General features: G+C 40.6%; 2 protein-coding genes across 2 annotated transcripts; one reads left to right on the top strand and one right to left on the bottom strand.

The window, feature by feature from the left end:
* Positions 1-8,156: 8,156 nt before the first annotated feature.
* LOC133832208 (uncharacterized) lies at positions 8,157-9,829 on the bottom strand. The gene is made up of 4 exons (XM_062262582.1): positions 9,150-9,829; positions 8,576-8,939; positions 8,358-8,480; positions 8,157-8,270 (listed from the first exon to the last, which is right to left on the bottom strand). Exons 1-4 carry the CDS (start codon positions 9,827-9,829, stop codon positions 8,157-8,159), a joined length of 1,281 nt encoding a protein of 426 aa, XP_062118566.1.
* Positions 9,830-33,890: 24,061 nt separating this feature from the next.
* LOC133832207 (uncharacterized) lies at positions 33,891-35,060 on the top strand. Its single transcript, XM_062262581.1, has 2 exons — positions 33,891-34,271; positions 34,494-35,060. Exons 1-2 carry the CDS (start codon positions 33,891-33,893, stop codon positions 35,058-35,060), a joined length of 948 nt encoding a protein of 315 aa, XP_062118565.1.
* Positions 35,061-72,089: the final 37,029 nt, after the last annotated feature.

Below are 72,089 nucleotides of genomic sequence, written 5' to 3'. Positions count from 1 at the left end.
ACTGTTATAAAGTAATGCCCTTCGGATTGAAAAACACTGGTGCGACTTACCAACGACTAGTTAACCACATGTTTAAGGAGTTGATCGGGGTAAACATGGAGGTGTACGTTGATGACATGCTGGTAAAGTCTAAAAAGGTAGAGACATGTGAAGGATTTACAAGAGTGTTTCAATGTTCTGAACAAATATCAAATGAAGCTAAATCCTCTCAAGTGTTCCTTCGGAGTAGGATCAGGGAAGTTCTTGGGGTTCATCGTTAATTCGAGAGGAATAAAGGCTAATCCCAAAAAGATCAAGGCCCTGATCGATATGAAATTGCTAGTAAAGATCAAAGATGTGCAAAGTTTGACTGGAAGGATTGCCGCGCTCAATAGATTTATTTCAAAATCAACAAATAAGTGCGTCCCTTTCTTTAATCTACTTAGGGGCAACAAGAAGTTCGAGTGGACTGAAGACTGCGAACAGGCTTTCCAAGCCTTAAAAGCCCACATGGCACAGCCTCCCGTCTTATCAAAGCCTGTAGATGGGGAAACTTTGTTCATATACCTGGCGATCACCGAATATGTTGCTAGTGCGGTGTTAGTAAGAGAAGAAGAAGGCGTACAAAAGGCGGTGTATTATGTGAGTAAGAGGTTAATCGGGGCCGAATTGAGATATCCTCCCATTGAAAGATTAGCCTATTGTCTAATTTTGGCTTCAAGGAAGTTACGTCCTTACTTCCAAGCCCATCCAATCACAGTCTTTACTGACTAACCCCTTTGGAAAGTTTTGCAAAAGCCAGAGGCTGCTGGTCGTTTGTTGAAATGAGCAGTCGAACTCGGGTAGTTCGATATAACATACTCACTGCGAGCAGCAATAAAAGGACAAGTCTTGGCTGATTTCATTGCTGAATTCACTGAACTCCCAGACAGCGAGCAGGGTGAAAAGCCTGGTGCGCCTGAGAATCAAGTTGAAGCTCCTTCGTGGAAGCTATTCACAGATGGATCATCCAACGAATCTCACGCAGGAGCAGGAGTGATATTGATAACGCCAGAAGGGCATCGATTTCACTGCGCAATTAGGTTCGATTTCACTGCTTTGAACAACAAAGCTGAGTATGAAGCCTTACTCGCTGGGTTAAGGTTAGCCAAAGACATGAACATAAAAGTGCTGGATATTTGCAGTGATTCACAGCTGGTAGTGAATCAGGTCTTAGGGGAGTATCAAGCACGAGGCCTAAAATGGTGGCCTATCTGAACAAAACAAAAGATCTGTTGGCACAATTTGAGAAATATACCCTCTAGCAAATACCTCGAGATCAGAATTCAAACGCAGATGCCTTAGCCAAACTCGTGAGTGCAAAAGATGCTGACACTTTGAATATAGTGCCAGTCGAGCGGCTACACGCGCCAAGCATACGAGCAGACGAAACCAATATGGAGGTCCGGTTAGCAGATACGTGGATGGCACCATAATTGGAGTATCTCACGAGTGGTATACTACTAGCAGATAGAAACAAAGCCAGGACCCTTTAGAGACGGGCTGCTAGGTGTATCCTGGTCGATTGTATTCTATACCGAAGGGGATACTCAATGCCACTGCTCAGGTGTGTTACACCAGAAAAGGCTAAAGAGCTGATGAAGGAGGTACATGAAGGCTTCTGTGGAGACCATGCTGGGGGGCAAAGCTTATCAAAGAAGATTCTAAGGCTGGGTTATTTCTGGTCGACAATGAACGAAGACTCGATGGAGTTTGTGCGAAAATGTGATAAGTGTCAGAGATTTTCCAAGATCCCACAGGCACCTCCTAATGAGTTAAAGCAAATGCAAAGTCCATGGTCCTTCGCAGTATGGGGTATAGATTTAATCGGGTCCTTGCCAACAGGAAAAGGTGGGGTGAAATACGTAGTTGTGGCGGTCGACTACTTCACCAAATGGGCCGAGGCTGAACCACTCGCAACCATAACGACAAAGAAAGTACTTGATTTTGTCATCAAGAACATTGTTTGTCAGTATGGATTGCCAAGAAAGATTGTCTCAGACAATGGCACCCAGTTTGATAGTGACATGTTCACAGACTTCTGCGAAAGGCATGGCATCATCAAGAGCTTTTCTTCAGTTGCTCATCCGCAAGCAAATGGGCAAGTCGAAGCAGTAAATAAGACAGTGAAGGATACCCTGAAGAAAAGGCTCGAGGAAGCTAAAGGAGCATGGCCAGAACAGCTGCCTGAAGTACTCTGGTCGTATAGAACTTCTCACCGAACAGCAACAGGTCATACCCCATTTTCCTTAGCATACGGGTATGAAGCAATGTTGCCAGTCGAGTTAGATCCACCCTCACATCGAAGAATCACATACGACCAAGACCAAAATAGCCAACTGTTGATGGAGTCCCTAGACCTGATTGAGGAGAAACGAGAGAAAGCCCAAGTCCGAGTAGCTACGCACTAGCAAAAAGTCGCTCGATATTTTAACTCCAAAGTAAAAGAGAGAAAGTTCAACGTTGGAGACTTAGTACTTCGAAGAATTTTCTTAAACACCCGCGTCCAAGCTGTTGGAGTACTCAGACCAAATTGGGAAGGACCTTACCAGATTGAAGAAGTCCTTCATCCAGGCACTTACAAACTTGCACGCTTAAATGGAGATCTCGTTCCGCGTTATTGGAATGGAGAACACTTGCGCAAGTATTATCAGTAAACAATCCTTCTTAAAGGACTGGCTTGTATTAATTTTTACTTTTTACAAGTTTTGAAAAAGGGTTAGTCATGTTATATGGCTAATCGCTTATAAGTGTAAGATCTTTCAAAGATCACTCGTAAAGACATGTTTAGTCCATTTAAATACGAGAATTATAAGGGACTGTGCGCAATCAGTCATTCTTGCCAAACTTTGTAATTTTTTACAAGTATTTGTTCATTACGTGTGTTGTTTTGCTGTATTATAAGATTTACATTTTATATCGAGCAGTAATGTTCGTATAGGTTGTGGTCAAGGCAAGTGACCAAGGACCTAAAGCTCCTCAGTCACTTGGGGGGCATATAAGGTACATAGAAAGCAAAGCATACCAAGAGGTATGTAAACACATGAACAAAATAAGTGAAAGCATACTACGATACTTAGAGTATTTTTCAAAATTTATATTTTGTTAAATCAAGCCAAAGTACTATGCTAGGTTCGGTCATGCGAACATAAATTATAATAAAGAAGAAACATTATAATGTCAAAGGAATCCTTTTACACCGCGAGCAGTATTGCTCGGATGTAAATGTTAAATTAAAAGGTAAAGCTACCCATGCAGCAATAAAAAAGTAAACATTGTCTTAACATCATGAACTGTGGGTCATGTAAGGAAAAGAAAAGAAAATAAGTTAAAAACAGGCTAAGGAGCAGTAGGAGGATCCTGGGGAGCATTTTGGTTAACTGCGTCTTCTGTAGCTTCCCCTCCATCCATCCCCGTGGCCAGCAAAATCTCTGGGGAGGCAGGAACTCTGGCCCTTTCTTCGGCAGCCAGTCGAGCAGCACAGCGAGCCAACTCAGCTGTCCTGGCATCCTCTGGAAGGTACCCGAAGTTGGCACTTTGATTGTGTTTCCAGAAGTCATAGAAACATCAAAGTGTCGCATTCTTGTGCCTCTCCAGGTCCTTGGCATTCGTGAGCCTGAGTTGCTCCACTTGGCTCTTGAAGACAGCGATGCTCCTGCCCTTCGCAAGGTTTTCCTCCTGGAGCTTCTTGACTTCGCGCTAGTGGATTTGGCTGGCCTCCTGGTACTCATCTCTCTGTTTTTTGGCATTTTCCAAAGAGGTCTATTTCTCCACCAGGTCCACTGCCAAAGAATCCTTCTGCTGGGTTACCACCTCCAGCTCTCCCACGTGCCATGCCTCCGTGGCTTGAAGCACCTCCATTAGCTTCGCTTTCCTAGCACGGGACTGCTCGATGCTTGCACCCGTGCGGGCACAAGCAGCCGTCATGGTCAGCATTGCCTGCAATCAAAGAATAAGAGTTAGACTGACTTCAACAAGGAAAATCAAGACCATGATCACAAAAGAGAAGGAAGATTACTTACACTGGCCACTTCATTGAGGGCTCTATTAAGGATCTGGTCGACCCCCATTGTTTTTGCGTCAGCCATGGCCTCTTTGCAACGGTCATGCTTAAGGATGTGAGTAAGGCGATCCTTGGCTGACCTTAGGGAGCGGCCCGATAGTTTAGCCCCAGGGGAAACACCCTCATCTTGTTGGGCCTGTTTGGTAGGGGCCGAAGGTGAAGGAGTTGTGGCAGCAGGAGCAGGAGGAGGCGAAATTTCCTTCTCGACAGGAGCAGGAGGCTGGGCAGATGATTGGCCAGAGGGCCCATCCTTTGAAGGATCGATGGCTCGGTTCTTCTTGGCCAAAGGCACCTAACTGGACTCACCGCCATGTTTCCTGGTCGGTTTCCTCTTTCGGACCAAGGGAACCTCTTCCTCCTCCTGAGTGCTGTATAGATCGAAATGTTTGCAGAAGCCATTTTTGCAAAAGAGGTAAACATGCAGACAATAAGCTAAAAATAGATGACAAGTTATGTTGCATCAGAAAAGAAATAAAGAAAATTACAGAGTCAAATACCCGAGCTATTACTACTGCTCGCTATACTATTGACTCTACTAGTCATACACTCACTCTCTGGCATGAAGAAGTATAGCCTTAGGTTTGGAGCATATGTAAAATTGCCGTCCCCGTCGAATAAATGACAGGGAATTGGCAAGTTATCTAAGAGTGAAATAACAATACTGTTTTCGTCAGAGGACTTGTCTAAGTCTATGACAGGCTCGACTGCCTTTTGTTTTCCCTTACCTTAGGGGGCAGAAGACCTTTCTGCTGGGGGAGTGCCAACGGGTTCCCTGATTGTAATCCCAGTCGGTCTCCGTCGAGGAGGAGATGCTGGTGGTTGCTGCTCGGGATTTTCCTCGGCAGTGGAACTTCCTGCCGCGGGTTCCCTCACATCCTGGTAAAGGGCCATGAGGCCAGCTAGCCTCAAGTTGGCCTCGGTGACCAGAGACTTGACGCTCTTCTCAACGTCCGTCATGCTGGCCAGCATGGCAGACCTCAACACCATGTCTGGTGTTGGGTCTGGTCGCAACCATGGGCCTGAAAAACACAAGATGTTTCAGAAAAATGCAAGGAAAATTGCTAAGTAAAAACAACGACCAGTGGAAAAAGACATTTACCTCCTCGAGCGAAGGCCAGGTTATTCGCGACCATGTCAGGCGTAAGGAAATACTCATAACTGTATTTCCCCACGTTGGAAATGTGGGTGGTGTCACTCAGGAAGGTTCGGTTGGTCTCCTGGTGACAAAAATGAAAGAACCTTGTACCAGATTGTTGCGGGTTGGACTTAAGGTCAAAAAGATAATTGACCTCGTGGGGGGTAGGCTTTGGCCATTTCTTATGGTTGTAAAGGATATAGAGTGCAGCAAACATTCTATATCCATTGGGTGTAATTTGGAAGGGAGCGATACAAAAGTAGTTCGCCACCCCCTGGAAGAATGGATGGAGAGGAAGGGTAGCCCCAGCCTCTATGTGATACCTCGACTAGACGCTGTAAACGCCTCCAGGAAAATTTGCCCTCTGATCCGCAGTAAGGATTTTGAGGGTTACCCCAGTAAGGCCATACTTTCTGAAGTAGTTGGCTAGCATCCTGGGGGTTACTTGGCTGAGTGGGATACCACTCGACATCGGGAAGAACTGAATGCCGAGGGCGGGCCCTAACTTGGATATGAGGGTCAGGAACAATATTTTCTCGACCACTGGTCGAGGGAACCCCAGCCTGCGAGTCAGGCTGGGCTGGAGGATTTAAAGGGTTTTCAGGTTTTTTCTTCTTTTGGGCGGTGAACTTGACACGATCCATTCTAACTGGAGTTGGTTGAGGTCTGGAAGGAGAAATTCTAGAGAAAGGAATCTCGTGGATGCACTGGGCTGGCTGTTCTTCACCCTCGACCAGTTGCGCAAGTAGATCGTCGTCTATCGGCCTTTCACCTCCCCACAAATCTGGCATTAAAATCTGCGGACAGAAAAATGGGGAGGTGAGGATGAAGAGCCTAAAAAGTTGGTTAGAATAACGCTGCTCGTGTATAAAAGTCTAACTTTTATACAACAACATTTTAACGAAAACTAAATTTTTTATACGAACAGTTTGAAAAACAGATCAAAAGGTGAATGCAAAAAGTTTTTTCTGAAAAAGCTTTTTCAACTTTAGTAAGGGCAGGGAAAACCCAGTTTTTCAACTAGCATAAAAATCAAAATTTTACTTCGATTTACGTCCTAAATTTATGATCTCGACTATCAAACTGATTCATAACTCCTAAATGGAAAATATACACCACCATATCTATCATCACTCGACAAATGCCCTATTTCATGCATCTCTACCCAAGAACACGGTGCAATATCAGAACCTAAAAAACTAGCTTAAATCGGCATGCACAGTAAAGTAAAGGGTGCAAAAGTTCTGAAGCTAACCAATACGAAGATTGTGAAGTTCTGGAGAAATTCCGAGTGTAGGTGTGCGAATAGCCGATTCCTCGAACGACGAAGGATGGTCTTCAAAGAGATTCTGAGTTCTGACTTGGGGGTTCTTGGGAGAGTTATTGACAGAAAAATAGCTTGTAAAAGGTGAAAAGGAAGTTCTAGAAGCTATATATATCATCTGAGATATGGAAAAAGAGGTAATCATAAGTTCCCTTTTTTCAAGGCGTGGGGAAGAGTGATAGCCGTCAAAGGATTGCTTGGGAATCGAAAAGGCATGATTAGATGGGAGTAGGTCACTTTTTCCAAGGAGGCACGAACTACTCTGACAGATTTGGTGGGGTAATCGAAGAGTCGTTTTCCTAAAAGTTTATTTATTGCTGGTCATAATAAATAAACTTGGGGGGCAAATGTTATCCAAAAAGCAGGCGTGGATGACGTGGCAGACATTTTTAACACATGGCTGACACCTGGCAGAGGTTTTGTTCGACCATCGACCAGGGGAATTCCCCTGACACAGCATTTGGATTTTATATACGACCAGCTTGGTCGTATACTCCGTATATTTTGAGATGATCTTGTGTAATTGTAATCATATCCGAGATTATCTCCCATGATTCTTGATTATCCAATTAATTAGGAAAGAATATATGTAACAAATTCATGTAATCCTCCTTGAGCCTATAAATAGAGAGAAATAGCTCAAGGAAGGGACTTTTGGCTGATTTGAGTTTTTGCTTTACAAGAGAATTATAGCTATTATCTTTTGATTGTATTATTCATCTCTCTAAGGCTTGTGAAACTCGAAGAACCCTAGTTCTTTGATCACTCCTTTGAGAATCAATATCAATAATAACTTAAGTGGACGTAGGTCATTACCAATTTGTGGGGTCGAACCACTATAATTTGTTGTGTCATTTACTTTTCTTTCCATTAGATCTATTTCAATACTTTTTGTCACATCAAGCATTTGACTCCGTGTCAGTTGACTAAAATGAGGGTCAACACGGTGCAAGAAATAGGAATGATTTAGGAGGGTTGTTTAGAAGGTTGGAGGAGATTGAGGCTAATGTTAAGCAGCTGTTAATTTTGGTTGCAGAAAGAAATGAAGAAGTTGATAGAATGTTAAAGTTGTTGAAAAATGTTAAATTTGGTGTATGTATTTGTGTTGTAATATTTGCTTTTATTTTGTATTTGATCTTTGGCAGTGTTTGATATATGTAATAGGTAGTGATTGATATATGTAATGGGTAGCAATTATCATTTTGTTGTTATGACTAAAAGAAATGAATTTTTTTTGAATGGTTACTAATCTAGCAGTCTGTATCATTTGTTGTTATGAACTGTTAAAATAAGAACTCCAAACAATAATGTGAACTCATGATAGCACTTGTGCTTGAATAAGAAACATGTTTACAAAGAGTTCCATAAAGGCCTTTTACACAATCATCACAAACTAATCGAAATGGCAGACAAAAATTAAGAACCTTCTGAGATGCTGTACATAAACTAATCAATATGACAAATCTAAAATCTCAAAGTTCATGGTCATCCTTTACACAAACTAATCAAAATGGAAGACATGATTTGCTAATTTCCTTGCTGATACACATAAATGATACACATTCAAAATGGTGAAAAGCATCCCAGTATAAAAAAAAAGCATGCAGTGCTCATATTCATGGGTCATTGTACATTGATGCAACTCTCACTTTCTTCCTCAAAATGTTTCCACCTTTATCTTGCTTGTTTGCTGGTTTCATTCGAATAGATTGCTTGGCCTGAGCTTTATTCTGCAAAAATCAACAATTTAAGAGGTTATAAAGGTGTAAAAAACCAAGCTAATAATAATTGATGATTTCATAAGTTGTTTGAAGTACTTGAAACTGTTGAGTGGTTTCTTGTGCACTTGTTTTTTGGGTTGATGAGCTTACTAAATAATGAGGCATTGGATTATGGTTTCTTGCATAAGTTCCAGGATCTTTTGGTGGGTTCTTCTTAGCCTATAAAACAAGTTAAAGCAACCAAATCAACAACATTTATGTAATTTCAAAACCGAAATAGAAACAACATCATAAATAAATTAAAAAGAGCATACCGAGGTTTCTGCATTTCTTGCACATGTTCTAAAATTGTGCCCCTTTCCACCGCAGCCAGAACACTTAATTGTGATATATCTTATTTTCAATTTCTTTCCAGTAGCTGAAGTCATTTCATCAAGCTCCAATTTCCTTGATTTCTTTGGCCTACCTAGCTGTTTTTTGCAAATAGGGCTAACCATTGCAACCTTCCCACTTCTAGGCCACTCATCTTGATTTCTAATCGGAAAAATTTGGTGAGAGTAAGCCTTCATGTAGTATTCTTTCATGTACCACTTACTGACATACAACTCAGGATCTTGTTTATTATGCCAAATAGCAGCCACTGCATGACTACATGGAATGTTAGTAAGTTCCCATTTTCTACATGAACACACCCACATTTTCAAATCCATAGAGTACATGAACCCATACATGGTTTGGATCTGGTAAATCAAATCTCCTGACTTTGTGGGCAAGTGTGATCCAGCTTCAACCTTGATTTTTTCAAGAATGGTCACTATTTTTGGTGCAAGGTTAGAATTCCATGTGTTTGCAGTCTATCTATTTTTGGTCATTCTTTGCATCAAGTACATCCTGAGTTGCTCTAGCATTGAAAATATTGGTCTGTCTCTAGCAGCCAATATTGATTTTGTCCCATTAAAAGCCTCGCACATGTTATTCAATAGAATATCACATTTATGGTTAGTCCTAAAGTGTGATCTAGACCAATGTTTTGGACCTGCAGCAATCAACCACTCATAGGCTTCATTATTGATCTTTCTAATCTCTTCCATAACAGCTTCAAATCTTTGAATAGTTACTTCTCTAGCAACCTTCCATAACAGGTCTTTTAACGATTTTTCCTTGAACACCTTGATGAAATTTTTCTCCAAATGCCTAGCACAATGTCTATGCTCAGCTTCAGGTATCCCTTCTTCCCACATCCCCTTCAAAGCTTGTTCCAATCCTTTTTGTTTGTCTGTGATAAAGGTCCAGTGGTTAGAGTTGTCAATTTTCAAGTCTATCCTTAGCAGGTTCACAAACCAACTCCAAGAGTCTTTATTTTCTATTTCTACCATAGCAAAGGCAACAGGAAACATTTGGTTGTTTCCATCTACACCAACTGCTATTAGTAGCTGTCCTGGATGTACACCTTTAATATGGCACCCATCTAAACCAATGACAGGTCTACATCCTCCATTGAAACCATCTCTCAACCCAGAATAACATATGTACATCCTCTTAAACCGTGGCACCCCATTTTCTACCATTTCTGTCAGAAACTCAACTGTTGAACCCCTATTAGTTGACTTAATTTCCTCTGCATAGTCCCAAAGAGTAGCATATTGTTCCTCATAGCTCCCTTCAATGCTTTTTTGTTGCAATCAGCCGAGCTCTATAGGCTTTATCCCTTGATATTTCAAGCACATGGTCCTTACTAACCTTGTGCATAAATGTGGAAACACCTATCTTTTCATTAATCTTGAACTCTTCCAAGTATTTGTCACTCAACCACTGGGAAGTTGCAAACCAGTTATTATTTGTCCTAGAGCACTTGTGTTCAGCTTCATATGTTTTGATGACAAAAGTGGGGGTGTCATCAACCTTAGATGCAAAACACACCCAAGGGCAGTTAACACCCTTACATTGTGCCCTGACTCTATGTGGATCATTCCTCTTAAACCATATATCCTTTCCATTTTTTATTGCATATTCCCTTATTGCTTGCTTAAACACTTTTCCTGATGGAAAGGATAATCCCAATTTAAAGGTTGGTTTGGCCATGTCAGTTGCTGCTACAAACTCAGGCAAATCAGGTAGTTTCACTTTTTTAAATCTTTTCTTTCCTTTGTGGAACTCACTACCATCATTCCCATCACTCTCATCCTCAGTTGAGCTATCACGTGCACCCATTTCATTGTCAGATTCCACCATACCCCCATCTCCTACATTAATTTCTATAGGCCTTTTTCCCTTACTTAGCAAATGTTGTTCGGCCATTTGGTCGACATCCATTCCATCATCATCCTGTACATACTCCGGGTCTCCTTCATAATCATCAGTTTCAACATCACTTTCTTTAGTACTGTCATCCCCAGCTTCAGATTCATTTCTAACTACACCCTCATCACCAAACTAAGTTGTGTCATCGGCCAAATGAGGAGCATTTTCTGTCAAGTGTTCCCCTACCAAATCAGCTGCATTTCTTGTCAAGTTTTCCTCTACCAAATCAGGCCAACCAAAAAGAGGCCCAACATCATCTTGAGCACTTTCTCTCAATTTCTCCTTTACTAAACCAGGCCCAAACTGAGTTGTTTCATTAACCAAATCTGGCCTACCAAAAAGAGGCCCAACATCATCATTTTGATTACCTAAAGCAGGCCCAACATTAACCCCAACACTTCCCAGATTAGACCTATTCAAACTAATGTCATGTTCTACATTTTGGATCAAGTTTTCCTCACCCAAACCAGAACCAAGTTCATCATTTTCAACACCCAAACTAGGTCCCACACTAACCCCACTCACTAAATCAATTCCAGTAACAACATAAGCTTGAGTTTCATTTAATTCAATTTGACTAAAAAAGCAGTCAACCACTTGATTAATCTTAACAGAAGCACTAACTCTCTTAAGTAACACAGTGTCACTGCTTACACACTCCAGTGTCTTACAATTTGCCCACTTAAAATAATAACCAATTGAAGCAGGATCCAAGTAACCTAAATCCCTTGCCATCCCATGTAATTCAAATATGCTCATAGTGTCGACACTACAGTGATGCACATGATTAACCATCCCACAAATATAAGTACTAGGAAGGTTACCCATGTACTTTATTTCTCCTTTGTGATGCACCTTGAGAGTGAATGTAGAAGATGTTGGCTCTGCACAATAAAAAAACAAAATATAATATGTTAATCTGTCAAAACTAAGCAATTAGTGGTCTCAAAAAAACTTTGTACTTATTTAATAAATGGAATCTTGACCAAGTTAAAGCACACACACACCAATACCCCACCACAATCACCCATCAAAAGTCTTAAACAATTTCACTATACCTGCACCTTGACTACAAAAGGACAAAATTACAGTCGGACCCAACATCACTAAAATGACCAAAAACACCTATTTCTATGTGTATAAATAACCTAAAGCATAAGCATAAGAATTTATTTTTGGAACTATAGCAACCCATCGCCTTGTTCATATAACATTTTTGGGAAAGGAAAATGCCGAAACAAAGGAGAAAATGAAACGAAGGAAAAAAAACTTACCATAAAATGGAATCGCATCCTCACTTGTCTGCTTTGGGTAGCCTTTCTTTCTTCCAGCACGAACCTTCTTCCTCCCCATTATCGTCGACCCAACACTCACAATTCTACACACTACAAATTTCCCCAAATGACAACCCTATTTTCCTCCCCAGACTTATCTGATCCAATCGATTTTCCCTCCTAAAAATTCCCACATCACCAGCCATAGGTGGTCTAAGTGCAAGCCACGTCACATGAAAAAAATGCCAGATCACTGCTCCGTTATGAAAATTGAACGAAACTGGAAGGAAGTCTCACAATTCAACATACTCAATAGTTCGGGGGGAATTTTTAACGGGCTTAAAAACTGAGGGGGCACGATTTGGTATATGTAATAGTTCGGGGGGGAAAAAAATCCTAAATAGCCATTAATTAATTATAATTTTTGAAATTATAATGAATTAAATATTTATTTTCGAAAATATTGGATTTAATTAATTGGTAGAATTAATTAAATATCTTTATTTGAGTGAGAGATAATAATCTGATAAGTTCAAATTGGATTTGAATTTAAAAGATTAATATTTATTCAAATAATTAATTATATTTGATAATTAGTTAAAAAGACAATTAATTTAAATTTGAATTAGTTATGAGGTTGTTAGATCTTATCTGACAAAGAAGTTTGAATAAATAATTAAATAAAAATTGAAAAAAACCAACATCCCTAAAAATAGGGATGCTACATGTGCACACACAGTCTGTAGGGCTATTTTTCAAGGATAGGATTTTCATTTTTATTTATTTAATTAATTAAATAATGGATAATTCAAAAAATTCGTTTTTGGATTTTTTCATTAATAAAATAATTAATTAATTAAAAAAATAAATTGTAAGTTGGTTACAGATTTATTTTTTAAATTTGAATATTTTCTTTTAAGTATGACTAATCAGAAAATATTCCGATATCTGAGGCAACTCAGAAGATTCGCTCTGTGAAAAATAGAACGATAGTTTTCTCTCCCTGAAAAATAAAGAACCAATTCTCAGGCCTATTCTCTTGATCTCATGTGTTGAGTACATCAAGTAGAATCACAAAATAAACTATCCTTCATTCTCTAAGTGCCCACACACTTCTTGAGGTGTAGAGAACGCTTTGGAAGATCTTGGTGTGAGTACGTGGGAGCAGCCTGGATAGGAAGATCGTTCTTATTACGAAAAGATAGCAAGGACACTTGATAGGCTTCAAGATGTATGATTTCTACTCTTAATTTGCTTATGATTAATGTATGTATACTAATGGATCCGCATATTTAAAGGTAGTCTAAATATGTTACAAAAATTTTGTTGTACACTGGGCCAACCCCACCACCATTCCACTGCGTATTCGGAAACTCGTTCCTAACAAGGAACTAGAAAGCTGACATGCCGCCTCTAAGGAACCGACCTCAGGCTCTAAATGCGTTGAGACGAATACTCGCGCTGGGGTCGAGCTATCTGCACTCCTTGGTTCTCCCTTCTTTAATCTTCGACAATCCTTCTTGAAATGCCCAACCATTCCACATAGAAAACATGCCTTCGCTCAGCATTCTCCCAGATGGCTTCTCTTGCCCTGGCGACCACCCTGAATACTATGACTCCTCTTGTCAAGACCAGAAGTAGTAGAACTGTCAGGGGTCTTTCTTTTTTGGTTATTGGGGCCTCCACCCCTACCTGATCCCACAAATGGGGATACCATTGCCTGAGCTTCATGCCCTACGACACTCTCACTCCATATCCCATTTTCTGCGTCCTCTATAGCAAGGGCCCTGAGTGTAGGTAGAAATCTCATGTACTGGAGCGATCCTAATGCTTTGGGCCATCCCAGAGTTCAATCCTTGAATGAATCACTCCATACGGGCCACATCAGTTGGTACCAAATCAAAAGCGAATTTGGCCAACCCATCAAATTCACTGACATACTCTGTCACTATCTTACTACCCTGAACCCAGTTCATAAAATCATTGGTCTTCGCAATTCGATCTGCATCATAGTAGTACCTCTCATTGCACCATTTTCTGAATTCCTCCCAACACATAATGACAACATTCTAGATCTGGGATACCACTTCACACCACATTCGGGCATCCTCACATAGCATGTATGTGGCAGAAGCCACTCTATCATTGCCTACAACTCCCATATAGTCAAGGATGGAGCTAATCATGCCCATATACTGTTTAGCTTTGAACGGATCTAAGCCTCCTTCAAAAACTTGAGGATAATGCTTCTGGAATCTTTCATACAATAATTACCATCTGTTTCCACCCTCAGGTTGAACCGAAACTGGTGCCATTGTTGTCAAAACATACGGAGCAGTGTTCTCTTAAGGAAACCCACTGTATCAACCATCTAATCTTTTCCTCCTCCTTATGAAACCTTTCTTGCATGCTAGCAAACATCTACTACCAATTCCAGGGGGCAGATGGAGGGTTCTGGCCCCAACTATCATCCGCAACCACGACATTAAAAATGCCTTGTTCAATTGATTACCTTGGATACATAGCTTCCGAATCTGTCCGCAGTCAATGAATTAACCTATCGGGCATGATATTCATATCCATAACTATTCCATAAGTAGGGCCAAACAACATAATAGCCACATACAATATGCATACCAAGACACAATTCTATAACGTTCATGCATCAATTATCAAGTCTTACTCCCACAAAATACATCTATATACATCATGCTCTCTATTCTAGCATGGAAATAAGGCATATAGGTTCAATTTAAGCAATTAAAAACATAGCCACGTTATTAGATACCAAACTGTGAGCCAAGCTTATCTTTAGCTGTGAGTGTACATGCCTACCTAGTCTTCAGGAACCCTTAAACCTAGACCGCTATGATACCAAGTTGTAACGCCCTGGTTAGCCAAGACCATTACACTGTGTGTTTAAAATAGTGCTTAACTCGCTAAGCTATTCATTTGGACTTAAATGTGTAATTAAAGACTAAATCAAGGTTAGTTATTAAAAAATTTATTCAACGAAGTAATTATTTTTCATTAAAATATTAAGTTTATACATGGGATCCCAAAAAGTGGTTACAGACAGATAAAAGACAAATAGAATACAAATTAGTCGTCCTAAGTGCCAAACAGGGTTCAACCCTAATTCCTCCCAGGCTATCCCGGCCGTGGCAGTCGAGTAGGCTGCATGTGTACACACCGCCCCTGAAGCTCTCAAACTCATGGGTGGTCCGGCTTACCCTTTCCCTTACCTGCACTACATAGCACCTGTGAGCCAAGGCTTAGCAAGAAAACTTAAATCAACAAGTAAAAATGAACAATAATAAACTTAAATCAATCAATTCAGTCAGCAAGAAGATAAATGCAATAAGCTTAGCAATGATATTCTGTTCAATCAAACACAACATCCAATCTCCACAATCAATACAGTTAGTTAAGCGTAATCAACACTTCTATTTATTTGAATAACGTCCAGGCTCGGCGCCCTTAGGACGAGTCCTTTCGTCTTATAGCCAACCCTGACACAATTAGGCCAGGTTGTGTTTCGTACTCTTGCTATCTGCCCCGACACCCTTAGGTCGGCCTTCAGAATAGATAGAATCACATATATATTGCACAACACGCAATCAGATGCAACATATACAAGCATGCCCTACCAGATATTCTCAAATACAATTATAGCCATATTCACATTTATTAACAGGGGTCCAAGCCCCGATCATAACCCGGGTGCATTTTTCTTACCTCGAGTCCTGAGCTAAAACTATAAATCGATCCCGAGCACGATCCCTAATCCCAAGCCTCTAAGGTATAACCTAGTCACAATATAATAATGGATAACCATCAAGCACCTAGACTATTTAAGAGTTTCAAGGTATAATTCTAGCCTTCGGGATCTCGAATTCTACTAAACTAGGTAGTAGAATCCTTCCTGAGACTTTCGGTTTGAGTTCCCGATCTTAAAATCCTTAATTGGCCAGTGTTCTCTATTTGAGCCGCGATGCCCCTAGTAAGCACCGCGACCCTCTACAAGTCAGAGGTCCTGAGCCCTCATTTTCCTAGACAGGCGCTGCGGTGCAACCCACTAGCTAAGTCAGAAATAATAATAACCAAGTTGATCCTCCCACTTGAGCTAAGAATGATGTCAGCCCACCTATTCCACATGGTAAGAGAGATGATGAGCTTGTTTGGTGCAATAATAAGGATAAAGATTGTCGATAAAATTCCATGTAAATGTGGGTACACTCTTAGCTAGAAATGGTATCTTTGGGCACCAAGATGAAAGGATAGATCGAGCAGGACCAGGCTCGATATATTCGCCACTGATAGAATAATGCTAAAAATGGGATTGGCAAAAGCAAGGTGGCTAAGTAGTCTATGCAAGAGAGTGTTGGAATATGTACCCTTAAAGCATAGTACAATATGTTGGTATTAAAAGTGTAAATCAGAGTTACGCAGTGGAATTGAGTCTTTTTTAAAAAGTTATTAATACCAGGCAGAATAATCATATTTATATATATTAAATCACATACAAATAGATTAGAGATTCCTCTTGAAGCCTATCAAGAATCCACGAATCTTTTTGTATAAATCAACGATCTTCCTATCTAGATTCTGAAAGCTCACACCTTGATCTTCCAGACCAATCCTCAAACACACAAGGACGTGTGCACTACTACAAAATAGACTTTTCTCCACAGTTTTTTTCCCTTAATACACTGTGGTTTTTTTCCTTGATGGGAATCGTAGAGAAATGTTTAAAAAAACACAGTGAAAAGGCATCATTTTCTCTGTGGTCTTTAAGAAAAAAAACGCAGAGAAAACATTTATATATATATATTTGTAATTATAATTTTTTTTTTTTCATATATATTTTGATTTTGGATTATTTTTATATATAATTATTTTATTTTGATATATATATATTTTAATATAAAATAACATATTATTATACGCCTAATTTTATAAATTATTATCTAAATAAACATAATGTATAAATTAAAATTAAGAAAAACATTCACATATCATTACTAATTAAAAGATGCCATTTATATATAAATAAGTTGTTTGTGTATACATACAAATAACATTTAACATATAAGTCAATTTAGTAAGTTACACATAAGAAAAATTAGACTTCATAAATAAATGACATTAATCTTGCTAACCAATCACTTTGTAGTGGGAGTAGGTCATCCTTGACATTGAATTCCTTTTTGTCAAACCACTGCAAAATTGACAAGTAAAAATAAATTAGATGATTAAATACTATATATAGTTTTTCTTAAACAAAAAAAAGTATAAAATATAACATACTTTCTTCTTGATAACTTCTGCCAGATTTGATGCATTTACAAGATCATAAATATATCTTAATACATAAAAACCACATTCATGACTTTCGGGCGGTCTTGGACAAGAACCTCTTGCCAGTTTTGTAAATTATCCAATGTATTCATTTCCCGAACATTGTATGTATGTTCTACAAAAATTTAAATTAATTATTTATTTATTATTTATACTCTCAACTCAAAAAATTAAGGTTGAATATATTAAAATTGAAAAACTTACTTTTCCATATCCTCATTTATTATTGGTGGAGTTTTATGATTTTTCAATGTGTTCAGAATTATGGTTGTCCCTTGCATCATCACAAGCACCAACATCCAATGTCGGCTAAAATAATAATAAATTATAATTATTATATGATTAAAAGACAAAGATAGTAGTGATAATATTGTAGGTAGTTCATTCTTACTTAACAATCCAAGGAAAGAAATATATTTAGCCTCATCTATCCATAGTCATCATCCATTTGGCTATAAGCCACCGTATTATTTTTACTATCATCATTACCAATAGAAAGATATTCGATGTCAAAAATTTTGTATAGCTGTCGTGAATTTGGGTGCATGCTTTCCCAAATGCATCTGTAGAATCAATCACACATATTATATATTAAAAAAAAATTCAATTAATAATAGAAAATATCATAAAAAAATTGGGCAGAGTTTCCTCTGTTTCTATAACATATCCCAAATTATTAGTACCTATAAATTCAATTAAAACTAAACATAATAATCAACATGCATAATTTTGTCCAAAAACCAGCACTACACACTGAATTCACAGAACCTACTTCACTAAGACACATATGTTCTCAACCTTCTGTTATCTCCACAATACACAATTTCATCTCAAAACCTACTTCATTACGAATGAATATCTAATATATTCAAACTCCCCTAAAAATAGTTTGTTATCATAGAACAGATTGAGTTCAAGTTGAATTGATTCATACCTCATACCAAACAGCATAGCTGAGGATCCAATATGATCCATTGAGGCTGCTTGATAAACGTCTTCTGAGGTGATAAAGATTGTCTCGCGATCTTCTATAAACTCCGAGTCAACGGGAACTTGTACAACCCCATCGGATCCTTTAATGGAATAGTACACCCTCACTATAAATTTTAGACTAACATCAATTCTCTTCCATTCATCATAAGTTAACCATTTTGAAGGTTTTGATTGAGCTCCTTCAGCGGGGACAACTACGTGAGATCCAGTTGATGATAAATGTGGGCTTGGTGATAGAGATTTACGTTTAGATGTCAATGGGGCCTATATAATATCATTTAACATATCAATACAATGTACCCATGTAAAAATAGAATTTAAAAATCTGAGCAAAATAATTTTATACTTGATCAGTCACGATTAAATGTTTTGGCCAAGGAATGAATGTGTCTCGTGCGTCCCCAACATATTGTATGTTACCAAAGGGAATTGGGATCTCAAATTCTTCTTGTAAGACATCTATAAGCCAAACACTCACAATTGAATCATCAAGTATAACTCCATGGATGGTCATTTGACTACCCAAGTTTGGTACAATGATGATGCCCTTAGCCACTACATTGTCAATATTATTGGAACACAATTGCACTTCATAGCTAGGGGATCGCGGGGACTCATAAATTGAACAATCATCTTCATCAAAAGGATCCCTATGCTTTGGGGGACAGGTGTATAGACTTGACTGAAGACTTCCTCAGCGGTTTGGGGGACAAGTGGATAGAGTTGATGAAAATAATCATATGCATCGTAGGTGGCAGGTCGATAGACTTTATCATTTGGATTCTCATAGCATTGGACTTCGTTATCATTTGGATTCTCATAGTGTTGTCCTTTATTATAGCATTTCTCACCACCGTTTTCCTCATTGTATTCCTCATTTCAAGTTAATTCCTCTTCTGCCATATGTCATGACTGTCATAACTTTTAGCCGAGCAATCTCCTCTTTTGTAGTCATTTTCCTCGGGTTTTTTTACAAAGATTTTGGAGACTTTCGCAGTGACCTACAAAATAATCAACCAAGTAAATCAATGAATCAAGCTAAATAATTCTTAAAATAAAACAACTATTATGAAGTATCATACTCCCCATCTCGGACACGACCTGAGTGTTCCAGTGTCCCTAATGCTTCTGCAACTATACTTACTCCACTATTTTGAACCAGTCCAGCATCATCTCTTGACTTAGTATGAAATCGTTTTCTTGCGACAATGTAAGCTTGGTGTTTTATTACATCAATGCTTGCTCCAAGAGATATGCGCTTCAACTTAATCAACACTCCATGATTTTGCTCTCCCAACTTCGTTAAAATTGTATTCTTTAGCCACTGGCAAAATGTTTTATTATGCTCATCTATAACCTATTTCTGTTTATTTTAACCTTATTTGGAATCATCGATTGTAATAACTCCATGTGATCACTAAAACAGAATAAAGAGTACAAACAAGTTTAAATAACAAAAGTAAAATCACTACTCTAATACATATGATTGAAATGTATTCTCTTTAAAATAAATTACTTACATTATATATGATTGAATCTTGGGATTATTTTGCATCACAACTAATTGAGCTTGATCTAATTCTGTCTTAGATATGGTGATCATTGTTCTGTTCCCTCGTAGTCCTTAATCAACCCCATTGGAGTTATTTCGTGGTTTTCTGACTCTGATTGCCTCAACCCCACTCATGTATTCTGAGCAAAATTCCACTGCCTCTTCTGATATATAACATTCAACCATACTAGCTTCAGGACGATAGTGATTACACATATAATCTTTCAACACATTCATATTCCTTTCAAATGGATACACCCATCTCGCCCAAACTGGTCCACACAACTTGGCTTCCCTTACTAGTTGAACCATTAAATGTATCATAATGTCAAAGAAGGATGGCAGAAAAAATATTTCAAGGTTGCATAGAGTTTCCACTATCTTACCGTGCAATGCATCCAATTTTTTCATTTCTAATTCTTTTCCGCATAAATGATTGAAAAATATGCAAACATTTATCATACAATCTCGAATTTTTTTGGTAAGACTGACCGGATGGAAATCAGAAGTAAGTGTTGCATTAACATATGATAGTCATGTGATTTCATACCGATTAACTTCAAATCCCCCATGGATACCAAGTTTCGAATGTTGGAAGAATATCCATCAGACACTTTCATCTTTGCAAATGATTTACATATGGGTTTTTTCTCTTCTCTGGACAACGTGAAGCAAGAAAAAGGTAAATATGTGCGTTTACCTTTCTCTTCAGGTGCCAAATAAGTTCTTATACCCATTTTAACAAGATCTAAACAACTAGTTAGACCATCCTTAGTTTTACCGGGAACATCAAGTAATGTACCTATAATACTTTCACACATTTTTTTCTATGTGCATGACATCCAAAGTAAATTTTTCCAGTAAGGAAGACGAAAAAAATTGATTTCCTTTGGAAACATCCATTTACTTTCTTATTTTTCTTAAAATTTTCGTACTTGAAATAAACTTTCTCTACTTCTTTAAGAATTTTTTGCCCCGGTAGTGGAAAAGGAGCAACACCTTGTTCTTTATTACCATCAAATGCTTTTTTTTCCTATGACGTTGATCTAGGGGCAAGTATCGTCTATGACCCATATAACACATTTTGTGCCCATTCAGCAGATGAAGAGCCCATGTGTTAGTGCAACATATTGGGCATCCTTAGTAACCTTTTGTGCTTAACCCTGATAGATTACCATAAGTTGGGAAATCATTATTAGTCCACAACAATACAACTTTTAAGTTAAAGACTTATTTCTTAAAACTATCATATTCCTTAACACCATTTTCATACAAATCTTTCAAATCATCAATTAATGGTGCCAAATTAACATCTACATCGTGTCCCGGTTGTTTTGGGCTTGAAATCATTAACGCGATCATCAAAGACTTCCTTCTCATCACTAACCACGTAGGAAGATTGTACATAACAAGGAAGATAGGCCACAAACTATGTCTACTACTTAGAAATTTATGTGGGTTTACACCATCGACAACTAGACCTAGACGAAGATGTCTTGCTTTAGTTTAAAATTCTTTCTAGGCTAATGTGTCTCAATCTTAGATGCCATAAATTTGTTTCACTATGGGAATATATATTTTGACATTTAATGGATCTAGGGTTATCAACATTAACATTTATGTGTCGTATACATATCGATTTTTAACATTTAATCTATATAGCCCATTATTGGATTTGGCATGACAAATATTAATACCGTTTCTTGAAATAACAATCGAATTATTATTCAACAAAATATCAAACTCTTGTTCATGCAATAAAGAGACAAATACTAAGTTTCTAGATAATCTAGGAATAAAATAAACATTGTCTAATAAAATAAATTTATTATTTTCAAATTCTAAACGGGCTATGCCAATTGCTTTGGTTGAGACAATTTGTCCACTATCTACTTTCATCATCATTCCCTTATCAGCAAGCTCCCTTGAAAAACTAAGCGCCTGAAAAGAAAACCAAACATGATTAGTGGCGGTAGAATCAATAATCCAAGATGAGAAGTCATCTTCCACTAAACAGGTTTCTAAAACAAGTAATTCAAATTTACCTTTATTCTTTTCTTTTAATTCAGAGAGATACTTGGTACAGTATCTCTTTCAGTGACCATCAACTCCACAATGAAAATATTTTCCTTTGGGTTCCTTTTTGGAGTCAAATTTCTTGTATTTCTTGTTCTCCTTGCTCTTAGGTGACTCCTTATGCTTCTTTGTTTGTTTACCTTTTCCCGTTCCATTTGAGCCCTTCCTCTTTTTTCCATTTGAGGAAGTTGATGGTTTAGAATCAGCAAAATTTGCTTATTTTGATTTTGGATTACTCTTATTGAGCAATTCAAAGGCCTTGTTCATAACATAGTTGGCAGTAAATGCAGAGAAGGACAATGAAAGTGATTCTAGTATCACACTCACTTGCATCCTTTCATGAATAGTGGCTCCATGGATTTCCACATCATACATTGTGTGAACCATGTTCAAAACATGTTCTCTAATAGAGACACCCTTTTTCATTTTTATGTTCATGTAGGTTCTAGTAGCCTCATGTCTGCATTGATCAGACTGCTGCCCAAACAGAGCTTGAAGAGACACCCATATTTCAAAAGCAGTCTCAAAGTTCTCATGCTTCTTTGTTAGAACATCTGGCATGTTTGCAAGCATGAGACACTTAGCTTTGTTGTTTGATGATATTCAGTTATCATACTTATCTTTGGCAGTTTTTGGAGTAGTAGCAGCAGGGACTTCAGGAAATTTCTCAGTCAAGACAAACTTGTGACTTTAAAACATTAGTACTATATTCATATAGGATTTCCATTTCATATAGTTATCACCAGTGAGTTTTTCATTAGCAAGTAATGCAGTTACAGGGTTGGAATTTGTCATTTTTGCTATAAATAAATAAATGTTGAACTTAACATATATCATAAATATCACTATATGATTTTGGAATAGTAAACGTGATGCATGAATGCAATACCTTAAAAGAACACATAAAATTTTTATTACTAAACCGCGATAAATTAATTTAGCAATTAATGGATCAAGCTTAGGGAAGGTAAGACTAATTATAAATTGACTTTGAGACATTCCCAAATTCATAAGTGAAGACTTAAAAATTAACTATTTTTTCTTTTGACTTATGAACAACCACAACTTTGGTTAAGGTAAACTAGTCCACTCGAAAGCACAATTAAACCTATGTGAGTGTAGCCCATTAGTATCAGACAAACAATTTAACTCAAGAGTGTGCCTTAGGGTCAGTAAAACATGAAATACATCACTTCTAAGCCTATCCATAAAGGAAGTTAACCTTGAAAACAACATGTTCAAACATCTTCCTTAGGGGGACACAACAGAGTTGCCTCAAGGCCAATCCCATGTTCAACCGGTGTTAACCAATTAATGGAGACCGTAGGAGTTATTGTCATATCTCATTCTCTCATTCATTATATTGAAATATGCGTTTTATCAAAACATTATATGCTTTTTAATTAAGTTATATTAATATGATTAATGTAAATAATGATATTCTAATTAATTACTAATCCAATTAAGCATGTACGCCCTAAACATCCACGGGTTATTAGCGAGCTGGAAAATGGAAAAATTCTATCCGCCACGTGGAAGCCTCCTACCCGGAGCTGCTGTTACGAGTCTCCACCTCTTTAGCCCGAGCTAGTCAAAGGGTTAGTAAGAATACTCGAAGGCATCAGGTCAGCAGTGTGGACACCATGAGCTGGAACTACATTAAAGCTCGAGGTGTGGCATATAACTGACACCCCCGACCATTTATGAAGTCAACCACGCAATGTAAACATGCGCATATCAGACATCACGTGTCTACTCCATTCCTGAATTCTCGGACACACAGCATAGATGTGCGTGTTCAGGCACCCCACGACTGGTTTGGGCCATGTGGCCCATTATCCCCCTTACCTATTGATTAGACAACACTTCATTGTCAGGTTTTAGGAATTAATCATAAGTGTCACAGAGGTGACATGATGGGTAAGAAGGTCACGGGATGACCCCCTTTACCAACACCCAAGTATCCTCTCCCTATAAATATGGACACCCTGGGCGTTGCAAAGGGTTGGCGTCTAGCTTGTAAAGAAACACCTTGTAAGGAATACCTGAGATATATCAATAATACTGGCTGGTGGACTAGAGGGATTTTAACCTTTGAAACACCTAAAAGGAAAGGAGTTATAACCTTCCCTCTATACTATTTTCACAAGTTTGGAATATAAATATTTACATATTACGGTTCATTATCTAGCACTAATCCATCCCGTTTATTCGTATAATTATCTGTTGCCGAAGAACCGCGTCAACAGTTTGGTGCTTTCATTGAGAGAATTTAGATTGGTGCTATTGTAGAAACCCAACCATGTTGGTTACTCGCTCGAGGCATGGTAATGAAGCAGATCAACGTGATGGGCAGGAGGCCCACCATGCCGCCATATCCGATGAGCAAAACCCCGAGGTTCAACAGCGACCGGGAAAGCAGCCAATGGGCCAGGGCGACACTGGAAGTTTGGCTCCTCGGCCGCCAAATCCGAACCCAAATTTCTACATGGCGATAGAAATGGAAAATGCACAGTTGAGAAGTCAGCTGTCAAAAGCAAACAAGCAAATCGAAGAGGTCTTGGCCCGATTACCCCCTCTTACAATCAACTCTAACGTCAGAAAGAGGCATAGTGGGACTCATAAGTCCCGCCAGGGTAACCGGTCTAGGCCCAGTCGGTCGGTCGAAACCTCGACTTCGAATTCTACTCCTACGTCACACCACCAGGAAACTGTGTTTGAGGAACTTCCTAGGGTCGATCAGCAATTCAGCCGATCGGTCCGGACCTCAAATCCTAGCTCGATTCCACCCTCGAGTGCACCCAGGAGGGCCCGAGGCAGCTCACGAAGGAGATCCGGGGAGGGCTCGCGATGACAGCCCGCCCCGGCCAGCCGTCCTGCACCACGGTTAGACCGCCGAGCGCCAGACGCGGGGAATGGTAGAGCGGAGCGGTTGCGACCTAGCTTAATCTGCCCTGACGGGACTAGGATCGCGTCACCAGTTAGGCATCCCCCGTCACCGATAAGATACCCATCTCCTCCCCATCCAGTCTGAGACATTCCGACTCATGGGAGCAGCAGAAGAAATCCTCCTTCCGTCGGACCTTCCCATCGCAGCCGAGCGCACGGGGAAATCCCGGATCCTCACCCTTAGCGCCGGGCTCCGAGTTTTTCAAACGGGAGTTACTGGACCGGGAGTCATCGAAGTGACATGTCCGGCAAAGACCTGTGCCATCGTTTGAGTTTGTCTCAAAGCCCTCGAGCCACCCCGAGGGCCGACCTTTGAGATCGTCTCAACTATCAGAGAGGAGATCCAGCTAGAAATGGTAGTCGTGCTCACCAAGGGGAGGGTCTGTCGGAAGTACGTGACAGCGGGAATGTCCCACATAACCTAGCTCAAGCTAGGAGGGAAAATAACCCGCCTAACGCTTACAATGGAACTGGAGCTATTGAACAGCCCCAGAACTACCAAGGAAGTAAGGACCAAACCCTAGAGCGTCTAGCTCAGATGGAAGAGCTGATGAAGAAGCTCTTATCGGAATAAGAAAAAGATGAGTACGACTCAGGGGACGAAATTAAGCTCTTTGCCCCCAGCATAGCAGCCACGACGTATCCACCTGGTTTTCGTATGCCTCACTTGTTCAAATTCCATGGAGACGGGGACCCGTCAGATCATTTGGGTATGTTCAACACCCTGATGATGGCCCACAACATCGGTTCCGAGCTAAGGTGTTTAATATTTTCTTCCACCTTGACTGGGCCGGCCAGGTAATGATTCAAGCAGAATAAAAATTAGTCCATCAGCTCGTGGAAAACCTTTTCTGCCGACTTCAAGAGGGCGTTCCGAGCTTCTCAGGTTGCCCGCGTCAAAGCCGACACCCTGGCAAACGTAAAGCAGCAGCCCGAGGAACCTTTGAAAGTTTACCTGAGCAGATTTGCCAATGTCGCGGCTCGAGCTAGAGACATGGACGATAGTTCCAAGCTTATGGCCTTGAGGACTGGGATCCTCGTTGGGGGCGGACTCTGGAAAGAGATACAGAGAAAAGGTGTCAGCACCGTGGACGAGTTCCTAAACAAGGCCCAGGGATGGATAAACCTGGAGGAGGCACGAGCATCGGTTGCGGGAGCCAGCCAAGCCTCTAATCAGCCTACTGGAGTGGGAACGGATGTCGTGAAAGTGACCCAAACTGTTACACAGAATAACCAATTGGGTGGAGGCAAGAGAAAAGGGAGCGGCGAGGGCGGCCAGCACGGCCCAAAAAAGAACAAGCCCGGAGAAAATTTTAAGCCAGTCTACGCGACTTATACCGAGCTCACAAACACTAGGGAGAACATTTTCCTAGCAAACTCTGCTCGCCTTCCCTGGAAGAAGCCGGAGCCTTTAAAGCACCAGAAGGCTAAGCGGGACCCCTCCAAGTTTTGTCGATTCCACAACGACATTGGCCACAACACTAATGATTGTAGGCATCTGAAGGATGAGATTGAGACTCTCATCAGAGCCGGACCCTTGGCTCAGTATGCGTGGAATAGAGTTCCCACCGGTTAACCAGCTCCATAAGCTTCGATAAGTCAGCTCGGGTCTCGGATAAATCAGGACACCCCTCCTCCTGTGATAGGAGGAGAGATCTCCACGATCTCCGGAGGCCCCCATCTGGCCAGCATGAGCAGAGGTGCCCAGAAGAGATATGTCAATGAATTGAAAGCTCATAACGGAGTGGAGTTCATCCCAGAGCAGCATCTACCCAAACACCAACGACTGGAGAGGCAACCAATCATATTCACCGAGGAAGATGCCAGTCACGTCCAGTTCCCCCATAACGACCCTCTGATCATAGCCCCCCAGCTCGCCAACCAGAGAGTTAGGAGGATACTGGTCGATAATGGGAGCTCGGTGAACCTACTGTTCCGGTCTATGCTGGAAAAGATGGGTTTATCTGTCACCGAGTTGAAAGCCACCTCCATGATGCTATATGGATTTTTTGGAGAAGGGTCGGCAGCAATAGGAACAATCGAGCTGGTGATTACCTTGGGAGAAGGGCCCCGGACTGTCTCAAAACTCCTCGAATTTGTGGTCATCTATTGTCCCGCCGCGTACAATGCTATTTTGGGCCAACCTACATTGATAGCGTTTGAAGCCATAACCTCCATCCGCCACCTCGCACTAAAATTCCCCTCTTCCACGGGGATATGCACAGTCCGAGGCGATCAGCTCGCTGCCAGGGAATGCTATAGCATTTCTATGAAGGGAAAATCAAGACCCGAGCAGCAGACGATGGCCATCCAGGGCGGGAGTGAGGAATCTCAGGAAATTGTACCTAGTCCTGAGATAGAAAAACCTCAGAATGCCAGAGGGGAGGGTATCATCTTAAATAATGATATCGATCCCAGAGTAGGCGAGGATAGATCCGAGCTCCAGGCCATCGAAGAGCTCGAGGAGGTAAATATCGACCCACAAGACCCCTTGAAGGTGGTGAAGCTTGGGAAAAACCTACGTAGCGAAAGGAAGGCGGAGCTGATTAGGTTTCTGCAAGAAAATCTAGATGTGTTCGCCTGGTCTCATGGAGACATGATAGGGATCAACCTGAGAGTCATCATGCACACCCTCCACTTGGATAAAAACGTGCCTGCAAAGTTCCAGAAAAAAAGGCGCTTTAGGAACGACCCGAGCTGAGGCCCTAGAGGAGGAAGTAGCCCGGCTCTTAAAGTGCGGCTTTATCCGCGAAGCAAAGTTCCCTATCTGGGTTGCCAATCCTGTGTTGGTCCCGAAGCCCAATGGGAAATGGCGGACCTGCATCGACTTTTCCGATCTGAACAAAGCCTGCCCCAAAGATTGCTTCCCTTTTCCAAGGATTGACCAATTGGTAGATGTCACGGCGGGGCACGAGCTCATGTCTTTTATGGATGCATACTCGGGCTATAACCAGATCGCCATGAATCCCGCAGACCAAGAACACACTAGCTTCATGACCCCAACTAACGTTTATTGTTACAAGGTCATGCCTTTCGGGCTGAAAAACGCAGGAGCTACGTACCAGAGGTTGGTAAATAGGATGTTTACCATTCAGATCGGGAAAAATATGGAAGTGTATATTGACGACATGTTGGTCAAGTAAAAAATTGCTGATAACCATGTTGCCGATTTGGAGGAATGCTTTAAGATTTTGAGGGAATACGGCATGAGGCTAAACCCCCAAAAGTGTACTTTCGGGGTTACGTCAGGAAAATTCCTGGGTTTCATCGTCAATACCAGGGGAATAGAAGCAAACCCCGATAAGATCAGATCGTTACTCGAGATGCCCTCACCCCGGTTGTGAAAAGACGTTCAAAGTCTGATAGGAAGGGTGGCGACCCTTAATCGGTTTATTTCTAAATCTACCGACAAGTGTTTGCCATTCTACAACCTACTCCGGGTAAATAAAAGATTCGAGTGGAACGAGGAATGCAAACGTGCCTTCCACGACCTGAAAGTACGTTTAGCCGAGCCGCCTGTATTATCCAAACCAACGGCAGGAGAACCTCTTTTCCTTTACCTAGCTGTCATGGAAGATGCGGCTAGCGCCATACTAGTCTGAAAAGAAGACCGGTCTCAAAAGCCAGTCTATTACATTAGCAAGAGGCTTCTCGGAGCTGAATCTTGGTATCCATTGATGGAAAAGATGGCCTTCTGCCTTATTACGGCCTCCCGAAAGCTCAGATCATATTTCCAGTCCCACTCAATACACGTCATAACCGATCAGCCTTTAAGGCAGGTTTTGCAGAAACCTGAAGCATCGGGACGCCTGTTGAAGTGGGCTATCGAGCTCAGCCAATTTGAGATACTATACATACCACGAACTGCTATAAAAATCCAGGCCCTGGCTGATTTTGTGGCAGAATGCATAGGGTTCCGAGAAGACCCCGTGGAAGAATCAGCTCGAGCCTCATGGAAAGTCTTCGTAGACGGCTCGTCTAACGAGACTGGCTCTGGGGCTGGAATCATATTGATATCCCCAGAGGGACATCGATTCCACTCGGTGTTACGATTCAGATTCAAAGAGTCAAATAATGAGGCCGAATACGAAGCTTTATTGGCTGGGCTAAGGGTGGCCCAGGAGCTGAGGGCCAGCTCCGTCCAGTGTTACAGCGATTCCCAGCTCGTGGTAAACCAAGTGTTAGGAGAATACCAAGCGCGGGGAACCAAGATGGCTGCTTACCTGGCCAAGGTAAAGAAAGAGCTATTCGCATTTGAGTGCGGCTCAATCGAGTAGATACCTCGGGAGCAGAATGCCAGCGCGGACGCCCTGGCAAAGCTCGCTACCTCTGGGGAGGCGGAGACTTTGGGGCTAGTGCTGGTAGAGTTCTTGGAAAGACCAAGCATAGAGGAAATCGGGGCAGAGGTCAAGATGATCAACGCCAGACCGACTTGGATGACTCCCATCCTCGAGTATCTCACAGCAGGGAAGTTACCCGAGGGGCGAAATGACGCAAGGAGGGTACTTTACCAGGCTCCGAGGAATACAATGATAGATGGAATATTATACCGGCATGGCCTCTCTTTACCTCTCCTACGGTGTGTTCTTCCAAGCGAGGCGAAGACCATTTTGCAGGAGGTGCAAGAGGGCTTTTGCGGAGATCACGCTGGGGGGCAAAACCTGGCCCTGAAGATATTAAGGCAAGGGTATTATTGGCCCACTTTGTCAAAGGACTCGATATCCTACGTCCCAAAATGTAACAAGTGCCAGCGATTCACCACAATTTCCCGGGCTCCTCTGGTCGAGTTGAAGATTATCTCGTCCCCATGGCCATTCGCGGTCTGGGGGATTGACTTGGTTGGTGCCCTCCCTACTGGAAGATTCTGTTAACAAGGTAAGCTCTTCTCCATGAATTAGAGGTTTAAATTTGGGTTCTTGACTGGTTAGTTTTAGGTGTTTATGTTCTTGGGTTTCAGAAATTTAAAAGAGAATTCTAGTGTGTGTTGGGCTGGGTTTTCTGTGGAATTGTGTTGTTTAAGTCATGTTAAAAGTGTTGGGGTTGTTGGGTGTTGAAGTAGGGAGCTTAAGAGTGGTTTTGGCTGAGGTTTTGAGCCTTGAAATGGTGGATTTTTTGGGTTCGAAGGGAAGGGCCGCGGCTCTGTTCTAGAGCGCTGCGACCCTAGGATGAAAAAGGGCCAAGGAGGCTCGGCCATGGGAGGGCCCCGCGGTGCCCAAAGCAAGGGTCGCGGTGCGTGTCTTTGCTCAGGAAAGTCTTGGTTGTGTTTTGAGGCTAGGGCCACGAATAAGCTTCAAGGGCCGCAACCCTTGGTTGTACACATGAACTTTTGAGGATTTTAGGCACGAGGATGTGGTCTAGTATGCTCGGGATTGATTCCACCACCGTGCTTGGTGGAATTTGGATTCCCGGGAGTTAGTTTTGTAACTGGAAACCTATATTCGAGTATTAATGAAACCCTATACCTTGGTTGTGACTAGGTGATAAAGGCTTAGGCTCGAGAACGGATTGTGCTTGAGGGGCATTTCTCGTAATTCAATAACTGCAAAGATTAAAGGTAAGAAAACTACACCCGGTTGAATATTTGAACGGGACTAAAGGCTCCCTAATATAAATAACTGAAAGAATGGTATTATGCCATGTAAATTGTAACCAACGGCCTAAGCGAGCCACAGTTAACTTGTGCAATTGGCACGGCTCGGACACTGGTATCCGAGGACAGCTTATTATGCACTGAGCTCGGTTTAAGCGGGCCGGAGTCAGTGGGTTAAACAGAGGGTGCGGCCTAAGGTGTCGGCCCTAGTATTTGTGTAAAGTGAATGTTATACTTGACTATAGATGAGATTGTTGAATAATCTATGTGTGGTTGCGGTAGCTTGTATCTTGAAGTATGCTCTTAAGCTATGGGTTGAATAATTGAACATGCTTACTAGAATATCTGTTTGAGATTGCTGTATATGATGTGTATGTTGTTTTCTTGCTGAGCCTCGGCTCACGGGTGCTGCGTGGTGCAGGTAAAGGCAAAGGCAAGGTCGATTAGCCCTGATTGGAGAGCTCTGCAGGGTGAATGTACATGGCAGGCCGCTCAGCCGCCACGGTTGAGGAGATTACAGGGACAAGAGGACCAGAACCTTATATTTTGCCTTAGTGTGGCTAACGTTTACTTTTAACTGTTGAGTTTTGCAAACCAGCTATTAAACACTGATCTTTTGGGGATCCCTACTGTAAACTATTTATAATTTATAAAATGTATCTTTTGAGACTGAAATGTCTTTTAACCTTAGAACACCTAAACTAATGACACATTTTTAAATTAATGACTTGATTAGCAAGTCTTGCACATTATAAACACACGGTGTAGCGGTCTTGGCTATCCAGGGCGTTACATGCTTTTAGTTGTTTTAGTATATGAATTATTTAGATACAATCACATAATTTGTTTAGATAACAAGTATAGAACTTGGTTAGATAACAAGTCCCAATAGTAGATTCCTTGGGCATATGAGTGTTTAGATAACGAGCCCCATAAATTTATATGACTTGTTTAGATAACTAGCCCCGTAAATTTATGGGCATATGATTGCCTAGCTAGCAAGTCCCAAGAAGTATGATGACCATTGTAATAGATGTTGTTTTTATATGTTTTATAGTATACGATTATGATATAGCCTCATGTTTATGATTTATGTTGTACGTTGTTAGATTTTCCTTGCTGGGCATTAGGCTCATTCCTTTATTTTTTTTAGTGTGATGCAGGAAAATAGATATGGAGGCGGAAGGATTCGTGGAAGCTTGGCATGTGTGTTGAGGATGAACAGACTGAGTGGACTGCGTGTCGATCAAGGATGACATTATTTTTAGTTTTTTTTTAAAATTATGTTTCTATGTATTTTCCGCATTTAGTTTTGTAAATTTTTTTATTTAGTTTCAAATTATGTTTTATGTTTTAAATAATGGGTACCCATACCAAAATTCTATTTTTACTTTGTAATTTTCACAATATTATGTTTAAGTTTGAATAAAGTTATTATTATTTCTTATGTATATGTTCTTCAAAGTAATAGCTACGTTTAGTAGTTCTAATGGTCCAAGGTCTTAGAATAGTTGGGTCGTTACACTTCTTCTCCAAGCAAGCCCGTTTCCAAGCTTTAAAGGCTTTGGTCCAACCCATTAATTTAAAAACCATTTTAAAATATCATTTTATTTAATTAAAAAATAATTTTAAAATATGATGTCTGTGATTTCATCATTGGACATGTGACAATCATTAGAGAAGTAATTAGGCTCCTAGGGAGGATAATGAAGCTCTATGAAGCTCGCCCAGAGCTCCTCGGAGTGTAGTATCCTCCCAGCAAGTCGAGTTCCTTGTTTTAGGCGTGGATGTCTCCAAGTGAGGCCATGTTTCGAGGACCACCCTAGAGGTCCTCCCATCTTCTTGATCCGATAGTCCTTTAGTTCTAGGAACTTTGTCCTCACACTTGGGGAGAGCGCCAGGTGTCAATCACTATAGCCTTAGGCCACCACAAGATTGTTTGATAGCTTTTTTGGGTCTCTTGAATAGTGGTTTCGAGTTTGTACACTCAACAATTGGTATTTCCCACAACGCCGCCTGGCACGGGAAAGCATGCAACCACACCATGAGAGTGTTAGAGGAGTGTCTCATGCAAAGTTGATGGGCTGCAATCTACGAATTGGCCCCCCTGTGATACGCACGAGCCGATAGACTTTATTATAACATTCAAAGGGGTTAAATAGCAATTAACTCCCAAAATAATTGGAGAATATTTGTAATTAATGATATTAATGACCTTTAGCCCCTATAAATAGGGCTAGGATACCATTGTAAAGGGTTCACAACTTTTGTACTTAGAGCAATATATACGCTGCCTAAGAAACCCCCATTGAAGCTTGCCATCTCAAGCTTCAAGAACTCCAATACTAAAGACTCGTGGACTAGGGTTGATTTATAACCTGAACCATGTAAAACATTGGTGTTTATAATTATTATATTCTTTAAGTTCTATTATTAGGTTGATAGCGAAAAAGAAAGTCAACATTTTTGTGTTTTCACTTAGAGCTTGAAGGAAGCTTGAAGAAAAAATCATGGTGACTACTGGTAGAGTCACCCTAGACGACGCGACTCCTCCCACAAGAGCTGAAGAGGGAGAAACCAACCAGCCACCTCCACAAGGAATCCTAGAGATGGCCACAAGAAGATTTTGATGAGAATTTCGACTACGACGCCAAAGATGGCGAGTTTTACGAGGATGACTATCCTTAGCCTATAGAAGCGGAGGAACAGCCAGAGGTGGTGGTGCTCCATGGCCAGGTGGCCTCCTAGCAGCAAAAACTTGATGCCCAGGAGGGGAATATCACCGCCTTATAGGAGATGGTTAACACCATGAGGGTTGCTTTGGTGACCCAAGGGCTGCGAGTGGACCTTCATGGCGAAGTACCACCAAGGCAGCCACCTGGCGTGCCACTTGCGCACCCAGCTGGAGTGCCACCTCCAAACGCAGGGGGATTGCCTCCTAAGCACCCCGTTGGCATGGCGCAAAATCTGTTAGCTGGCGTGCCACCTTCGCACCCAGCTGGAGCTGGAACCCCACCTGCACCACTAGACCGTGGCAAAGGCAAAGTTGACAAAAGATCCTACTCAGGGACGAAAGAGAACTTGTCGGGCTTCCAAGCCCATTAAACCCCCAAGGAAGGCCAATAATGACCAAGGGTGCAGGGCCCAATGACACCGCTAGGCCGCTAGTGTTTGCGGAACCCAGGGCATCCCGCCCAGGCGCGCTGCGACATATTGCGTTAGGCCTAGAGATGGTGTCCCGCTGGCACCTGTGAGACAGCCTGAATGCTCATAGGGGTAAGGCAGCTCTCGAGGACAATCCTGGGAGACAACAACAACCAAACTTCTGAGACGACCTTAATGCTTGGAGGAGAGAACACCTGGCACAGAGTGCCAATTTAAATCGTGACCCTCTCCGTGCAAAATTGGAAAGTATGGAGATGGTAATGTTGAAGATGGTTTAGAGACAAGGTCATGACTCAGACTTCGAGGAAGAGGATGGGGAGCTCTGTGCTCCCCACATTGTGGAGTCTCCACTACCTTGAGGCTTTAAAATGCCAAACATCGATTCGTACAACGGAGGCACGGATCCCCCCGAATATCTCTCAAAGTTTAATAAATTGATGTTGGTCCACATCGTCTCTGAGGATGCCAAATGCCACATCTTCCCTTTAACCTTGACGGGATCAACAGATGAATGGTTCAAGAAGCACAAGCTTGGGTCCATTCACTCCTTGCACCAACTCCCCTCCTCCTTCAAAGGACAATTCATAGCTTCACGGAAGGTGAACTTCAAGGTTAATGATTTGGCCAACTTAAAGCAAGGACCACTTGAGACCCTTAAAGCTTACATCAAATGCTTTAAGGAGGAAGCAGCCAAGACCAAGCGGGTCAATGATGGCCAACAACTGATGGACCTACAAGATGGCATCCAAGTAGGTTCCCCACTGTGGAATGACCTCCAGCGAAGAGGATGCCACAGGTTTGACGACTTCATACATCGAGCCCAATAGTCCATCAACTGAGAGGAGGCCTAGATTGGAGCATTCGAAGTGCCAATCACTTTCCTCGCTCCATTATTCCCAAACGTTGTGGCCCCAGGAACCCAGTACTCGTACTACACTCTAGCCCAAATGAGAATATTGAGTGCTCCGTAGTTCAACTCTGCTGTCCAACTAGCTGGTTTCACCACAATGTTAAGTGTTGGCTTTGGTGCTGCCTCGACAGCCTATGGAGCAGCTCCCACTGGATACAATGCATTTCATCCTATATTCAGTTTTGCAACTGCGGGCTTGACTCAGTTTGTGGCACCCAGCAAGACCCCTAGTGGGAGCAAACAATGGGGAAAAGGCAAGGGCAAGAAATCCAAGAGAACTGGAGCAACTCTCGACGAGAAGTACACTCCACAATACTCCAAGTACACGGACCTGGTGGATACTCAGGAGAAAATTTTCCTAGCCACTAAGCAGCAAGCCCATTATCGGAAACCACCGCCTATGCGGAGGGATCGAGAGAAGAGAGATTCCACTAAGTTCTATCGATTTGACAATTATGTGGGGCACCGCACCAACGAGTGTAGGAAAATAAAGATGAGATCGAAAGTCTCATCAAACAAGGGCACCTCCACCAGTATGCTAGGATCGGCGCCCATCCAACCCAGGCTTCCATTGCAGGGTTGCCTTGACCCCTGGTCCAAGTGCTTGCGACCTCACAGCAGCAGATAACCTATGGGCCTCCCTTGGTGAACAAGAGAGTAGGGACTATCCCCGGAGGACCCCACATGGGGGGCACGTCAAGGGGCTCACAAAATTGGTATGCCCAAGCCCTTAACCATGATGATGAAGTGTTGGCGTAAACCCAGTTACTAGCACAGAGGCTCTAAATGATTGACCAAGTCATCACTTTCTCCGAGGACGATGCTCGGAGGGTGCATTTTCCCCACCACGATCCTTTAGTAGTAGAGAGTCAGATTTCCAGAAAGATTATGGCACAGATCCTGGTTGACAAAATGAGTTCAGTGAACATCCTACACAAGTTAGCCTACGAGAATATTGGGTTGACTATCAGTGACCTGTCCCCATGCACCTCCACTCTTTACGGGTTCTAGGGGGAAGATCTCATCCCGATGGGGCAAATTAAACTGCGAGTGACACTTGGAGAAGAGCCATGATAGGCGTTCAAATACTGTACTTTTGTGGTCATGGACTGCTCTTTAGCGTACAACGTCATCCTGGGGCATCCAACCCTAGTAGAGTTTGGAGCAGTTACCTCCATACTCCACCCGTGCATGAAATTCCCTACTGAGGCGGGAATAGGCACAGTCCTTAAAGACCAGAAAGAGGCCAAACAATGCTAGAATGTGTCCCTCAAGCATCCTGTAATGGTAATTGAGATAGACCCCAAACAACACCCTCCTAAGGAGATGGAGGTCCAGGCTGTTCAAGAGGAAAGGGAGTTCAATGTGTTGGACCCCAGAGTCCAAGAAGAGAGGGCTATCGAGCCCAGGGAAGAGACGAAGGAGGTAATATTTGACGCCTCCACCCTAGATAGAAAAACAAAGGTTAGGAAAGATCTCAAGGCGGATGTCCGAGTAGCCTTAATGAGTTTTCTCAAGAATAATCAAGACGTTTTTCCTGGTCTCACTTTGGTATGACATGCATGTTAGGAATTGTGCTCTGAAAGCATATGTAGTAGACATTGTTTTATGAAATAAATAAATGAATTGAATTTGTTATGCATATATTTTATGGACTATATTATTCTGTGATAATATTATGTAAATATCAGAAAAATTCCTAAGTTCATATATGTGATCTCAAACACGTATTGGTACAGGAGGATTGTGTTTGAGATAAATGAACTTGAATAAGTTCGCAGTAAAATAAAGTTATGGAATCTTTAGATTAATTACTGCAAGTACGGTCTACTAGTATTATGAATACATGTGATCTAGATCCGGATCACTAGTGTGGTAGGACACTTTAGTGGAGGTGCTTTATATATTAGAGAATATATAGAACTGGACGAGATATGTTTATTAATACTTAGTTAAATACCGTTTCGAAGTATTAATTAAATATATCAATTGACGATCATATACAAATAGATCTTAATCCTGAAGTTACTATGACCTCCTGTTTATGTTATATGAGTTCTTTGATTCACTTGTTAGGGTTTGTCAGAATGATCAGGCTATAAACTTTTATTTTGGGAACTCATTAATGTAGATGGCTGGGGACATAGTATACAGATATGGAATCTATGCCTTCTCGCAAGAGATTGAATGATGGTTCTCTTAAGGGTTGACTTTTGGGACTGAAAGGTTATTGAGCTCAAATTCATAATTTAGTTATGAATTAACCTTCACTAGTAAAGTCAATGGTACTTAAGGAAACAAGAGATAATTAAAAGGGTAAAACGGTAATTTTATTCTCGATTAATTATGAACCGTTATTAGCGGGTCAATTTGTATGCAATGATTATATCAATGGACGCTTTATAATTATAAAGTACTCACTAAATGAAATGTCTATAATTACAAGAGAGCAATCTCATATTTATAGTGGAATAATCATGAGATTAATAAATTAAGATTATTTAATTAAAGAGTTTAATTAATAATCTCAAATTTATTGGAGCTTGGAATTATAGGTCCATAGGTCCCCATAGCGGCTCTATCAACACTAATTGAGGTAAGAGTTGATATGAAGGGAAAAATAGTTTAAAGACATATTTAGAAGAAATTTGTTCTTCAGGCCAAATATGCAATTATATGATAATAGTGATTAATTAATTAATTATAAATTAATTGCAGTTAAAAAAATTAATTAATATTTAATTATTGTATAATTTTCGAAATTATATTAAATAATTAAATTAATTTTTGAAATTTAATTAAATAATTAATTAATTATAATTTTTGAAATTATAATAAATTAAATATTTATTTTTGAAAATATTAGATTTAATTAATTGGTAGAATTAATTAAATATCTTTATTTGAGTGGGAGATAATAATCTGATAAGTTCAAATTGGATTTGAATTTAAAAGATTAATATTTATTCAAATAATTAATTATATTTGATAATTAGTTAAAAAAAGGTATTTAATTTATATTTGAATTCAAATTTGAATTAGTTATCAGGTTGTTAATCTCATCTCACAAAGAAGTTTGAATAAATAATTAAATAATAATTGAAAAAACCAACATCCCTAAAAATAGGGATGCTACACGTGCACACACAGTGACTGTGTGTGGCGTGTACTGCTATTTTCAGGGATAAGATTTTCATTTTTATTTATTTATTTAATTAATAGATAATTCAAAAATTGGTTTTTGGATATTTTCATTAATAAAATAATTAATTATTTAAAAAGTAAATTGTAAGTTGGTTACATATTTATTTTTTAAATTTGAATATTTTCTTTTAAGTATGACTTATTAGAATATAGTTCAGATAACCAACCAATCTCAGAAACTGAGAAGATTCGCTCTGTGAAAAATAGAACGATAGTTTTATCTCCCTGAAAAATAAAGAACCAATTCTCAGGCCTATTCTCTTGATCTCATGTGTTGAGTACATCAGGTAGAATCACAAATAAACTATCATTCATTCTCTAAGTGCCCACACACTTCTTGAGGTGTAGAGAACGCTTTGGAAGATCTTGGTGTGAGTACCTGAGAGCGGCTTGGATAGGAAGATCATTCTAAATACGAAAAGATAGCAAGGACACTTGATAGGCTTCAAGAGGTATGAATTCTATCCTTAACTTGCTTATGATTAATGCATGTATATTAGTGGATCTGCATATTTAAAGGTAGTTTAAATATGTTACAAAATTTTTGTTGTACACTGGGCCAACCCCACCACCATTCCGCTGCGTATTAGGAAACTCGTTCCTAACAATGCATTGATTCGAAAGTCATATGCCACGCCTTGAACATTAATCCTAATGTTGCATTTAAACAACAAAAGTGGAGAATGATCGATCCAACCTGGGGTTTAGTTTTGATGGCCAAGGTGGACAAGCTCCTTGCGAATGGGTTCATTTGAGAAGCTCAATACCTGAAGTGGGTGTCTAACCCGGACATGGTGCCCAAGCCAAACGACACCTGGAGGACCTGTATAGATTTCTCCATCCTTAACAAAGCTTTCCCTAAGGACTGCTTTCCTTTGACCTAGATCGATCAGATGGTCGAAGCTACCTCCGAGTACGAGCTCTTGTCCTTTATGGACACATACTCGGGGTATAACCAGAATTCCATGCATGTTGCAGATCAAGAACACACCGGCTTCCAAACTGACAAATGGGTGTATTGCTACAAGGTGAGGCCCTTCAGGCTCAAGAATGATGGTGCCACCTATCAGAGATTGGTAAATCGGATGTTCAAGAACCAGCTTGGATGGAACATGGAGTTGCACTCTAGGTATTTATGTAGACGATATGCTGGTAAAATTCAAAACATCTCCCAACCATGTGAGAGCTCTAGAGGAAGTGTTTTTCGTCATCTGCAAATTCGGGATGAGGTTGAATCCCATGAAGTGAACTTTTGGAGTTTTTTCTGGGAAGTTCTTGGGCATCATAGTTAGCGCCCGTGGGATAGAAGCAAACCCTGAGAAGATCAAGGCCTTAGCTGAAATTCCATCCCCCCAAAAGCATAAAGACGTACAAAGCCTCACCGGGAGGATATCAGCGCTCAGTCGCTTTGTCTCCAAGGCAACAAATAAGTGCATTATGTTTGTATTAAAAGTATAAATCAGAGATACCCAACGGAGGTTGAATTTTGAAAATTTTATTAATACTAGCAAGGATCATACATATATAGATATATTAAATCACTACAGATAGATTAGAGATTACCACTTGAAGCCTATCAAATATCCATGAATCTTTTTGTATATATCAACAATCTTCCAATCCAAAGTCTGAAAGCTCACACCTTGATCTACCGGACCAATCCCCAAACAAACAAGGATGTGTGTGGGCACGTAGGATTCAAAAGGTTGATTTAGGACTTTCTAGATGTACTCAACACATGAGATCTAGAAATGTTTGATTGAGAGAAGATGTATTGAATATTTTTTCAGGTTTAGAAAAATTACCGCTTTCTTTTTTCTGAGAGAGAGAGAGTCTAACTGTCTATGAAAAACACTTCTTGAAAAATATTTGTAACGCCCTACTTCCTTAGAGCCGTTACTAAGTGAGTTTAAAATGTGCATTTAACTCGCTAATTGAGATTTTAGGTCAAAAAGTGTAATTAAATCATAAGCAGAGTTATAAACTTTGAAAATAATTCCATTTACTGAAAATCATAAAGTGTATGACACTTGGGATCCCAAAATACTATTTAGAAATATTTACAACATATAATTACAAACCAAGTCGACTAGACGACAAAATCTAGGTTTTAATACAATCATCTCTCAAAACCACTGGCTGTGGTAGCCAGGCAGGCCAAACATTTATGCGCTGCTTCATGCTCTCCGTACTCATGGTTGATCGATTTTCCCCTTGACCTTACCTGCACCACAGAGTACCCGTGAGCCGAAGCCCAGCAAGAAAACCCTCACAAGCAGAAACATATGCATAACAAACACATAGCATATAAACAGGCCATCAATAGGCTAAACACATACGGCTATGCCGTCCCAGGCGCTTTACCAGGCCCTGGGTTCGCGATCCACACCGTGAGGATATCCCAAGTATCCTTTAGGGTCTCGCCCTGGCAACTCGCACTCCAAGTGCTCAACGCTGCTCCTGGCCCCTTGCCGTACTTGGCCTTGCACTCAACATGCCCAACGCCGTTCCCGGCCCCTGCCGACCTCGGCCTGCGCCGTTCCCGACTCTTGCCGAACATTTACACAATTGCATTCATAGTATAATAAATGTATACTAAACATTAACAAATTCAATCAAAGGGCTACACAATGCAATTCAAACATATTGGGCTCAGCCTTGCATACAAGCTCTATGGGAACAGTGGTTTTCTTACTTGCGTCCCGAGCTTTCCGAGCACCGATATCCCGAGCACAGTCCCCTAACTTGAGCCTCGCCGAAACCCTAGTCACAACGCATTAACAATATTTATCCATCAAGTTCTAATCCATTACATAACTTTGAGCCATAACCCTAATCTCCGGGACCTTGAATTCTATCAATCCGGGTGATAAAATCCATCTCGAGCCTTAATCTTTGAGTTCCCAAGCCTAAACACACTAAAAAGCATAAAATGGCACTAAGAGCCGCGACCCTACCCCACAAGCGCCGCGACCAGCCTCAAAACAGAGGCTAACACCTCCCTGAAACACGCACGGGTCGCGGCGCACTCGACCAAGCGCCGCGGCGCGCCTCAAGCACCATGGCCTCCCAAGGCCTCGCATGCATACAGGCCGCGACATGCCCCTCCTAGGGCCGCGGCCCTCGCCTCCAAACCCAGAAAAACACCATTTTCCCCTGCATATCCTTCGATCCAACACCTCCAAAATCACCTCCAACCTCATAATTAAACCCAGAATTCACTCCTATGCAACCTAAACATACCAACAACCTCAGGAACCAATTCCCACACCCATCAAAAAATCAAAACCTGTCCTAAAATCCAAACCATGCATACTCTATGAAAACTAGCAGAAATTCCAAACTTAATCCTTGTAATTTAAAACTTACCTTTGCTGGATTGAATCTCAGAACCAACTCCCTAAGCTCCAACCTTCAAGCTCCCCTAAATCCCCAACTGAAATCCTTAGTCTTGACTAATGGCCACCAAAAGCTTTCCTTGCTTAACTTAGAGAAAAGATGAAGAAAAAGGTAAACCAAGTGATGAGGGAAATATGGGTCGGTTTTTGAGTGTTCTAAACAATTCTAAGTTTTGTTTTATTCAACTTAAGTCTATAGGGTTACCTCAAGGCTCAGGGTACCAAGACGTCCCCGAGGGCAAAATGGTAAATTTCCCCAATATTCCCTCATAGGCATTCTAACCTCAAATATATCTCAAAATATTTATTTCCATAACCTTATAACCCCATAATACATCTAATACCCAAAATACCCCTCGACTCGCCCTGAGTCGGATTCTTAACCCCGTTGTGACTTTCTGGCTAACTGCTCTCTAGAACTGTCTCGGATCATGCTACACATATAAATATCATATACATATCGTATTTATCACATTTATACCCTCAAAGGGCTAAAATCACAAACATACCCCTAATATCCAAACGGGGCCCACATGCATATCTAATTCAACTAAACATGCATCTCTATCACATATTCACATATTAGCATATTAAATCATTTATTGCCCTCCAGGCATGCTAATCAAGGTCCTAAGCCCTATTAGAAAATTTGGGTCATTACAACTATCCCCTCCTTATAGAAATTTTGTCCTCGAAATTACCTGAACAATTCAGGATTCCGCTCCCTCATATCTGATTCAAGTTCCCACGTCGCCTCCTCAACTTTGCTGTTCCTCCATAACACCTTCACCAAGGCGATGGTCTTGCTCCGCAAGACTTTATCCTTCTGGTCAAGAACCTGAACCGGTTTCTCCTCATAGGAAAAATCCTGATCTAGCCCCAGATTCTCATAACTTAGAACGTGCGTCGAATCTAACACATACTTTCGGAGCATGGACACATGAAAAACATCATGAACCCCTGATAAAGTTGGAGGCATCGCTAATCTGTAAGCTACCTCTCCAACTCGTTCCAGAATCTCGAAGGGGCCAACAAACCTAGGGCTCAGCTTGCCCCGAACACCAAACCGTTTCACACCCTTCAAAGGTGAAACCCTCAGAAACACATGATCACCAACCTGAAATTCTACACTCCTACGTTTCAGGTCTGAATACCTCTTCTGACGACTCTGGGAGGCGAGCATTCGCGCTCTATTCTTCTCAATCGCCTCATTGGTCCTCTGAACCATTTCTGGACCCAGATATCTCCTCTCACTCGTCTCATCCCAATGGATAGGTGATCTACACTTCCTTCTGTAAAGCATCTCATACAGAGCCACTTCGATGGTCGCCTGGTAACTGTTATTGTACGAGAACTCGATCAAAGGGAGATACTTACTCCACGATCCCCAAAAATCTAACACACAGGCTCGCAACATGTCCTCCAATATCTGAATCGTCCTCTCAGACTGTCCATCTGTCTGAGGATGAAAAGCGGTGCTAAACCATAACTGCGTGCCCATAGCCTTCTGCAGACTCCCCCAAAACTTGGAAGTAAAGGTGGGGTCCCTGTCGGACACTATCGATCTCGGAGCCCCATGAAGTCGAACAATCTTTTTCACATACAACTCAGCATACTGCTCCATAGTGTAAGTCGTCCTGACAGGCAAAAAGTGGGCAGACTTAGTATAACTATCCACAATCACCCACACCGGGTCATGCTGACCCACGATCCTCGGCAAACCAACCACGAAGTCTACGGTGATATCTTCCCACTTCCATTTTGGAATCCCCAGAGGCTGCAGCAACCCCGCTGGCCTCTGATGCTCAGCCTTAACCTACTGATAAGTTAAGCACTTGGCCACATAATCCACCACATCCCTCTTCATGCCCAACCACCAATACAAAACTCTCAAATCCTGGTACATCTTCGTTGTACCCGGGTGCAAAGAATAGGGAGTGGTATGCAATTCATCTAAGATCTCCCACCAGATATCAGAATCCATCGGAACACAGATCCGATCCTTGTACTTCTGATCCCATCTCTGAAATAGAAAAGTCCTTAGTCGCTCCGACTAAGACATTCTCTCTGTGACCTCTCAACTGAGAATATCTCCCCTGTGCCTCCTTGATCCTCTCAAGGAGTGTAGACTGAAGAGTGATGTTGGCCAACTGTCCAACCACAAACTCTATACCTGCTCTGGTCATCTCCTCGGCTAGCTTACCAGATATCTATCTTGAACTAAACAACTGTCCTGGGCCTTTCTGACTCAATGCATCAGCCACCACATTAGCCTTCCCAGGATGGTATAGGATATCACAATCATAATCCTGAACCAACTCCATCCACCACCTCTGGCGCATATTCAGGTCCTTCTGAGTAAAGAAATACTTCAGGATCTTATGATCAGTTTATATCTCTCACTTCTCACCGTAAAGATAATGTCTCCAAATTTTAAGTGCAAACACCACTGCTGCCAACTCCAAATAATGTGTGGGATATCTCTGCTCATACTCCTTTAACTGTCTCGACGCATAGGCTATCACCTTACCAGCTTACATTAACACGCATCGCAAACCCTGCCTGGATGCATCACAATAAACTACAAATTTTTCATCATCTGTCGGCAAACTTAGCACTGGCGCGGTGATCAGTCGCCGCTTCAATTCCTTGAAACTGTTCTCACATCTATCCGTCCAGACATACCTTGTCTTCTTCTTTGTCAGTTCTGTTAAAGGTGTAGCTATTTTGGAGAATCCCTCAACGATCCGCCGATAATACCCCGCTAAACCCAAAAAACTTCTCACTTCAGGAACATTGCTCGGTCTAGGCCAATCTCTGACTGCCTCAATCTTACTTGGGTCAACCAGAATCCCCTCCTTACTGAAAATATGGCCTAGAAATGTAACTTGTGGTAACCAGAACTCACACTTACTGAACTTAGCGTATAGCTTATGCTCCCTCAACCGTTGTAGAACTAGCCGCAGCTGCTGCTCGTGCTTTGTCTCTAACTGAGAATACACCAGGATGTCGTCGATGAACACAATCACAAACTTATCCAAATAATCCTTAAACCCTATTCATCATATCCATAAAAGCTATTGGGGCATTGGTTAATCCAAAGGACATAACCAGGAATTCATAGTGTCCGTACCATGTTCGAAAAGCGGTCTTTGGTATGTCCTTCTCTTTAATCCTTAACTGATGGTAACCTGATCGGAGATCTATCTTAGAAAACACTGTTCTTCCCTGTAACTGATCAAATAAATCGTCAATCCTAGGCAGTGGATACTTGTTCTTAATGGTTAACTTATTCAGCCCCCTATAATCAATACACATCCTAAGAGATCCATCCTTCTTCTTGACAAACAACACTGGAGCACCCCATGGCGAGAAACTCGGTCTGATGAACCCCAAATCAAGTAACTCTTGCAACTGAATCTTCAACTCCTTTAGCTCCGCTGGAGCCATTCTGTAAGGTGTCCTAGATACTGGCTCCGCTCTTGGTACCAACTCTATAACAAAGTCAATCTCTCGCTACGGCGGCAACCCTGGCAAATCAGCCGGAAACAAATTTGGAAACTCACACACCAATCTAGTCTCACCCGGTCCAACCGACACCACCCTAGAGGTATCCACAACGCTTGCTAGGAATCCCATGCAACCTTCCTGCATCAGGTCTCTAGCCTTCAATGCTGAAATCATTGGTACCCACTGTCCACTAACTATTCCCACAAACACAAAGGGTACCTCCCCTTATGGTTCAAAAGTTACCATCCTGCGCTTGCAGTCAATTATTGCCCCATACTTCGATAACCAATCCATCCCTAGAATCATATCAAAGTCATCCATCTCCAACTCAATCAAATCAACAGACAATTCCCTACCATCTATCTCTACTGGCAATGCTCTAATCCATTTCCTAGAGACTACCACCTCTCCTGTTGGCAACAGAGTCTGAAATCCCCTAGCATACACACCACTAGGTCTACAAAGCTGGTCTATCACTCCAGCAGATACAAATGAATGGGTAGCCCCCAAATCAAACAATGCAGTGTACAAAGAACCAGCACTAGAGATCTGACCTATCATAACTGAGGGGCTAGCCTCCGCCTCAGTCTGAGTCAAAGTAAATACCCTGACAGGAGCAAGACTGTCACTCTGCTTCAACTCCTCTTTCTTGACTTGAGGGCAGTCCCTCTTCAGATGACTGGCACTCCCACAGACAAAGCAGGCCCTGATCCTGCACTCACCCTGGTATCGTCGTCTGCACCGTGGACACACTGGGAAACTCCTCCAGTTGTCACTTCCACCCTGACGGCCAGTAGAAGCACCCCGTGCCCTCCTATCTGAAATGGGAGGAACAAAAGAATCTGGGGCCTTCCTCTTCTGCTCACTAGATCCACCACCATGACTGGATCAAGCAAAAGGAGGCATTGTCCTCCTGGCATCGCGCCTAACGATGCTTTCCCTCCATATCTAATCTTCGGCCCTGTCAGATGTAAGGGCCTTGTCCACTACCTGGGCATAAGTGGTAGTCTCTGGTTCCAAGGTAATATTCACATCGTAGGCGATCATAACGTTCAACCCCAACACAAACCTGTCTCTCCTTGCCGCATCAGTCGGCACTAAATCTGGCGCAAACTTCGCCAATCGATCAAATCTCAAAGCATACTCCGTCACTGTCAATCGGTTCTGAGTCAGGTTGATGAACTCGTCAACCTTTGCAGCTTGAACTGCCACACTGTAATACTTCTCACTAAATAAGTTTCCGAACTCTTCCCAAGTCATAACTGTTACGTTCCTTCTCTGAACTACCACGTCCCACCAGATGCGGGCATCTTCTCTGAACATGTAACCAGCATAGGCAACTCTCATGAAATCTAGGATAGAGGAAACCATATTCATCCACTGCTCTACCCGCAGTGGGTCTGGTCCACCCTCGAAGGTGGGAGGATACTGTTTCCTGAACCTCTCATACAAAGGTTCCCACTTGCTTTCCATCACAGGCTGAACTGGCACTGGCGCCGCAACCTGCTGAACTGGCAACCCAATGACCTGTGGAGGGACCTGCTGCCTCAGCTGTCGGAGTTCTTCTTCTGTTCGTTGCAATCTCGCTTCCATTTCGGCGAACATTTGTTGCCAATTCCGTGGGGCAGGTGGAGGGTCCTGACCCTGATTGTCATCCTCGGCCCTACTGCCACGGAGTCTAGATGATTGCTGAGGCATCACAACTATATGCCTGCAATCAATGACGCCGCTCATCAGGCATGATAACAACATCCAAAACCACCTTCCAAACACATCAGCCATCAACAAACAGTAATTCATATAACATACAGACAGCATATAACACAATGGGCCTTGCCCTGACATCTGCATATGTTAACTCATTCATCATACTCTATATAAAATAAGCAGGCAAACAGGGAATTCAAGCACATATTCAACCATATTAGCCAATCATACCAACCAACCCTGAGTCGAGCTTGTCACTGACAGCGAGCGTACATGTTCGGTCAATCTCCAGAACCATAAACCTTGGCTCACTCTGATACCAAGTTGTAACGCCCTACTTCCTTAGAGCCGTTACTAAGTGAGTTTAAAATGTGCATTTAACTCGCTAATCAAGATTTTAGGTCAAAAAGTGTAATTAAATCATAAGCAGAGTTATAAACTTTGAAAATAATTCCATTTACTGAAAATCATAAAGTGTATGACACTTGGGATCCCACAATATTGTTTAGAAATATTTATAGCATATAATTACAAACCAAGTCGACTAGACGACAAAATCTAGGTTTTAATACAATCATCTCTCAAAACCACTGGCTGTGGCAGCCAGGCAGGCCAAACATGTATGCGCCGCTTCACGCTCTCCGTACTCATGGTTGGTCGATTTTCCCCTTGCCCTTACTTGCACCACAGAGCACCCGTGAGCCGAAGCCCAGCAAGAAAACCCTCACAAGCAGAAACATATGCATAACAAACACATAGCATATAAACAGGCCATTAATAGGCTAAACACATACAACCATGCCGTCCCGGGCGCTTTACCAGGCCCTGGGTTTGTGGTCCACACCGTGAGGATATCCCAAGTATCCTTTAGGGTCTCACCCTGGCAACTCGCACTCCAAGTGCTCAACGCTGCTCCCGCCCCCTTGCCATACTCGGCCTTGCACTCAACGTGCCCAACGCTGTTCCCAGCCCTTTGCCGTTCTCGACCCCTGCCGACCTCGGCCTGCACCGTTCCCGGCTCTTGCCAAACATTTACACAATTCCATTCATAGCATAATAAACATATACTGAACATTAACAAATTCAATCAAAGGGATACGCCCTGCAATTCAAACATATTGGGCTCAGCCCTGCATACAAGCTCTATGGGAACAGTGGTTTTCTTACCTGCGTCTCGAGCTTTCCGAGCACCGATATCCCAAGCACAGTCCCCTAACTTGAGCCTCGCCGAAACCCTAGTCACAACGCATTAACAATATTTATCCATCAAGTTCTAATCCATTACATAACTTTGCGCCATAACCCTAATCTCCGGGACCTTGAATTCTATCAATCTGAGTGATAAAATCCATCTCGAGCCTTAACCTTTGAGTTCCCAATCCTAAACACACTTAAAAGCATAAAATGGCACAAAGAGCCACAACCCTACCCCACAAGCGCCGCAGCTAGCCTCGAAACAGAGGCTAACACCTCCCTGAAACACGCACGGGCCGCGGTGCACTCGACCAAGCGTCGCGACATGCCTCAAGCACCATGGCCTCCCAAGGCCTTTCATGCATACAGGCCGCGACATGCCTCGCCTTGGGCCGCACCCTCACCTCCAAACCCAGAAAAACACTATTTTTCCCTGCATATCCTTCGAGCCAACACCTCCAAAATCACCTCCAACCTCATAATTAAACCCAGAATTCACTCCTATGCAACCTAAACATACCAACAACCTCAGGAACCAATTCCCACACCCATCAAACAATCAAAACCTGTCCTAAAATCCAAACCTAAACATACTCTATGAAAACTAGCAGAAATTCCAAACTTAATCCTTGTAATTTAAAAATTACCTTTGCTGGATTGAATCTCAGAACCAGCTCCCTAAGCTCCAACCTTCAAGCTCCCCTAAATCCCCAGCTGAAATCCTTAGTCTTGACTAATGGCCACCCAAAGCTTTCCTTGCTTAACTTAGAGAAAAGATGAAGAAAAAGGTAAACCAAGTAATGAGAGCAATATAGATCGGTTTCTGAGTGTTCTAAACAATTCTAAGTTTTGTTTTATTCAACTTAAGTCTATAGGGTTACCTCAAGGCTCGGGGTACCAAGACGTCCCCGAGGGAAAATTGGTAAATTTACCCAATATTCCCTCCTAGACATTCTAACCTCAAATATATCTCCAAATATTTATTTTCATAACCTAATAACCCCATAATACATCTAATACCCAAAATACCCCTCGACTCGCCCTGAGTCGGATTCTTAACCCCGTTGTGACTTTCTGGCTAACTGCTCTCTAGAACTGTATCGGATCGTGCTACACAGATAAATATCACATACATATTGCATTTATCACATTTTTACCCTCAACGGGCTAAAATCACAGACATACTCCTAATATCCAAACGGGGCCCACATGCATATCTAATTCAACTAAACATGCATCACTATCACATATTCACATAAATTCACATATTAGCATATTATATTATTTATTGCCCTCCAAGCACGCTAATCAAGGTCCTAAGTCCTGTTAGCAAATTTGGGTCATTACAATATTGCATCTTTCCAGGTTTATAAAGATAATTAACTAATTTAATTAATCTTTATTTTATTAAAATAAAACTGATCATTATAACCTATTTAATTATTTAATTTAAATCCTATTTAAAAAAATAATAATTAAGTATATATAATTAAATTAACAAATTGTTTGAAATTCAAAAGTCAAATCCCAGGGATATGAAATCCTTGTGTGTGGCGCCATACTTATTGTATAGCGAGTGTGTCGACCACACCATTAGGGTTATCCCTAATTGTCTCATTTGTTTATTTAATTAATATTTAAGACAATATATTTATCCCAAAATAAATATTAGTTAGTTCAAAATTAACTTTTTCTTAAAATATCCGTTTTAAATAAATAAATAATTATCTTATTCTAAATAAGATTATTATTAATCTCTCTTTATATTAATCCAATCATGATTAATATATATAATTAATATATTATAATAAATAATTAATTAATTCACAATTAATCAATTGCCCATAATTCTCACATAATATTTCCTTGCCTCAGAAAATTAATTCCTTTGCAATTTAGTCATTCTTTCTACAAATTTTGCTTATGACATCCTTACCCTTGTCAGTGTAGGACAGAGGTGATTTGGGGACCATGGACTTATAATATGAAGCTCCAATAAACCAGATTATTAATTAAACTCTTTAATCCAATAATCTTATTTATTAATTCCTTGATTACTCCACTATAAATATGGAGTTGCACTCTAAGTATTTATAGAATTATATTTACAAAGTTTTCTCTTGTAGTCCATTGATATAATCAATAAATGTAGTTATGTCCTCCATGTATTGGTTCATTAATTAAAATTGGTAAACATTACCACTAATTCACTAGCGAATAATTAATCTATAATCATATTATAGATTTGAGCTCAATAACTATTCAGTTCCAGAATTAACCCTTAAGGGAAGCAATATTCGATCTGTTAGGAAAGTGTGGATTCCATGATTTTAAATCATCTTCCCAGCCATTCATGATATTTAATCTCAAAAACAAAAGTCATTAGCCTCATTATACTAAGAAACCTTAATGAGTGAATAAAAAGATCCAATAAACACAAACAGGAGCTCATGAATACTCAGGATTTAGAGTGATGTACAAAGGATCATCTATTATGATAAGAATTAAATCTTTATGTCAAACAACAAGTTTATAAAGATAATTATTTCTCATCGGTATGTCATATATAATCTCTATTATATACAACACCTTTACTAAGATGTCTATCCACATCAGTAATCTGAATCTAGATCACTCACATCCCGTATGCTTAGTAAACTGCACTAGTAACCATTCATTAAATATTCCTTACTTTAATATGTTACTAACCATTTTATTCATTATATATGATATTAATTCTCTCGTACTAATACAAGATCATATTCTCATGAATGAATAAGGAATTTTCTTGATATTATTATATAATTAATTCAAACATTAATTATAACATTCAAATATAATAAAATTGTACTTTTATTTAAATCAATAAAATGTCTTTACATGCTTTTAAGGCATTATTCCTAACATTCCGTTCTTCAACATCCTCCGAGGAGGTCAAAGATTCGAGTGCACGGAGGAGTGTGAGCAGGCATTCCATCAATTGATGGCGCATATGGCTAATCCACCCATCATGTCAATGCCCGTAGATGGAGAACCCCTCCTCCTCTACATGGATATCTTGGAGGATGCCATCAGTGGCGCCTTAGTTCATGAAGAAGGTCGTGTTCAATACCCGATTTATTATGTGAGTAGGAGACTGCTCGGAGCGGAGTCTAGGTATCCACTTATGGAGAAGCTAACTTTTTGCTTAATGGTTGCTTCTCGAAATATAATGCCTTACTTTCCAAGCGCATCCCATCAAGGTCCTCACCAACCAACCCTTGCGGCAAGTCCTCCAGAAGCCAGAGTCCTCAGGGAGACTCCTCAAGTGGACCATCAAACTAAGTCAATTTGACTTTACTTTTCATTCGAGGACTACCATCAAGAGACAAGCACTGACATATTTCATAGCCAAGTGTATAGAGACACATGAGCGACCCGGGAATGCCGTGGTGGTTGGGCCCACATGGAAGCTATATGTAGATGGGTCCTCCAATGAGAATTGTAACGCAATAATACCGTAAAGCCGTTACCATGTGAGTTAAAAATGTGCCATTAACTCGCTAATCGAGGAATTAGACCAAAAAGTGTGATTAACTAAAGTAAAGACTCATTTAAATAAGAATTCAATATAAAAGTTTGGACATTCATTTAAATCATAAAAATGTTATATTGGGACCCAAAAGTGTTGTTTAAAATGTATTTAAAACTCAAAAGTTAGTGTACCATTTATAGCACGTTCCTCAAAACTACCCCCACCTGTGGCAGCCAAACATGTACACACTACTCCATGCCCTCCAACTCATGCTTGATTGGCCTTTCTTTTGTCCTTACCTGCACCATAGAGCACCCGTGAGCCAAGGCCCAACAAGAAAACTCCACAAACATAGCATATGACAGTTCATTTCAGTAAATACATAGCTAAAAAAAATATCAGATAGTTCACAACAGTGGCCTAAGCCGATCAAGGTGCATTACCAGGCACCGGGTTCACGGTCTTAACCGAGCGGGTGAACACAACACCCTAGATGGCCATGCCACGGCGGCCTACATTCAGCATGCTTGTTGCTGTTTCTAGCTCTTGCAAATCACGACCTATGCCAATCCCGACCTTTGCCAATCCCGACCTTTGCCAATCCCGGCCTTTGTCGATTTTGGCCTTTGCCGATTCCAGTCTTCACTGATTCCGGCCTTCGTCGATCCCGACCTTCGTCGATCAGACACAAACAAATATACATGACATAACAATTACAAAAAATTAGACATAATACTAAACACAAATAATCAGGCCATGCCTGGCTCTACTTGCACAAATAGTTTTCTTACCTGCGTCCTGAGCTGACAGAATAGGGTGATCCCGAGCATGATCCCTAATCCCGAGCCTTAGTAGTAAAACCTAGTCACAACGTATTAATAATAAATATCCATCAAACCCTAAACCAATTAAAACTTTAGAATATTATTTTAGCCTTCGACACCTCGAATTCTACTAAACCAGGTACTAGAGTCCTTCCTGAGTCCTTAAATTTGAGTTCCCAAGCTTAAAAATCTGTTTTGGACATTTCCCTTAATTTTAGCCGTGACCCAACCCCTAGGTTCGTGACGCACTACAAGTTAAAGAGCTCAAGGCTCTCTCCTGGGTGATGCAATCCTCGGAGCGCCCCAACCTGCACTGCGGCTCCTGGGTGATTTCAGCGAATTGCCAGGCCCCTAACACGCACACGGGCCACGTCACCTGAAGAACAGGGCCATGAATCGAGCTCAAAAACCAAGAATTCCCTTACGTTTTCTCGAGCCAATTTCACTAAAACCCACCCTAATCAATACCCAAACCCAAATTTATATATAGAATTCAAATCAATACAACATAATCACTATAATTACCCCAAAAACTACTCCATACTTTCACCAAAACCCAAAATCAGACCAAGATTTAAACTTCAAGAAAACCTTTAAACTACAACAGAAAACCACCAGAAATTCAGAGACAACCTTACCTCAATCTGAGAATCGACCCCGAGCTAAATCCCAACCACTTTAAGCTTCAAATTCCAGAGCTTCTCCTTCAAAACTCCCAAGCCTAGAGACATAATGGTACTCGTGAGAGAGAAAGCGAGAGTTAAGGGTGTTATGTTCTATTTTTCTAAGTGTTTTGCAGAAGTTAGCCTAACCATGTCTATCCTTAGCTTCAAAATGAGTAAAGTATCCCTAGGTTAACCATTAGCCATTTAATGCCTCCAAGGGAAATCTCGTCATTTGCCACATTCCCGCTAATTCTTCGAGTAGTCCTATAAATCCTCAATTAACCTCAGCATACCCAAATAATTGCTATATAACTACCTATTACCTAGTAAATCCCAAACACACGCTAAGTTCCCAACATACCCCTAGGCCCACCCCGAGCTGAGTATTGGACCGCGTTGTGACTATTCCTCTAACCCGCTCACTAGGACCGCCTCGAGCCCAATATCGCAAATATACCCACATAACAATGTGATTTCAGTCATAACACACACATAATTACATTTACGCATTGTACGGGCCACAATTACAAATATGCCCTTATTAACATGAACGGGCCCACATGCATATTTAATTCACCTAAACATGCATATCTTAGCATATAATAATACAACTCGAGTAATCAAGTACTGATAAAAATATATCATAATTAATCACGTAATAATACAATTAAATCAATTATTGCCCTCCCGCATAGCACTAAGCCTTATTAGCAAATTTGGGGGGCGTTACAACTATCCCCTCCTTACAGAAATTTCGTCCTCGAAATTTACCTGAATAGCTCGGGACATCAATCCCGCATGTCAGACTCAAGCTCCCAAGTTGCCTCTTCTACCTTGCTGTTTCTCCACAACAATTTCACTAAGGCAGTGGTCTTGTTCTGTAAGACTTTATCCTTTCGGTCTAGAATTTGAATCGGTTTCTCCAATTCTAGATTCTCATAACTCAACACATGTGTAGGATCTAATACGTACTTCCAGAGCATAGACACATGAAATACATTGTCAACCCCTCATAAAGCAGGAGGCATAGCTAATCTATACACCACCTCTCCAACCCATTCCAGAATCTCAAAGGGGCCAACAAACCTATGACTTAATTTTCCTTTCACTCCAAACCATTTCACTCATCTCAATGGAGAAACTCTGAGGAATACATGATCACCGACTTGAAACTCTACACTTCTATGTTTCAAGTCTGAGCAACTCTTCTGTCTACTCTAGGAGGCGAGCATTCTAGCTCTGATCTTCTTAATTGCCTCATTGGTCCTTTGAACTGCCTCAAGATCTAAGTACTGCCTCAAGATCTGCACTTCCTCCCATACAACATTTCATACGGAGCCACTCCGATAGTCACCTGATAACTGTTATTATAAGAAAACTCAATTAAAGGGAGATACTTACTCCAAGATCCCCCAAATTCCAGCACACATGCTCGCAACATATCCTTTAGTATTTGAATTGTCCTCTAAGGTTTCCCATCCATCTGAGGATGATACGCTGCCCTGACCCTCAACTGTGTGCCTACAGCTTTCCGCAAGCTCTCCCAAAACTTAGAGGTGAAGGTGGGGTCCCTGTTGGACACTATCGATCTCGAAGCCCCATCGAGACGCACAATCTCCTTTACATACAACTCAACATACTGCTCCACCGTAAAATTAGTCTTAACAGGCAAAAAATGGGTTGATTTGGTGTACCTATCCACAATCACCCACACAGAATCATGTTGCCCGATCATCCTTGGAAATCCAACCATGAACTCCATGGTAATATCTTCCTATTTCAACTTTAGAATTCCTAAAGGCTGCAGCAACCCTGCTAGCCTTTAGTGTTCGACCTTCACCTATTGACAAGTCAAGCACTTGACCACATAATCCACCACATTCTTCCTCATTCCTGACCACCAATACAGAGTCTTTAGATCTTGGTACATCTTCGTCGTACCCAGATGTAGAGAATAAGGAGTGGTATGAGACTCATCCTAAATCTCTCGTCTGATACCAGAATCCATGGGAACACAAATCCAATTTTTATATCTCAACAGATCTACCTCTGAAATAGAAAAGTCTTTAGCCAGTCCAGCAAAGACATATTCCATGTGTTTCCTCAACTGAGGATCCTCCTTCTATGCTTCTTTGATTCTCTCAAGGAGTGTGGACTGAAGAGTAATGTTGGCTAGCTGACCAACTACCAGTTCAATTCATGCTCTCGTCATTGCTTCAACTAGCTTTTCTGATATCTGTCTTAAACTGAATAATTGCCCGGGGCCATTCCGACTTAATGCATTGGCCATCACATTGGTCATTCCTAGATGGTACAAAATCTCACAATCATAGTCATTTACCAACTTTAACCAACGTCCTTGATGCATATTTAAATCCTTTTGAGTAAAGAAATACTTCAAACTTTTATGGTTAGTGTATATTTTGCACTTCTCTCCATTCAAGTAATGCCTCCATACCTTCAATGCGAATACCACCGCTGCCAGTTCTAGATCATGAGTGGGATACCTCTGTTCATACTCCTTCAGCTATCTAGACGTGTAGGCTATCACCTTTCCAGCTTGCATCAATACACAACCCAAACCATGCCTCAAAGCATCGCAGTAGACCACAAACTTTTCCTTGTCTGATGGAAGATTCATACCGGAGCGGTGATCAGTCGCCACTTCAACTCCTTGAAATTGTTCTCACATATATCTGTCCAAACATACTTGGTCTTCTTACATGTCAGCTCAGTTAATGGTGTGGCTATTCTGGAGAGTCTCTCAATGAAACGTCGATAATACCCTTCTAATCCCAAGAAGTTTCTAACCTCTGGTACACTGCTCGGTCTCGACCAATCTCTCACCGCCTCTATCATGGCTGGGTCCACTAGAATCCCCTCCTTACTCATGATATGCCCCAGAAATGTTACCTGGGGTAACCAGAAGTCACACTTACTAAACTTAGCCTATAACGTATGCTCCCTCAACCTCTATAGTACCAAAAAGAGATGTTGCTCGTGTTTTGTCTCTGATTGGGGGTACACCAGTATATCATCGATTAATATGATCACAAACTTATCCAAATAATCCATGAATACCCTATTCATCAAATCCATGAAGGCTGGTTATTCCAAAAGACATGACCAGGAATTCATAATGTCCATACCTTATACGGAACATGGTCTTTGGTATGTCCTCCTCCTTAATCCTCAATTGATGGGTAGCCAGACTAAAGGTGAGAATACCTTCTTTCCTTGTAGCTGGTCAAACAAGTCATCGATCCTGGGCAGTGGATACATATTCTTAATAGTCAACTTATTCAACTCTCGGTAATCGATGCACATTCTTAAGGATCCATCCTTCTTCTTCACAAGCAGCACTGGAGCACCCCATGGTGAAAATCTGGGACTAATGAACCCTAGATCCAGTAATTCCTGCAGCTGAATCTTCAGTTCCTTCAACTATGCTAGCGCCTTTCTATAAGGTCTCCTCAATACTGGTTCTGCTCCCAGTGCCAATTCTATGAAGAATTAGATCTAAGTGTGCGGTGGCAATCATGACATGGTTTGTTGGAAATACATAAGGAAAATCACACGCCAACCTAGTCTCACCTGGTCCAACAGAAATTACCCTAGAGGTATCCACTATGTTCTCTAGGAATCCTATGCAACCTTCTTGCAATAGGTCTATAGCTTTTAATGCAGAGATCATAGGTACTCATGGTCCACTCACTGTCCCCACAAATAAGAAAGGTTTCTCTCCTTCGGGGTCAAAAGTTACCATCCTACGCTTGCAGTTTATCCTTGCCCCATACTTTGACAACTAGTCCATCCCCAAAATCATATCAAAGTCATCCATCACTAGTTCAATCAGATCCATAGACAACTCCCTACTTTCTATCTCTACTGGTAATGCTCTAACCCACCTCCTAGAAACTATTAGTTCTCGAGTTGGCAACAAAGTCCTAAATCCCAAGCATACACATCACTAGCTCTACACAAATGGTCTATCACCCTAGCAGATACAAACGAATGATTAGCTCCTGAATCAATCAACCTAGTAAATGAAGAACTAGCACTAGAAATTTGACCTGTCACGACTGAGGGACTAGCCTCAGCCTCGGTTTGGGTCAAAGTTAATACTCCGGTTAGAGTGAGGTTGTCACTCCTCATCAGTTCTTCTTTTTTGGCTTGTGGACAGTCCTTCCTCAAGTGATTGACACTCCCACAGATGAAGCATGCTCAGACTCTACACTCCCCCAAATGTCGTCGCCTGCACCGTGAACACTCTGGGAAGCTTCTCCAGTTCTCTCCCCTGCCCTGTCGGCCAACAAAGGCACCTTGTGCCCTCCTATCTTGACTAAGAGGAACAAAATAATCTGGGACCTTTCTCTTCTGCTCACAGGGTCCACTACCTCGACCAGAACCAGTGAAGGGAGGCACCATCCTCTGAGCATCAAGCCTTGCTGCGCCTTCCTACCATATCTTATCTTCAACACCCTCAACAGTAAGGGCTTTTTCCACTACCTGAGCATAAGTGGTAGTCCTTAGATCTAGTGTTATCTTAACATCATGAACTATCATCGCATTCAACCCCCGTACAAATAGATCTCTCCTTGCCATGTTAGTAGGCACCAAATCCAGTGCAACTTAGCCAACCAATCAAACTTCAAGGCATACTCTGTGAGGGTTATCCTACTCTGGGTCAAATTGGTGAATTCATCCACCTTTGCAACTCGAACTGCAACACAGTAATACTTCTCATTAAAGACATCCTTGAATTCACCCCAAGTCATAGTAGTCACATATCTCATTTAAGACACAACTTCCCACTAGATGTGGGCATCCTCCCTCAACATATAGCTGGTGCAAGCCACCCTCTCGTTTCCTTCCACCTTCATAAAATCCAATATGGAGAAATCATGTTCATCCACTGCTCTCCCCGTAGTGGGTATGGTCCACCTTTAAAGGTGGGAGGGTGCTGCTTTCTGAACCTTTCATACAAAGGCTCCCACCTATTCTCCATCACAGGCTGGGCTGGCACTGGTGCCACGACCTGTGGGGCCTATAATCCAACATCCCGAGGAGGAGCCTACTGTCTCAGCTCTCAAAGTTTATCTTCAGTCCTCTGAAGTCTGGCTTGCATTTCTGCAAACATCTGCTGCCAGTTCTGTGGGGCAGGTGGAGGGTCCTAACCCTGGTCGTTATCTTTAGCCATATTGCCGCAAAATCTAATTGATCGCAGAGGCATAACTTTAATATGCCTGCAATCAATGACGTCACACATCAAGCACGATAACAACATACAAAGAAAACCACCTCCCAGTTCAACCAATCAAACACAAATATCAAACCAATACAATGCACACACAACATAATCATATAACAGTCAAAGGGGCCATGCCCTATCAGTATATACACTCATCGTGCTCTATTTATATAAATCAGGCAAACAGGGAAATTCAAACAAGGAATTAAACATATATTTTACTTGATACTGACCAACCCTGAGTCGAGCTTGTCTCTGGCAGTGAGCGTACATGTTCGGTTAATCTCCAGGAACTGTAAACCTTGTCATGCTCTGATACCAAGTTGTAACATCCTACTACCCTAGAGCCATTACCATGTGATTTAAAAATGTGCCATTAACTCGCTAATCTAGGTATTAGACCAAAAAGTGTGATTAACTAAAGTAAAGACTCATTTAAATAAGAATTCAATATAAAATTTTAGACATTCATTTAAATCATAAAAGTGTTACATTGAGATCCCACAATGAACGGGCCCACATGCATATTTAATTCACCTAAAAATGCATATCTAAGCATATAATAATATAACTCGAGTAATCAAGTACTGATACACATATATCACAATAATCACGTAATAATACAGTTAAATCAATTATTGCCCTCCTGGTAAGCTAATCAAGGCACTAAGCCTTATTAGCGAATTTGGGGCGTTACAAGAATGAAGCATGAGCGGGCATAATCTTGGTATCCCTTGAAGGGCACAAGGTCTACAATGCCTTAAGGTTTGGGTTTGATGCCTTTAATAACCAGGCTGAGTACAGGGTCCTTATTGCTAGACTCCAAGTGGCTCTAGAGCCTAGGGCCGAGGACCTTGAGATTTTTAGTGATTCTCAGCTCATAGTGAATCAGGTCCTTGGAGAGTACCAGGCCCAAGGAACAAAGATGGTCACATACTTAGCGAAGACCCAGTAAATGCTGCACAACTTCAAGAGATTTTCCACCCGACAAGTGCTGAGGGAACAAAACTCCAATGTTGATGCCCTGGCCAAGCTTGCTACCACCAAGGATGTTGAATTAATCAACGTGGTCCCGATTGACAACTTAGCCACCCCAGGCATCTCAGCTTCCGAGGAGGTAGAAGCAGTCTAGCCTTAAGACGGTTGGATGAGGCCTATTATGAAGTACTTAGTGTCTAGAGAGTTACCACAGGACAAGAAAGTAGCTCAGAAGCTGCTTTACCAAGCGCCTTGGTACGTGATCATGGACATCAAGATGTACAGGCGAGGATATTCATTGCCCCTTCTCCGGTGTGTGTCCAAGAAAGAAGCAAGCCTTATACTTTGAGAAGTACAAGAGGGCTTTTGTGAGGACCACGCCAGAGGGCAGAGCCTCACGAAGAAAATCCTAAGACAAGGCTACTTATGGCCTACTATGAACAGTGATTCGATGGAATATGTCAAGAAATGCGACAAGTGCCAATGCCTCACCAACATACCCTGAGCTCCTCCAAATGAGCTCACCCTAATGACAAGTCCTTGGCCCATCCCAGTCTAGGGGATTGATCTTATCAAGTCCTTGCTTACCAATAAAAGGGGAGTTAAGTACGATATTATGGCGGTCGACTACTTCGCGAAGTGGGTCAAAGCCGAGCCATTCACTATGATCACTTTCAAGAAGGTACTCGACTTCATCATTAAGAACATTGTTTGTCACTACGGGCTCCCTCGAAAAATAGTCTCCGACAACGGCTTGCAATTCGACAACGAGCTGTTCACATAATTCTTTCAAAGGCATGGGTTTATGAAGAGCTTTTCCTCCGTAGCCCACTCGCAAGCAAACGGAGAGGTGGAAGTTGTCAATAAGACGCTTAAAGCCACCCTAAAGAAGAGGTTGGAATAGGCGAAAAGACGTCTGGCCCTAGGAGCTGCCTAAAGCATTGTGGAGCTACCACACCAATACTAGGACCTCTGGTGGCCATTCACCTTTCTCCATGGCCTACGGATACGAAGCCATGCTCCAAGTCAAGGTTACAATCTCCGTGCACTGACGAGATACGTACGATCCAACCATAAACCACGCTTTACTCTGAGAGTCTCTGGACCTTTTGAAGGAGCTTTGTGAAGCTTCATATCTTCGAGTAGCATCCTACCAACAAAATGTGGCTAGATATTTCAACTCTAAAGTGAAGGATAGGAAGATTAGGGTCACAGATTCGGTGTTGTGAAGAGTCTTCTTAGCCACCCGAGATCATTGTGCCAGAGTATTGGATCCTAACTAGGAAGGCCTGTATCAAGTCGAGAGTATCGTGTGTCCAGAGACATACAAACTAGCCCGCTAGGTGGGGAGTTAGTTCCCCACACTTAGAATTCCAAGCACCTTCGCTGATATTACCAGTAATATAAGCAATGTATTTTCTAAATTTTGTAGTCACTTTGTAGCCTTCATGCACGATTAATGGAAATCGTGTGTGCAAAACACAATAGATGAAATTAAAAAAAATGCTTGTATTTTAAATTTTAATTTAGTAATTTCACTTCCCTAGGTGTATCTGCTCGCTGGTCTGGATAAGTGAACGTAGATAAGTCTTCAATCACTTGGGGGGCATAGTTGGGTCTCCTCACTGGATAGCCACTCACGGAGCGTGACGTAGTAAGTTAAGATTATCATGAGTGGAGTACGACTAGTGTCAATGTAACGCCCCACGTCACTATGGTTGCTTCCTGAAATGACGACTGGCCCTACAAACCAACATGAGTCTTTCTAGCATGCTTTATCCTCACTCGCATGCTTCCTAGGAAAACTTCCCAGGAGGTTACCCATTATGAGACTACTCCAGGTCAAGCACACTTAAGTGATGGGCTACTGAAAAGAGGATGCATCTTGTTGGCATAGGTAGTACACATCAATCCATTCAACTCTTTTGCAACTGTGTATTCCTATACCTACATAGTCTTAGAATCATCACACTTGAAATTCCCCAAGCAGTGTGGGATTGCATAGATTTTACCCAGTCTTCACCCCTACGGATCACAGGATTCTAATTGTCACAATCGCCCTCCCTTAGGGGTCCGATGTCCGCATTAGCCAAACTTCCGACTGGGTCAAGGCTTTGATACCATTTTGTAACGCCCCACATCACTATAGCTACTTTCTGGAATGACGATTGGCCCTACAAACCAACACGAGTCTTTCTAGCGTGCTTTGTCCTCACTCGCACGCTTCCTGGGAAAACTTCTCAAGAGGTCACCTGTCATGAGACTACTCCAGGTGAAGCATGCTTAACTTTGGAGTTTTCAAGTGATGGGCTACCGAAAAGAGGATGCATCTTGTTGGCATAGGTAGTACCCATTAATCCATTTAAGCCCTCTTCAACTGTGTAGTCCCATATCTACACAGTCTTAGAATCATCACACTGGACCTTCCCTAAGCGGTGTGGGATTGCACAGTTTTTACCTGGTCTTTCCCCCTACAAATCACAAGATACTGACTGTCACAACTTCAACACAATTCAACTTCCACAGACAACCAGTGAGAACCTCACTATGTGCTTCTATAAGTACACTTATTATAATATAGAGCAAATGGTTCTCATCTCATTCCAACATGTTGATAACAATAAAGGTATGAACGAATGAGATGCACCAGCATCAAATAATACACTAATTCATGAGTGTGAGATAAATACCATATCTTCCACAACTCCCTAGTTTGTACCTCTATACACATCCTCATTAGCAATAACATAGGATTGAACAAAAACCATTTCTTTTTCTTTGATTAGGATAACTGGTGCTCGCATCAGAACCTTTTTTTTAAGTTTACCTGTTGACTTTCTGTAGCCACATGAGTTTAGGACTTGGTGAGTAACTTGAATGAAACTCAAGCTTGGTATAACTTTCAGTAGGACACCCAATTAACCACAACCAAAACAACCATGTAGGAAAATAGGAGTCTTCCTAGAAGGCCAATATTTATGCCATTTTTCCCAGTTTGTTGACCTTAACCATCTTATCATCCATAAATCTCCTTAGGTGTCATGCAATTTATCCTCCACCAAGCATCAATTTCATATTCTTGGAACTCGTACTCACGGGTTTCATTATGAAGCATTGACAACACATAGTCCTTCGAGTTAATATGAGATAATGATTTGGTTAAAATTTCTAACTTTAGGTGACTTAGAAATTTGCCAATAAATGGAGAGTTCTTCCATACCTTATGTACGGTCATTCATATCCTTGGTATCCAACAAGTAATTTCATTCTTTGGTCACTGCAAATCAACAAGGATAACTTGGTACCAGATTTGCGTCCAAAGACTAATGATACTTTCAACTAACAGCACCTTAGTCCATTATTCTGTAGCTATAAAATTTAGTGAGGAATAAAAGATTTCTCTCTCTCTATATATATATATAGCTTTTTTCATATCAAAATAGTTTATTTTAAAAAGTAAATTTAATCTATTTGGTGACATACTTTGAGGTATTTAAACCCGATGCTCTGATACCATTTTTCTGTCATGACCCAAGCCTTAGGCAGTGGCAGCTGTTTAATATCCATAACTTGGGTGGTCAACAGTTAAACTTTGACCCTTATTAGAAAATATTGCTTATAAGCGATCCTTTAGTTTATAGCATAAACTACAATAATTATAATTCTAAAATAATGGAATAACTCCTATAATTATACATAATATAATAGAAATAAAATTTGGATCACTCTCATCATATATATGTTTAAAAGTAATATTCCCACAGTTATACAATCACCAAATAATTAAATTTAATAAGTTACAAATTATAAAAAATAGACTTAGCATTTATAATTCCTCAAAACTAAATAACACAGCTAAACTCCAATTCATATACCTTAATAGAATAAGTAATATTTCACAAGTCATACCCTTCGCCTTGAACATGAGACCTTAAAGAAAACTAGATTGGACTAAACTAGGAAAAATCCAAACTTTGGATCCCCATCCATCTTGGTATCCTTCAATCTCAAATTGAGTGTTTCCTGGAAGGGATAAATAGGGGTGAGCTTATAAAGCCCAATAGGAAAATAACTAATCACAAAGGAGCCATAGTTTTAATAAATATCCCTCCGTGGTTAGCTTTTAAAAGTAAACATATCATCATCATGTGTAAACAAAAACAGAATGACCACAAATAATCACAATAGTAATTACACATGCACATCACACCGTCCACTAGATCCCTAGTTCTCGATACCCACCATAGAAAAACTGACATCCGTAGTCGGACCTGCTAACCACCACAAGAGGGAGGCTTAGAACACTTCCTGTATACAGATGCTAGGTCTTTCCATCTACTGGTGAGAGCACACCTAACCTACCTATGATGACATAGAGACTAGGTCGTGAAACAACAACATGAACAAATCATGATCACTGTGGCTCTCATCAATATAACCAAAAGTAGGTAAACATGAATAGCAAGAAACATATTCCCTTATATTTTAGAAAATTTGGCAGCATAACGACTGCATTTGAATAAAACCCAAAAATCATATCCTGCATCAATATGTATATTAAAATACAATTGACACACAGTGCCCTCAGAACAATACAAAAAAACATGCAGATTATGTTTTTCATTTCTCAAACATTTTATTAATATCAAGATTGGAATGTGTTTAATGCAATTCAATTAAAGTAAAATAAGTCCAATAATCTAGTTGAGTCCTTACCTCCTTATAATTGTTAACCTGAGTCCAAAACAACTCTCTTAAGCTTAACGATGATCCTAGAGTGATTTAGTCCATTTTTTAAATATCACATTTTTCTACGTGCATCAAATGAGAAAATGATTATCATCATTGCATCCCTTATTCAAATCATGTCCAACGAAATATAATATGGCTATATTTGAAGTTTGAAGTTCTGAAGCCTTATCGAGTCGGAAATAGTAATCATTGGGGGCGAAAATGAGAGGTGTACTAGAAATGTTGAAGAATGTAGGCTTGGCATATATCAAAATGATCCCCTTAATGAGTAGATCACGATTATAAAACCCATTATTCTTAAAAAAACCGATGATGTCACCGAAAAATGCTTTCGAAGGAGCGGAGATACCCAAAATCTTGTTAAAGAAAAATGGCGAGTTGACCAGAATGACTTAGTGGGGCTTGTTCCTCTCTCCAGACTAGTTCCACTAGTACCAAACACTTGTCGAGAAGTGCTCGAAGTTGGCTAGAAAGCGCATTCAAAGTTTTAATGGCGACTCTGGGAAAATGACTGCAAGCGAGAGGCTGCCCTTTGGTGGCTGACTTCGTCGACGGCTGCTAAACACTTCTGGGTGGCACGTGGCAGCAGATGGTGGTTGGAAATCGGTCATTTGAGGTGGTGGAAATGGCTAGTTTTCATGGATGTTGGTTGCGTTTGAAGAGAAGGATAATGAAGAAGAAGAATAGAGAAAGGATGAGAGAGAGAAAGAAATGGGACTCATGCACGTGGGGAGTGAGAAGAACAAAAAAAAAGTTTATATTTTGTTTCTTTGACCCATTCAAAGTTTTTAAAATAATATTAAAAAAGTATGGGTTTTACATGCTCTCTCCTTGGCAACCATCTTCTCCCATTGAAGATGGTGTTCACTGCTTGCACCATTATTGACCACTGACGACGAGCTAAACCTTGCAGACACTTACTCTAGCCTCCATTTGTCGACGCAGATCAATGGCCACCCACCGTTCTCCACCTATGCAATAGTGGGAGTGTCTCGGCTGTGTGTTCATTTTTGGCGATGAAATTTTGCACATTTCTCATAATCATTGTGGCTGTGAATTGTAAGGGAAGTACAACCACAGGATGGCGGTCTCTGTCACATGATGGTTGTCCCACGATGCTCGGGAAAGTCTCAAGCACTATAGGTGTAACGTCCCAAAATTACCTAATAAGGCTTAAGACCTTCGTTAGGGAGCCAGGATGGCAATATATGAAATTATATGTTTACTTGATATATTTGATTGCGATGATGTGAGTTATATGATAATATAACTAGTTATGCATGTTTAGGGATATTAAATAGGCATGTGGATCGTTTCTTATTAAAAGGGCAACTTTCGTAATTTGGCCCGTTATGGGTATAATTGTATATGTGCATATATGTGAGAGACCACATTATTATGTGAGTTTATTTGGGTTACTCAGAACGAGACGGTCCTAGAGATCAAGTTAGCGGGAAAGTCACAACGGGACCCAATACCTGACTTGGGGTGAGTCAAGGGGTATTTTACGTATTTGGCATTAAATCCGGTTATCAGGTAATGAGAATGAAAATTTTTGAGGATATATTTGGAGTTAGCGAGATTAGGAGGGAATACTTGAGATTGTGACCATTTTTCCCTCAGGGACGTTTTTGGTACCTCGAGCCTCGGGATTAGCTTAAGTAAACTTAAGCGTTAAGAAAACACAAAAACACTCAAAACACTCCCTCACTTAACTGACTCTCCCTCTCTCTCTTTCTCTCTCAGCTTCTTAAGTAAGTTTTTGAAGAATTAAGAAGATTTTGGCTAGAAACTAAGGAATTGAAGGCTCGAGATTAGAATTCGGATACACAACTACAAAAATAGGCTTTAACTTCAGTTTTTTCGCTTGTTATTCTTCAAATCTTGTGGAGATATTAACCGAAATTAATCCGAGCGAAGTTAAAAATATTTAAAAACCGAAGTTAAAGCCCTTTAACTTCGGTTTTTACATAATAACTGAAGTTAAATGATACCCTTTAACTTCGGTTTTTACATAATAATTGAAGTTAAATGGCACCCTTTAACTTCTGTTATTACATAATAACTGAAGTTAAATGTATTTTTTCCTAAAAAAAATATTTTTATTATTATTTTGATTTTTATAAATTATTTTCATAATTATTTTTTTAATTCTAATTTGTAATTATTTTAATATTAATAAATATATTTGAACATTCCAATAAGCTTAAAATAAAATAAATTCACAAACTATATAAACTTAATGCACATAAATATACACATTCATACAGAAATAAAATCTAAGTATCACATAAACATCTAAAATATTCGTACAACTAAACATGTGAAGTTCACCTAAGTAATTATTTGAAATATTGAATTTTCTTATGTATTAAATTTTTTTTTTTAAATTAGCAGAATTTTCCCTATAAATAGGACTACCCAAACCTGTAGTTCAAAGTAACCTTTTCTAACAAGAGGTGTAATAAGGTTACTTCAAACTAGAGACTTATGGTTATTAACGCAACACACAAATTCTCAATATCCTATACAAAACCTACCGCCAAACCTAAAAAATTTAAATTACAACTCAATGAATAAATACTATATATTTAAAAACATGTTCAAGTAATATTGGGATTTCCTCTGTTTCCATAACATATCCCAATTTCATAAGTACCTATTAATTCAATACAAAGAAAAACAACAATCAACATGCATAATTCCATCCTTATACCACCGAAACACACAAATTTTCTAGAACCTACTTCACTAGTTTTCAAACTTAATTTCCACTAAATTCAATATAAATTAACTATAATTCTATAAATATGTGAAATAGTAATAAATAAAACTAAAATACTTACTCACCTTCAATTTAATCTTCAAGTTAGTAACTGCCAATTCAAAACTAAAATACCGCCAAAACAATAATCATCCTAAAAAGTTTAAACAAAAATAAAGTATTAAATTATTGAGTTTATATATAACTAGTACCAAACATATTTAATATTCAATACAAATTAAACATTAAAACATATTTATACAAATAACTATTTGAACAAAATATTAACTTGTTTTTTTTTATAACAACAATGTATTAATTAATTTTTTTTAACAACAAAATATTAACTTGATTAATACACCAAATAATTATTGTAAATAATAATATTTTATACAATAACAAAAAATTATCAATTTATTAATATAATAATATTACATTTGGATTAATAAAGAAAATTAGCATAATCACATAGTTGGAAGATTCATACCTTTTTAAATAGTCAAATGCAACTCCAAATAACGATTATCAACCTTGAAAACCTATACATTATCAAAAATTTAATAAATCCAAAATAATAAGAAAAAAATATAAAATATCATACGAACAAATATTTAATGATCCATATCTATTTCAAAGCTCAAAAATGTGTTTGGATGTTGAAAATCCATTCAAAAACCCAAAACAATGGGTATTTTCAACCACCACCAATACCCATGAAAAAATAAACAAATTTTTCCTCTCAAAACTAAATATAATAAGTTTTCTATAATCAAGATGAGTATTTTTTTTTAGAAAAAATGATGGAAGAAAACAAAAACAATGATGGAAAATAGGTGAAACCCTTTTCTCTCTCACAGTGGTAATGGGGGTTTCAGGTCTATTTGCGTTTCAGAATGAGGAGACGTGCAGGTGGAAAAGGGTTTTAAAGACCTTTAGCTTTGGTTATTACGAAAAGACCGAAGTTAAAGGGTACCTTTGAACTTTAGTTTTTTTTTATAAAAAAACTGAAGTTAAAAGCTCTGTTATACTTATCTTCAATAAAATTGAAGTAATAGGTTAATTCCTTTGAGTGCCAAAACAAAAGGCAAAGTTAAAAGTCCGTTAAAAGCTTTAACTTCGCTTTTTATGTATTTCTCAACAATTCTATGTATAAAACCGAAGTTAAAGCCTATTTTTGTAGTTGTGATATCATGTGGCAAGGGGATCAACATTCACAGCTGAGGTAATGTGTTAATCTCTATGTTTAACTGAATTTTGTTAGAATTCATAGCTATTCTTGAGGTGTTCTTGAGCCTTAGAGCTCAAGAGTTGAATTGGAAGTTTTGATGAGTTTTGTATCTAGGTTTTAGTTGGAATTTGTTGCTAGGAAGATATTAGATCTGTTATGTGGAGTAAATTATTGTTTTAGGGTGAAATTGGTATAGTTTTGGTTGGATTTGGATAATGAAAAATGGAGGAAATCTGGGTTCGCAAGGACAAGTCACGACCCTGTTCTTGAGGGGTCGCGACCCAAGAGAACTCAGGGCCCTTGGGGGCTTCTGTCTGGGTGGCGCGCCATGACCCTCAAGGGCAGGTCGCGACCCGTGTTCCATAACCAAGGGAGGAGGGCCTCAAACTTGAGGGGCATGCCGCGACCCTCAAGGGCATGTCGTAGCCCGCTTGGGCTGTTTTGGCCATGGTGAGTTTTTAGTGACAGGAATCTTTTCCATTGGGCTCGGGATGGATTCTACTACCTGTTTTAGTAGAATTCGAGGTCCCAGAGGCTAGGACTCGGTTTGGAAGCCTTTATTTACTTGTGATTGATGGAATCCTATATTATTGTTAAGACTAGGTTATTGCTAGGGGCTCAGAACTGGGATCGTGCTCGATGGTCGTTCTTATTTTACGCTATACTCGGACCTAAGGTAAGAAAACTGCACCCAATACGTGTTATATGTGATTAGGGCTTGGCCCGACTGTTAATAATAATTATGAATAGGGCTTGGGCCTATGAGGATAATTATGATTAAGTTATCATTCCATTATTGATTAAACATACTTGAATATTTTATACCAGCTTAAGTGTTTCATGACTGTTCGCATGGTTTGTGTGGCTAGGGCTTGGCCCCGTTAAATTAGCATGATTATTACTATGATTACTGTTACTTGATGATATTATGTGATTAATATGTAAGCATGTTTGTCTTGTTGAGGTATCTATCCATATCTGTTTTTGTATTGATAATCGAATACCTGGATCAGGGCTTGGCTTATTGGTCAAGGATGATAATAGCGCGCTGCGCGCTGGTCAAAAGGCTTAGGCCTAAACCAACAACATACTATTACGTAGGCCGAACCAATGGTCGATGGAAAATAAAAGTGTTTGGCTAGCTCTATGGCTAGTTACCTAGAGCTAAGGGAGAGGGCCCCAGGTGAATCTATGGTCACATAGCTAGGGGATAGGGCCCCGGGGTTGACTCTAAGGTCAATTGTTCAGGGCAACGACCCCAAAATGGTCTAATGACTGTTTATTTATGATTGTATGTTGATATGAGTAGATTATTACTCCTGTTTATGCAGATGTTTAAGTTTTCTTGCTGAGCCTTGGCTCACGGGTGTTTTGTGGTGCAGGTAAGGGAAAAGGAAAGCTTGACTAGCCATGAGTTGGAGAGCTTTGGTGGCGGCGTGTACATATGCGACTGCTCGTCCACCACAGCCGAGGATATCTCAGAGGAACTAGGTTTGTAGTCCTGATTTTGCCGCTTAGGCCGGCCGGTTGTAATTTTGATGTATATACACATTTTCTAAAAGTTTGGTTGTAATATTTTGGGATCCCATGTATGTATAAACTTTTTAAATAAAAGCCAACAATTCCTTTGACCAAAATTTTTAACCCTAACCTTGGATGTTAACCTTAGTGACATGTTTACAACCAAATGACTTGATTAGCAAGTCTGACACAATTTAAAGTACATAGTGTAACGATCCTTGATTAGGAGGGCATTACAATAAGAATGGCGGAATAGATCTTGGTTGTCAGTCATGGCAGCTCCACGAGAGTGCCATGTTGATTCATGCAACATAGGTTTGGGCTTGGGCCTAAGGTGATGTTTTTGAAATATCATTTGAGCTAATTAGAGATAACTTGAAAAATACCCAATTTTAAGATTAGTTAACTAAAAATAGCTACTAATAATATTTAGTTGAATATTACCCACTTTTTAAAGCACATTTCCCATATTACCCTTAAAACACTACTAGAAGTCCAATGTAAAAATCTCAATCTTTGCCTCTGTCATGTCATTTACTTCCCTCTTTAAATAATATTTCACTGGCATTTACACTAGATCACTGTACAATGGGTAGAGTCATTAATAGTTTGGGTATTAATCTAAGAGTTTTATAAGGTAGGTAAAAATTAAAGAGGTTAAATTAAATTGGGTACTAAGTGTAATTTTCACAGCTAATTGGCATTTTTAGAAGAAAATATAAGCCCAAATGATATTTTTGAAATACTAGTAAGACCTATGTTAATTTTAGAAATTAATATTAGTCCAATATTATTTTTATGAAAAATAATGGCAAGGGGGTATTTTCGAAATAAAATTTAAAAATTGTGGTATTTTTGAAGTATGCATTGTTGACTGGTTTTTTAGCCAACTGACTCGGAGTCGAAATAATTAATTCGAGAGCTTTTAGTATGTTATCCCAAAAATTGGCATATGGGACGTGGCATTATACTTTAGACATAAGGCATTATGCTTTGGACATGTGGCATTAAGTTTAGACGTGTAGCGTTAGGCCTGGCAGGCTGGTCGGCGTGCAAACACAAAATGTATAATAGTTACTGCTCGGCAGGTATACCAGCAAAACTAGCTGGTCGGTAAGACAGACAAATAAACCTAGTCGGCTTAAAGCAGTTACACTCACCCTGAGCCTAACCGACCTAAAAACTCAGTCAAAGCTCCTAATGAATATGGAACCAACCTCCTGCGAGAATATAGGGATATTTTCCCATTGGTTATGCTCGGGCGCAACCCCTGGGCAACACGATCAGTATAAATGCAAACCCTCCACCACAGTGGTGGGGGTACACGAAATTGCCTATCGACTAGTATTTAGAAACATGAAGGACGGCCTATATTTATACCTAGCAGCGATTTTGCCTTATTATATTGTCTTTTACACATAGAAATCCACTTGTAATCCCATGTGATCTTGTCATTATCAATTCTTAGGGCTGAACCTTTAAGATTAATACAAATCTAAGAGGAAGTAGGTCATTATCAATTCATGGGGCCGAACCTCTATAAATCTCGGTGTTCTTTATTATTTATTGCTCATTATTATTAGGTTCTTGGCTCACACGAAATTGCCTACCGACTAGTATTTAGAAACATGAAGTACAGCCTATATTTATACCTAGCAGCGATTTTGCCTTATTATATTGTCTTTTACAGATAGAAATCCACTTGTAATCCCATGTGATCTTGTCATTATCAATTCTTAGGGCTGAACCTTTAAGATTAATACAAATCTAAGAGGAAGTAGGTCATTATCAATTCATGGGGCCAAACCTCTGTAAATCTCGGTGTTCTTTATTATTTATTGCTCATTATTATTAGGTTCTTGGCTCATATATTTTTAATTGATTATTTTACTGAAAGCTCTCGAATTAATTATTTTGATTTCGCGTCAGTTGGCTAAAAAAACATTCAACATTTTTGTACTTTCATTGAGAGCAAGAACAATCACATTCTGATTTTGGTGCTGCAAAGATGGTGGTTTCAACAAGAAGATAAAGTCAAGAACCTTCGGAGCACGAAGCTGAATCATCGCACCGAGTTCCCTCAATGAGCAATCTGAACGGGGGCCGAGTTGATTTACCACCCAGAAACTCGCCTGACACCGGGGGACAAGCTTTAGGGCCAGTTGCAGTCGGGCATATGGCTGCTACCTTTATAGGAGCTACTAACGCAGGAACTTCGGGTGGAGGTGTTGTAAGGGGTACCGACCAGCCAGGACCGAGAGCTGGAGGTTTTGGACGGTATGAACCCCACATCAACATTGAAGGACTTTATCCCGAAATTGAACAGATAAGGGAGGTCATGGGATAGATGCAAGATCAGCTTGCCACCATGAACCAGGGGTGGGCTACCACCCAATAGGCCATTAATGAGGCTTTCAAAAAACAAAGAAGAGATTTCTAAGAATAGATGGATTGACATGCTCGGGAGATGCAGGCCCATCAGAAAGACATGGAATGCCAAACCAAAGAGGCTGCTGAATCCATCTGCAATTATATGCAACAATAACAGACTCAGGGTTATGGGGAGTGCCGCCGAAACTACTGCCCACAAACAACAATGCCCTCCTGTTTTTTGTTTTGGTGATGGGGTCATGAATGGACTAGAGGATTGACCTCAGAATGGGAATCAGGGTTCGACCAGAAGTCACCGATCTAGTTGGAGCACCTAAGAAAACAACAACAAACAGCCCTTACCAGCTGACTAAAAGGTCCTTCTAGGGCGCTACATGAGACAGGGCCGAGCATGAAAATTTTGACTGAGATCTCAAGGAAGTGGCTGTGATAGAAATCTTGATGCTGCAGGATGAGATGGAAACCCCCAAGCACCAGTGCCGAATAGGAGTGGTCAACCCCGAAACAACACACAACAACCTAATCGGTATAGACAACACCAAGAGTACCGACCAAGATCTAGAAGGGAGGAGCTAGAGGTTAGTAATGTGTACAGGCCCCACTATGTCGATGAATATGATCATGAGGATGCAGCGAGCCAAGTCTGCCAACCTAATAATCAGGATGAGAGGGGTAAAAAGCTTGAGGGACTGTTTGCCCCTCAAGGGTAGGATGTCCCGATCAGCTAGCCAGCCCGGGGTGGAGGGCTCCATGGAG

The sequence above is a fragment of the Humulus lupulus genome, chromosome 4 (assembly GCF_963169125.1).
Source record: "Humulus lupulus chromosome 4, drHumLupu1.1, whole genome shotgun sequence".
NCBI lineage: Eukaryota > Viridiplantae > Streptophyta > Magnoliopsida > Rosales > Cannabaceae > Humulus > Humulus lupulus.
This window is presented reverse-complemented; position numbering and strand designations above follow the sequence as displayed.

Coding starts and splice junctions, on each gene's coding strand:
- LOC133832208 (XM_062262582.1), bottom strand. CDS start 9,829: ATGGTAGAAAATGGGGTGCCACGGTTTAAGAGGATGTACATATGTTAT. Junction 8,481..8,575: donor CAAGAAATGCAGAAACCTCG/GTATGCTCTTTT, acceptor CTTGTTTTATAG/GCTAAGAAGAACCCACCAAA. Junction 8,271..8,357: donor AAACCACTCAACAGTTTCAA/GTACTTCAAACA, acceptor TGATTTTTGCAG/AATAAAGCTCAGGCCAAGCA.
- LOC133832207 (XM_062262581.1), top strand. CDS start 33,891: ATGCCAAACATCGATTCGTACAACGGAGGCACGGATCCCCCCGAATAT. Junction 34,272..34,493: donor ACCTACAAGATGGCATCCAA/GTAGGTTCCCCA, acceptor AGTGCTCCGTAG/TTCAACTCTGCTGTCCAACT.